Source organism: Anas platyrhynchos, chromosome 6 (assembly GCF_047663525.1).
Source record: "Anas platyrhynchos isolate ZD024472 breed Pekin duck chromosome 6, IASCAAS_PekinDuck_T2T, whole genome shotgun sequence".
Taxonomy (NCBI): domain Eukaryota; kingdom Metazoa; phylum Chordata; class Aves; order Anseriformes; family Anatidae; genus Anas; species Anas platyrhynchos.
Window position 1 is genome coordinate 23105141 of NC_092592.1, and position 71621 is coordinate 23176761.

Here is a 71621-nt window from a genome sequence, read left to right on the forward strand (position 1 = left end):
CAGGATCTGGTCACCTTTATGCTCTGCATGAAGCACATCTGCAAAGCCTTTTAATAAAGGGACTTAAACCCCACCCAGCCACGTGCACTGCACCAACCACAGTGCAAGGCAAATGCATAAATCAGGCCCAAAGCCCGCTCCAGCCTGATCTCTGAGGGCGTTCAGACATAACATTTAAGTAAAAATATAAAACCCCAGAGAGGCAGAGTGACCCCTTACCTGGGGCACCTCCCCAGTGTCACTCCCCAGGGACCTGGAGGCACCAAGCTCAAACTCAGAGACGTTTATCATCTCATGTTTGCATGGGTTCCTGTCTGCTTGGGCAGGTTGAACTCACATCTACTTGCACAACGCTTCACAGGCATACACCTGGATAAGCATAATGCATGAGGCCACGGGGCAGGCTTTCCAGAAACCATCCGTTCACCTGCTTTTGTCTTCTCTTCATGAAGCTTAGTTGAAGTACTGTGACTTCTCACCAGGAGTGTCCAGTCACTTTCCTCTAAGTTTTCCTTGCGCAGAGCGTGACCAGGACCACAACTTGGTACCTATCCAGTAACACCTGTACTAAATTAAACACGGGGAAAAAGCTTTTGGCTGCATTTTGGCTGTCTTCTGGACCCAAGGCTCAGCATTTCTGGCTCAGTTTACATCACCACTACAAATGCCCTAAACTGACAGTATCTGGTTTACATTTATGGCAGTTTATACAACTCCTTTGGCTGGCTTTTTGCAAAATTTCCAGTGATGTATATAGCCAAATGCCAAAAATCAGAGCAGATTATTGTGTTTTTCCCTGACAAATATCACAAGCTTCTTTCCTATGCTTATTCTTACTATGATGGCAGATAGGCACACCAGCCACACACCAGGACCCCTTTTGTGCTTGACACTGTACAGGTGCAGAAAGACAAAGCCACTGCCTCACAAGGTTATGACAGCAAACACAAGTGAGAGCCCCAGAGGAGGCAGGAGTGCTCTGGGGTGCTGCCACCTCCTGGAATGAAGCACTGACTCCTACACAGAAAGCTGCCAGCCACGGGGATCCCCTGCAGGTCACCCACACTAGAAGAGACACCTGGTAGTTTCAGATGCACTGACTGGCAAAGCCATCTCAAGAGTCTGGCCAAATTTGAAATTCACCAAGTGCTAGCAAATCTGAAATCAGCTTCACCACCAGAATGTTTGTAGGAAACTGTAGAGCAGAGCTGAACTCAGTAGCCAGGTGTGCTATGGAGAAAATCAGATCCTTGCCCTGAATGACTCCAAACACATTGTTCAAAGGACTGGTCCTACTTCCCTGCACCACCTTAGTCCTCTCATTTTATAAATTAAATTTCACTCCCATTTTATGCTGGATCTTGCTATTCATTAGCTGTACCTTCTAGTTCAGTAAATCACATAGGCTTATCTCCATTTCTTCCAGTTTACTGTCCCACATATGCTCTGATTTAGTTTTATTAGAGGATTATTTTATCTAAGTCATTGTAAATAAAACACAGCAGAAGAGGGATGTCTCAGGTGAGGGCAGCCAGCACACTGCTCCCAGCTGCTCACCACGATCGCTCACAGGCATCGCTCAGCCTGCTTTTGAACCGCCTGGGTCTGCACGCTGAGGCTGTGCGGTGTGCACCCACCCACCTCAGCGTGTGGCAGGGGCAGCTCGGGCAGGGGAGAACCAGGCTGTCCCACCAGGATCCAGCTTGCACCTCCCAGCTTCAGAGCTGCGTGGTTAAAGCCATCCCAGGGAAATTCGGGTGCCCAGCCCGCACCTCCTGTAACCCAGTAAGGATGGCTGGCAGCGTGCCTCTGTAGTGGGAGGTGGGCTGCAAGTCAATTGCCTGATTACATGCTGGTAGTCCAATGCCAACATTCAACCTCTGTGTATAGCCAAAGGACACACATTCACTTGGCATGCTCTGCCAACAACACCAAGAAGATTGATGGAGCATAACAGTATATGGAAGCAAAACAATTCTTACCATGACATTGCTGGATTCAGCTCCCCTTCTTTGCACCCATCCACCCTCAATGAAGCAAACAGCACAGGGGGCAGCTGGCCATGGTACAAGCTCCTGGAGTGCAGATAGGAAGCTCTCAGCTTTCTGCAAGCATTCTTGTGGCCAGAGTTTTACTCGCAGGAATATTTGTGGAGAGCATCTGAGTGTGGGGAATAGCACGAACGTGGCTTCTCAACTTTTGTCACACTCAAATTTCAGTATTTCCCTCCTTTAATAGATTCACCAGTCTGATAAAGATGTCACAAGGAAGCAGTGGAGCATTTTCCCAGTTGCAAAATGTAAACCAGCAATACAAGTGTTTATTATTATGCTGGTACCACTACTACAGTACCCCACATGTGCAACAGTGGAATTAACTGGTACCTTCTGTAGTAGGCTGAGACTTTGCACACACTGACACTGCAATGTAAGGCTAAAGCCTAGCACAGTTTGCTATTAATTGCAAGGCAGGGTCCAGCTGCCTTAACCCCAGCTCTCAAACCTGCTGCTTGCCAAGGTTTAGCACCAGTCACCACAGCAAGGCTGGCTCAACCTCCAGTGCTGTTAGAATGGGCTGCCCATGCCCATGCCTTACAGACAAAGAGGCAGCAGAAATTAATACCCTTCTGATTTCTAAGAGAGGATAGCAAATAAAGAGTGAGTTTACAAACTGCCCTCTTCAGTTCTCTCTTTATAATAATCACGGCATAGTCACGGGCTCTGTGACCGCAGTAGCCTGTTAACACAGCAATTGCTACATACACTAGGCAAACACCACTTAGCTTACAAACATAGAGTGGCAGAGCTGGAAACACTGCAGTGCTTAAGCTGTTTTGTTTTTGTTTTTAAAGTTTCTCCTGCAAGCCTGTTGCCTCTCTTCTGAGCTCCAGTTGCTTACAGCGTAAGATGAAACCCCACTGCATGTAACAAAGAAAACTCCTGTGTAGAAAAATGGGATGGAGTATCCACTAGCTCTGGGATGATCAGAGGAGCAGATGATTATCTTAGCACCCTTAGCTACATGTGCTCACGTTAATTTGGAGAGACAAGGAGAAAGGGCTATAGAAAAAGAAATCAAATGTAAAGCAACGACTTCGTAAAACAGAAAGCTGCCATTTATTCGGTCCCATTGCTCTAATGCTGATCCTGACCTGACAAGCCTCCAGGCTGGATCATGAGATCCAGTGGCTTAGCTCTGGCAGCATGCTACAGGGATTGCAGCTGCTTTTTAGTGCCTGGGTATCACACACACATCAGGAGCTTTCGCAGCTGTGCAACTGTGCTCTGCAGCTTTAGCCAGCAGTTATTTTGATGCTACTGTGTATCGTAAGTCACCTCTACACTACCTTCCATCATGTGTCTGCCGGTTGTGCCATAATTTCAAGCCTGTGCATGGTCATAGTGATTTCCAAAGGGTCACTGGAGGGCTCAGGGGCTGCAGGTATGCTCTCCATAGTTCAATGTTCTTTAAACACTTCCCCAGATTTTCCCCCCAGGAGAGACAAACATCTGAACTTCAGCCCAGCAAACCAGGGGCTGTGGGGTTTGTGTCCCTGCAGCCTTACAGGGGCACCAAGCATGCTGTTGGGGGCCCAGGGGCCGATGCAGTTGCTCATCACGTGGCCACATGGTTAATCTGGTGGGACACCCCCAGCGTCTGGTTCCCCTACTGCTGCATGCGCTGCCTGCACCAGCACTCAGGAAAGACTCTGGACTACGGTTTCCCCTCCCACCTTCTGACTATCCCAGGCAAACTGCAGCACAAGGAGGTCTCCTCCTTCCTCCTCTCAGTACATGAGTGTGCTACAGCTGGTCAGCAGATTATTTTTTAATGAAAAATGGCTGTAATATAATCACTTGCCAGAAAATCAATTTTCAGAAGCAATAGCTAATCTTTCTTCTGAAAACATCTACACCCTCTCCAGTATTAGTTGTTGGCTTTTCCTTTTTCTATTCTTTATTTTTATTTTATTTTTTTAATAACTGTACCCTCTTAAAGTTTTGATTGCAAAGCACACAAACTCAAACATGATCCAACACTACACATTTGGGAAAGGTTATGGCATTTTCTAATGAAAACTTTTTTTTGGGGGGGGGAGTGGTAGAAAATGTCAACAAAATAAAAGAACACTGAAATAACATTAACAGCAAAGAACTTGCAAAACCAACACCCTCAGCACCTAGACAAGGGATACCAGATGCAGGATGGAACTGAACAGTTGGCAGCATCATGAGCCACTCTTCCTAGGGCACATCTGCAGTGTCCTGCCTACAGCAGGACCATGTCTTCACAGCACCAAACAGAACAAGCCCTTTATCCTACTTCAGTTCTGTACCAAATAATGAACTACACTGGATAATGAGCTTCAGTCATCTCTCCACAGCTTCAAGAGGAAACAGCTCTGAGTTTATTTGGGCCCCTACAGTCCTCAGCATGAGGGGATGTTGATCTTTGCCGGGTCCTGGGCTCCAGTCTTCATTATCTCAATGAACACCACAGTTTTCTACTGCTACCAATTTATTTGTCTGTTTGTTTCAAAACAGTATATTTCCTCTGGATCTGGTTCTTTGAAACAGATTGATACAGCTTGTTATACCAGCTGCTCATAGAGACTACGGGCTTCAGAAACTGATGTTTAGCCCATGTTGATCGTCTCCACTTCCGTGCTCCTGGTAGCAGGTAAGAAGTTTGCAGCCTGACTGCAGACTCATTGCCTGACATGATGGTGCTGAAACCCCACAGTTACAGGAAGCCCAGATGCTTCCCAAGATCTAGATGGAAGCTTCCTAACGGCAAGCACTTGCACCAGGGCTGCTGCCACCATTCCCCGTGCTGCGGGCAGTGGCTGTGCTGTGGTTGCTGTCAGGGAGCCACCACTGCTAACCACAGAGGAAGGACACGAGGAGGTGCCCCACAGCACCAGCCTCTGGCGGCCCTGCTGCCCCTGCTCCTCCTCTGCCACACCAACCAGGCCGGCTTCCTGAGAGAGGCCCAGCTGCCACTGAGGTCTAAGCTGAATATTAATCACTGCCACAATGGGTTTAAATATAACTACCTCACAATGCAAGAGGCTCACTTTCCTCTGCATGTACTGTCTCACAACTCTCCCATGTGCTTCTCCACTAACCCCTCTAGTGACCATGTGCCATTTCACCCCCTTTCGCATTAAGCTCCTGAGGGTCCATCCCAGTTTCCACTCATCGTCTCTTCCCTGTAGACCCCTGTATGTGTTACCAGGGTACAGCACTTTGTGCCACTATGTATTTAGGTGTCACACAGACAATAGCCCTTATGACCCCTTGGTCATGTTGCACCAGGCAGCTGAGCCTGATCTCCACTGCAGGCCTTCTCTTCCCAGCAGGGCCATAAACGACCCCATTTTTTTCAGGAAAATAGTTGAAATTCCTCAGAATGAAGAGCCTAAACCAGGCATGAATATGTGACCCTACAAATAAACAAACTTCCACGCATGTTGTTTGGACTCCTTAATATTTCAGTCAACACAGGAACCTTCTAGTAAAGGATGGGGCGATATTTCAGACAGCAAAAGCAGACTGTTAGTAGGCAGCTGGGCAGGAAAAGGTTCCTAAAAACACAAAAGGGGCTGGAGAGCTCCATGGATGGGCTGTGCTGTAGGTGGGGAGTCACACATCCCCCTGCTTCAACTACAAATAAACAGCAGACATCGCTAATAATGATGGCCTTACTCTTAGAGGGGTAATGGATGGCACTCCCACAAAGAAGGCAGGCCACCACAGACGTGATGCTCAAGTCATGCAAATAATTCAGTCCTCAAGCAGTCAAGCTTACTGATGGACATTGGGAGTTCAGGTTAAACAAATAGGTGGTCTTTATTTTTTAAAATTTTTTCTTTACTGCTTTGTTTAGCACTGAAGTATTCAAACTGCAGCTGTTTCCAAACCAGGCCAAACTGTTTCTCACCTGTTCTTGTGGGGAAATCCCTCTCTCTCCACATAGCCACAAAGACCAAAGTAGTGGCAATACCTCCTGTCAGCTGAGCCAAGGCACAAAGTAAATGTAGTTCAGCATTCGTTTCCCAGGGGCAGGACACCGTGCCTCCTCCCCACCTCATATAGGCAAGGCCTCTCTGTACTTTCATCTCATTCATATCAACAGAAGATGGATTCCTCCATATCCATCCATAACCCTCTGGCGCTGGGCACCAACAGCCCTCAGGCTATTGTCCCTGAAGACACAGTCCCCAAGGGGTGTAAGTGTGGAGGGAAGACATTTTTGCAGCACCCCCTTTGTAGAGCTCCCCAACCCTGGTGTCTCCTCTCCCACTCTCACAAGCAAGAAACAAACAGCAGGGAAAGCATATTTGGTGTTCAGGGAGCAAGCAGTACCTCAGCCTTAAGGAGCTGCCATGCTGCACCAACCAGGTGCATTGCTGTTCACCCCAATTGCTCACCAGAGATAGGAGCAAGGACCAAGGGAAAGGGGACAGGCCCACCCAGCCCCCTGAGGAGCCCCTGGGGCAGTGGCTGTGCAGGAGCAGAGGACAATTAGAGCAGCAGCAGCATGGTGCTGACATCTGGGCCCAACAGGGGGGCCAAGCTCCACAGGGTGCAGTGAGGGGCTGGGCTCTGCCTTGGCAGCAGACAGGCAACGGCACATCTGTGATCTATTTCTTGTGCTAACAAGGATTCCCCGCATGAAGTCCTTTCACTTCCGATTCCTGTTCTTAAAGATGAGGCTAACGATAGTCCTAGGATCTCCTATACAGAAACAGGAATCTTCATTAATGCCTGCAAAATCCTTCAGAAAACAGCCTGAGGATGAGCAAGGATGATTTCACTGATAACCTGTGCATTAACCTGCAGCCTGAGGAGTCAGGTTTGCTTCCGATTGCTAAGCAGAGCAGCCAAAGGAAAAGTAGCTGTGTTAGAAATGCTTCTCTTTTGCCCACCCGGATTGCAGTGGGATCAGCTCAGAACTGAACTAAGCTTGGGGAGTCATTGAACTCTGACCTAAACTAGAATAATAGGATGTGTTTATGTCTGACAATGGGGGAGCTTTGCAGAAACCTCCAGTGAGCTCCATATGCAGCACTGTTTTTATGGTCCTCCTAAGAAGGGAATTTCAAGGGATCGCATATGCCTTAAGTGTAAATTATGACACGCATTAAGGACCACCCGCATCAAATGGATGGTCGCCCCAGCCCAGGGTTTTCATGGTGAATTGAGAACAAATTCCACAGCCCCTCTGGTTTGTGCTTCCACAGAATTATATATTTTCAGGTCAGCAGAGCTGTCTGCTTCTCACACAATAGGTCCTTTCTCCCTTTTCCCCATACCTGTCAATTGCTCTCTGCCTCTGCTGTAATTTATGTTTCACTTCCGAACTGTACAACTAAACTCTGGAAATGTGTGTGCATACAGCAGCTAAAAAAAGCCTGTTCCCAGTAATGGTAAGTGCGGTGTTACCACTCCAGAGATACAAATGGGCACAAGGAAGCCTTAGAAATGCACTGTATTACTGCATAACACATGTCCAAGGCGGAAATGCCTCTGCTGATGGGGCTATGGTTTGGAACTAGGTGACCTTTAATGTCCCTTCCACCCCAAGCCATTCTATGCTCCTCTCTAGAATGAAGAATCACTTAACTCTTTTGCATTGGCTAAATTTGAAACTTGTTCCTTTTAAGGATTGATCATTACTATTATTTTCAAAATAGAAAGATTTATCAAGTGCTGAAAATTATTCTACTGCAAAACTACCCTTTGTAAGAGATTACGTACAGTCTTTCCAGAGGTTGCTTTTGTTGTGTCTCTCTAAACATTCCATCCAATTCTCATATGTTTGTAAACAAGACAGTGCTGTTGCACAAAGTTTTCCTGTTAATAAATCCAGACGGGTATCTATATTTCTTGTTCTGCCTCAAACAGCCTTTTCCAATATGATATTTTCCACCGTTTCTTTCCCAATGTGGGGATTTGGAGGGTGAGGTGGGATTGTTTAATTTGGGGCTAGTCAATAGTTCTTAACCCTAACAGTAGCCCTACAGTTGTTCTAATGTATTGCATTTTTACACTTTGAGCTTTCTGTGGCTCCTGTCCTTTGCCCATTTGCAAGAACAGAATGGATCTTTGAATTGCTGAGCCTTTCGCCAGTGCTCATCTGGAGAATGGTTTAATGAACGAATCCCCACCTGGGACTGCTTTAGCATGACTATTAGACAGCAGGACACATCTTTGAAGAAGGGATGCTGTGCAGACTCTATCTGCTTTTCTTGTTTTATTTCAGGCAGTAAGTAGCAGTGGAAAATGCCAGGGAACTTCCTGCTCTGGTGGAAATTCTTTCTAGTCTAGATCCCAAGCACTGGAGTTACTGGGCTCCCCATGGAGACTGTGCTCTTATGTCTCAGAGCCTGAGAGGCTAGAGATAACAGAATAGAAACAAATCTGGGATTTGGGGTTGCCAGGAATGAACTGAGAATTAGCCCTGAGAAACTACTGGAATATAAATGACCCAAACCCAAGGGTGGCCATCATAATTAAGAAATACCTCAAGATGTAACTTCTCAGCTTCCCCATAACACCCAGACTCTGGGATGTGACTCTTATCAATCTGGCTGAGTTGATTACTCCAAAGAACAAATAACAAGGATATTAACGGACATATAACACTACTCAGTTGTGCACCTGGCCCTCTGAGCCAGCCAAACCACCTGTAAGGACCTTGTTCTTAGTGAATTTTTGAATTAATAATACAAAGCACCAAACATAACTGCTACCTTATTCTAAACTTGCAGAACTATCTCTTACTAAAAAATCCCCCTTTTTTGTTACTCCTTTTTCCCATCACCAATTTGCTCCTATCCTCCATCAAGTTCTCTCTTCCTACCTCTGTTTTTTGTGCATATAAATTCATTTCACATCAGGTGCACCATTTTATACTACATATTTATATCACAATAGTGTTGAAAACATCTTGTCAGTAGGTTGCATTTACTGCCAATGCTTACAACCTGACCCTGTAATAAGCACTTCAAGTTTTTTTCAAGTTAAAATGATTTAGCTTTTATATAACGAATATTGTGCTGACTGCTTTTCAAACTGCCAGCTGCCTGTCTATTATTAGCATCAGACCTTGACAATGGGAATATTCTGATCATTAAATCATTGCGGAGAAAAGTGTTTAGGTTTTATCATTAAGAAAAAGGAAAGATTTCTCATGTTGTGAATGGTTCTCAGGAGATACGTACTACCATGTAAAGCCAAAACTAATAGGGTCCTCAGGAATCACCCAGTTTCATGTTTCCAGCTTCAAAACCAGAGGAATGCAGGCCTGGAAAGAACTTGCCAGATCATCAAGTCCACTTCTCATAGCACCACATAGAACAGTCCCTAGAGGCTTGGCTCATGTTTGGTTTCTCCATAAAGATTGGTAGCAGATGGTTGCAGTCATATAGGCACTCAACTTCAAGGTACCAGCCTTTAGTCAAAAGGAGTTGCTGATGCTCTGTAAAACTAAATAGTCAGGTCATTAATTTAAGTGTTGAAATACATTTCTGAAAGTTTGAAAATGATAACTTGATCAATGCTAAGCACTGGACCCATCTCAGCTCTGCCATGGAGAGGCCTAATCTGCAAAATCAGACTGACATTTGCATCCTGCCTCCCCTCGTGACTTCAGACATGATGCCACAACTGGTCTTTGCAAAGCAATAAATCCAGCAGCATTTCCTCTGCAGCAGACCTTCCAGCAGTAGCTAGTCTCTTTGGAAGAAGCAATATCCCTCCAGACATGTCCCAAATCTTGCAACAAAAGCTCAGCAGCAGCCTTTTGCAGTCAGTGAAACCTGTATTTAAGAAGAATCATGTAAGCACATTCCCTGCTTGTGCTGAGGACCAGGCAATGGATCTCTGCACACTGAGTGAAGCCAAGCCACTGTGCATGCTGCAAACCAGGCAGGATAACCAAAGAGAAGGTTCACTTCTGTGAGATGTTGAACACTGACATCAACTCAACGAAATCAACACACTGATTTCAGTTGACTGAGCATGCAGCAACCTTCTAGAGTCAGCTCAGATAGACAAAGGGCTCAGATATATCATCCTTGCTTTGAGAATGATCTTTTAATATTAGGGAAGTAAATAGGTGAAGAAAGAAGCCAGCACTAGAAAATAAAGGAGGTGTTCATTTCGCATCCAGTTGCTCTTCAGAGGAGCGAGACTACTTCCAAGTTATTAATAGTAGCATAGTTCAATACTACTAATAATAATTTTTAAAAAACATCTGGATGAGATCAGATGAGGGGAGCAGTACCACGTGTGCACCAGGAACCCAGGCTTGTCCCAGGCTCACTCACATATTTTGATACAGCAAAGCCAGAACATTTCTTAGAAAGGGGAGGAAGCAAACAGCCAGAAAGTACTTGAAACCTGGAGCTTTGCTACTTTTAAACTAAACATCAGTGCATTTCTGCTTATCTCCTTACCTCTGCAAAGACAGCTTTTGTTGAACATCCAAATGTTAATGGAACAAGCCCACAGGGAAGGCAGCCAAGCTGAGTATCCCTGCCCAAAACTAGTTTTTCTCCTTGATTGTTCCTTTTTTTTTTTTTTTTTTCTCATTTGTCCAATGTTTCCCAGAATGCCTCTTTCACCTTATTATGAACAGAGATCTTCCTGACATCCTCCTAATTCATCTTGACAAGTACAACAGGCTCCCCACCCCAGCGCCCCTGTGGTTTGCAGCGATTAGGCAGGGCAGATAACAATTGCTTTACACATACAAATCCCAGGATGGATGTCCCTTGGCAGGGAAAGGGAGCTGCTTGCACTGCTCTGCCCCTGAAGGAGGAAGAGGAGCCAAGATGGAGTAGCTCAGTTACTGGGGCAACATGAGCTGCCTCAGCTATGCACAAGCTGAGACATCCTTAGACATGAGAGTGACAAAAGCCACACCATCCTGGACTGTGTTCCTTCCACTTGTTGATCAAATCCAGTGGATGACCAAACTCCACTGCTGCTTGTGAAGGCAAAACCAGACAAGGCAGAAAGCCAGATATATTGCACAGGATCACTTGAGGGATCCATGTGCTTCTTAGGCTGGCAAGTGTGTAAACATACAAGGGATGAGTCAAGGCACTCATCATTTCTGATGAAGGCTGTCACAGAGCAGGAAAAATCTGAGATCCATAGGACCAGAAGGGAGGAACAAAAGCTGTGCAGATGACACTCTATCAGGAAAGGCTCATCTGTGCGCTCCAGAGATAGTTTAGACTATTTATATGTAAAGATGACTGCCACCAAATTGGGAATCAGACATTCAGCCATGACCCAGAGACAAGTCACGAAACCTCCTTGTGCTCTGCCACAGCAGAGGAGCAAGCGAGTCCCCCCCATGGGAAAGGATGTTTAGAAACCCCCAAACAGCAGAGCAAGTGGAAGAGAAATATTTGAGATGAGGGCAGCACATGGGCCCTCTGATGGCATGCAGATCTCCTAAATTTACAGGGCACCCTCTGACTCTATTCCACCAGTGTTTCCTTCATCCTTTTGAATGTTAATCCCTTCACATCTAGCTGCTAATCCAAGGGACTAAAAATTGTCACTGTGCCTCCATGGTACACTGCAGTTTTACCCCTGTGCAAGCAGAGATCCAGGAAAAACTGCCTCTGCCCTAAGCAGCTGGAGATGCTCTGGGGCTTCTTGCTGCCCTGGGAATCACCCCAACCACTCCTTGACACCCTCAGCTGCCTGCACCCTGTCTGTGGTGTGGCAGAAAGCTGGGAAACCAGAGCTTGCTGCCAACATCTGGGCAGACCCTGAACACAGACCCTCATAATCTAGGTCAAAGTGTAATGGGATCATAACGTCCATAATGCCATCCAGAACCACTCTGCTCCTTACACTACACTGACATCCTGGTCAGCGGATTTTTCCCAGAAGCTTCTATGTGCAGGCAGATAAAATCTAGGTGGGAGGGAGCACCTTTCAGAAAAGAAAAAAAAAAAAAAAAAAAAAAAAAAAACAAAAAACCATCGTCTTAGAAGAACTGGAGAGCTGACAGCATTCCCCACATGATCTGATGACCACATCACGGGAAAGCTGCAGACTGACTCCAGCACAGACATGAGACTGAAAATGAGGATATATGGCTCAGCAGACAGGAGGTGATTAGCTTTTCTCAATAGTTACCTGGGGACTAATGACCTTGCACAGATGAAATGGTGGGGCTATTAAAGCTGATTCACTGAAAACGCTCAAATACTCCTTCGACAGCTGGACAGACAGGGACCTTGCTGCAATTGCTGGCCAGAGCAGTGTCAGCCAGCACACTGCCAGGAGAATATGTTGCAGGAATGGGGTCTGCGTCACGTGATGCTCACAGAGCCTGCTGGAGCAACTTAGGCTGTAGTGAGCAATTTGTAAGGATGAGAAGAAGGAAATCCCTTTTCCATCATCTGAAATTAAATGACTTCCTACTTTCCCACTATTTTTGTGAATGCCATTATCATCTGTTAAATAAATGCACAGCCTCAGAAGGAATGTTATTAGTATGGGACCAAGAGAGATTAAGAAGAAATTATACTATGAGGCTGCACACGAGGAAATCCTGTGACACATAGGAAGAGGAATTCCAGGTGACTGGATTTTCCTGGGGCAGACACTCACTGTGAATGGAACAGTGCGCAACAGAAACAAGAACACCAAATTGAAGATCTGCATGGACTTCTTGTCTCAGACCACAGTCCTTAAGTACCTTCTCCGAAGGCTTCAGGAACTTCTTTATAGTAGCTGCTTCTCAAATAAAAAATTAGCTTTTCCCCTAAATAGAAATAACATGGAAAACTGATCTAATTTTGAGCCCCAAAATATGTCTATACTACCAATGAGACAAGGAATGGAAAGATGAATCTTGGAGGAAACAGCAATAAGACATGAGCAATCATTTTTACATGATGTCTAGTGAACAACTGCGACACAACTGGAAAAATAAGCTAATGATTTTAATAACTCAGGAATGAAAGGACACCACAACCGGGAGCTACTTAAATGCTGACGTGCAAGTGAGTGGGGAAAATAATATATATATTTATTGTCTATTATAAATTTCAGCCATTTTTCTACTCCCTAGTGAACAAACATCTCTCTCCTAGCTTTCTGAGTATCAGCCAAAGAACTCAGTTATAACCTCCGCAAAGGACCACAAAATGAAAGTCTGCCACTCCTCAAAGGATCAAACTAGAAAAAGAGCCCTGATAATTGGAGAGATGGTCCTAACCAACAGGAAACGTGGTAAGCTCAGGTATATTGTACCACCATCACAAGGAGAGATCAAGTGCAGAAACAGGAGAGAGGAGCGATCATTAGGTATGCACTGACTGAACAGGCAACTGCAGTGTATAAAATGATTGAGTCATAAACTCAATGAGACTACAGTGTGGTGTTATTGCAAACAAGACAAATTGACTCTTAAGATGTATTATCAAAAGTATTATGTGTATATAACACCAGAGCAATGATTTCACTTGCCTGGAATACTGTGTTCATTTTGGGGCACCACAATCAAAGAGAGATGTAGGGAACTGGAAAGAGTCCAAAGGACAGTAACAAGAATGATTGAGGCATAGAAAATATGGCCCAGGAAGAATAGATGAAGGAAGTAGATTTGTTTAGTCTACGAAAGAGAAGACTAAGGAGAGACGTAATACCAATCTCCTCACATTTAAAAGGTCAGGAAAATGGTGATCAATTGCTGTCCATGTTCACTGAGAGTAAAAGAAAAACAGTTTTACTTGAGGCAAGGTGGATTTAAAGGGGACATTAAGAAAGTTTTCTGACTATTGACATAATTAAACATTGCAGCAGGTTACCTAAGCAGGAATTTTTATTAATAACTTAGGCAAACAACCATAAGCATTGTCTAGAAATAACCCTCTTGCCTAAGTGCAGAGTGATGAAGGAGTTCTCTGCAGGCTCATTCCAGCACTACAAGACTGTAATGAATCTGTGACTTTTCATGTTAACTTTAGCCCTAGGAAAAACTCAACATCTCTGGCTTCTTCACCTGCAGGGAGGCTAAACTGAACTTGAGGGGGGGCAAATTCCATCCTTGAGTCACCTGCACCTTCCTGTGGCTGCTGAGCACAAATCACATTATTATGTTTAATGGATGAAAATTGATAAATATGTAATATACATGCAAGTGACCATGAATGCACATCTAACACACCTTCTTCTATGCCCAAAAGACACTATAGGTTGGTTCTGAACACGAAGCTTCTCAGACCTGTTGGTTCCCTTTCTTCCTGCACAGCCCAACAATAAGACTCTTGGACAGCTCTGTTTCATGCATTCATGCAGCAGAAGACACTGGTTTCTCTTTCCACCCTGGCATATCCCCTTGAGGGAGTGCAAATTCCTGATTTCATTGAAAACCTGCCTGCCTCTCACCTTTACCTTGCTCTTGCCTCCACTACTCCACCAGCCTTTTCCAGTCCCCCTGCCAAAGGCCTTTCAATCCTCATGCTGTCTGTGGTCTGTTCATAGTCCAGACTTGGCACATTACAAAACACCATAATCAACCATAATAACATGGAATTGAGAAGCAGTCTTGAAAGAGACAAAAATCATCCCAGCCATTCCATCCTGCTCCTTCGCTGCGTATGCATACATGCAAGTCAGATGAAAATGCTGCTCAGAGGAGCGTATCGCCGGTGGAAGAGACAGAGCAAGATGATTTCAGGGAGCCAGCTTGATTTGCGGTTGTACCAGGACCAAAAAAATAAACGACATCATTATGAGCAAATTGAAAACAGATCAGGGGCTGAGCATGGGCTTGAATAATAATAGGAGCCCAACACTGCTAACAGGGAACACGGGCTGGGGGAGTTCAGAGAGGGTTTGTCGTGATGATAGATATCGTCCCTGGATATTTATTCTGTGGTATTAAACTGCTCACCAAATGCACTGAAAGCCTGATAGCCAACGTTCATAAAATTCCTATCTATGCTCCAGCAATACATCACCCTTCAGCCTCTGCAGCCCCCACTGCCAGCGGAGTGGTTTGGTGCCTCAGGGGGGAAAGCAGCGAGGCAAGGCAGCCCCAGCCCTCAGCGTCCCATTTCCAGGACCCTTCCATGCTGCAGACAGATGGCGGCTGGTGCTGTGGTTCAGGGACATGGGTCAAAGTCAGGGCTGGTTCACCAAAGCAGTTCACTGAGGGTTATCGAGAACAAGCACTTGAAAGCCACAAGTATTTAAATGACTGCCTACAAAGCTTTGGGTTAGTCAATGCCAGGAGGCAGGAAAATTTGGGGTGGAGAGTAGGCTTCCTCTGCCTGCCTCAAAGACTCTGTGATGGCAGAGAATCCAGCAGGGACCTCATCTGGCCACCCTCTCCAGGGACTTTAATGAATCCCCCCAGTAGGCCATCCACAATTCCCCACATCTTCTTACCCTACGTGCAGTTCTCTCTCTAATCAGTTATTTTCCAGGTTGCTGATTTTGACAAAAACATATATAAATAAAATGTTCTTGAGGTTTTTTTTTTCTTTGGCAGAAAATACTGTTTTCTGCATCAATATTTATTAGCATTTGTTGACATAACGCTATAATTACACATTTTCCCATGAATCCTAAAATTTAAAGCTGCGGGGAAGGATACCGAACCTTCAACTTTTTCCCCCTTCAGAGGAAGCTTTCTCCATGAAGCATGCAGACCTGTCTCCTGCAGGTACCAGCTCCACAGCACACAGGATGAGATGAGGCAAAATAATGGCTCGAGGGAATCCAGTTCAGCATCCCTGCCCAAATATATGCTCTAGTGGGGTTACAACAGGCAGAATATAAGCTGTCTGAGTCTCAACAGCACTACAGGCACCCCACTCCTTAAGGTCCCCCTGTGGTGCTCCCAAGCCCCTGCTGCACGGTCAGACCCCATTCCTTCCCAGCCCGAACCCCAGTGCAGACCATGCAATCTGTTTCCACTGACAGCCAAGGCTTGCCAAGCTGCCAAATTGGCTGTTTCCTTGCCAGGCCCATATGTCCTCATCCTGAAGGAAAGCAGAAGCTGTAGATTAAAATTCCCACAAAAGACAGCCTTTATATTAAATTTTTGTTAAGGGCTGCTTCAGAAGTGCCTGAGATGTCCTTTCTGCAAACGGGCTCCCAAAACCTTGCCACATCAGATGTTTTAATGCCCACAGAAATAACACTGCTCTAGGCTCTACAGTTTGTCCCATCCAAGCCTGAAAAACTCTGCGTATCTTCTCTACAGCCTGCAGCATCACTGAGCTGTGAGCGGGGATTACTGTGTGGAGCAGGATACCTCATGCAAGTTAACTGATGTGCCTGAGAGCATACAAAGAATTAGCAATGAAGTCAGATGAAATCCCAGAAACCCTGAATTTTGACACTACATATTTCAGTCTAAAGCAAATGGGTGACTGATTCCTTCAGGCAACTCTGGAAACCCAGGCTCCAACCACAAGAAGGGCACTTGGTTAGGGGTGGGGGAAAAGACTCGTGTCACCGAGGCAGCTCTAAGCATCAGGAGTTCTGGATTCAGTTCCTGACAGTCTGTTTTTCCTTCTCCTGTATGTACTCAAGTACTCTTTAATTTAGCTTGAGTGACAATTCCTGCCTCAGAGGTGGTTGGTGAGCAGCCAGCAGCAACCCAGTAATAAAACACCTTCCCGTTGCTGATAAGAGAGCATAAGGGAATTGTGCTGTGAAGCACCCGCCCTGGAGAAGGAATGCAGGTAGCCTGCGATGGATCAAGCCCAGCTTCCTCACCCCCTCCCTTCCTTCCTCCCCCAGAGTAGCCTGAGCAAAGCAGCAAAATCCCCCCCTTGCTGGTCTGGCTCATTTGACAGCTGCTTTTTTTGATTTTGGCTAGAGCAGCCTGCAGACAGGACAACTGCCTGCAACATTGCCTACTTACCTTTGTGCCTTTGCCACACAGGAAACTGGCTTCCGTTGGGGCTGCCCCTCTTCCTGGGGTCTAGGGAGCTCACTCAGGAGTCAGCTCACACCAACAGCCAGGCTCTGTTCTGTGCTGTGTTTTTTAGGGCACTATTCAGCTTCTGTACAAAGGCAAAAGCTGCGTGACCACCACACACCATGGCGTGGAGCACCATTTACACCGGTGGCACAAACAGGACATCAGGACCGAGCACCCCAACATCGCACCAGCTGGTGGACACTCAGAGGCTACCATTGACCATTTCCAATTTTCCAGGTAGCCATGTACCAGGGAACTGGTCACTGTCAAAGAGAGACTGTCTTCCATTTCCACTCCCTAGCACGCATCTGTTTTGGTTGTGGAGTAATGTGGGCAGTGCCCTGCAGAACACACATGGCCCTGGACAAGTGCCTCCAACAGTGGTAACCACAAACAGCTAAAATTGTTATTACAAGATGGTCAGACATCTGGTTATGAAGTCCCAGAGTCTGGCTGCTTGTGCTGTTTGATAGCAAGATACAGGGAAGGCAAAGCCTATGTGCATTATTTCTGTGCATCAACCCAATCCACCATATCATTGCAGATGCCCACAGGAGGCCATCCCCACTCCAGCAGGGCACACACGCACCCCAGTGCAGAAAAATTGGTGGTGTAAAATCTCTGAAGCACATCATTAGGTCATGAAAATATACACTTGATCATGGCTAGATCATGAGACAGTGTTTACCAGGAACACAGGAGTTTAGAGGACAAAAAACTGAGGATGATCTTTCAATAGTAGCTGCTTGCTACCACAGCCCAGTTTGTGTAGAACAGACATATTGGCAAGAAACAACTCAACCCCCTCCTTAAAATATTCACATTTTTTATTTTCTCTCCTCCCTCCTAAATTTACTATTAAAATAATTGCAATTGTCTGAAAATTTGGCTATGAAAACAACATTATGAAGAGCTCCCTCCAGAACATTCACATTTTTATTTCTTTCATGTCTTTCTTCCTGGACTGCACAGCTTGCTGGACACTCCAAAGGGAGTTCATCCCATAAGTGGTAGGATCAGCTCACAAAACCCTGCCTCCAGGTCCAGCATCCTCCCAGGCAAAGCCAAGCCTGTCATTTCTAGGAGCACAATCAGACCGCAGCAGCATTTTCAGCCAAGCAGAGATGAAGTAACAGACTCAGTCTGGTCCTGTTTGGCTTCAGTAACTACCAATAAAAAGCAAGAACCTGGAATGGTCACAGGCCTGCTGATAATTTGGGATGTTTCAATTTGTGAAACAAGCTCCATGTTTCTCTTATGACTAGCTGTGGAATAACAAACATACTGATTTAGTTTCACTGCTGCCTGGATTGTCAGTTTGATTTGTTCACAGATGTTTAGGGTTACATACTGCTTTACAGAGACATTCAGCAAAGCAGATACACATAGAGCTCCACAGGCTAACACTGAATTTCCTACAGACTTCAGTTGCTGTAGTTACAAGTTTCTCATGAAATTGAATCATGGAGTCTCCTCTGAGCCCTCTTCACAACCCTCCCCCCCCCCCCTTTTTTTTTTGTGTGTGTGTAAGGGTGCTGTAAGTTTATAAAGCTTTGTCAATTTAGTTCCCTAAAGATCTTTACCTTCACTGGAATCATTAGCGAGGTCTTCTCCCCTCTCTCTTAACACTTTCACAAAATCTACTGGAGTACATTTACCTCTAAAAAAAAATGTAAATTTAGATTAAATTAGTTGCCACAGTAAAATGGATTGGATAGAGGAGATGAAAGGAAACTCATGCAGGTACAAAGTGAAGAGTTTCATAACATTCGTTTCCTTAGAAAACCCAAGTTAAAAAAAAAAAAAAAAAGAATAAAGAAAATGAAAAGAATGAAAGCTACTGAAAATAAGGGTGTGACTACAAACATTGCAGCCAGCACACCAACCAGTGAATAAAGGTAGTGCATGTGCTTTCTGTTGCTCAGAGGTTGATAGGATGTTCTATTCTTTGCAAGAGAGCTTGGGCTTTAATTCATTGCTTGACATTATTTTTATTAGTAACCTGAATGGCTCTGGAAAGAAAAGGGTTTAAATTACAACAACAAAAAAAGTTCAGACCCATAAAACAGTTTGCAAGGTTCATAAAACCTCATAAGCCAGAAAATCCTCCACTCCCGATTTCCTCCCTATTTCAGCTCCAGCCTTACTTCAGTTCATTGTAGGAAATTATGAGCTCCCTCCTCTAATGGATGGTAACTTCTATACTTGGAGCTAATTACATTGCCTTGACTCTTCCTCAGCATCTCCCTGCTGGATTGAAGCTGACACTTGAGCTGAATTCCCCATGTAACGAACTTGACCCTCCTGCTTGCTTTCCAGTTGCGAATCAGAGTTGATGGGGTTACTAGGCTTTGCTCCAATGCCAAGTAATTGTTCACACAACAGCATACGAGTCCCTAATACTTCATTCTCTGTTTTTCTTTTCCATTCTGCTGAATGAAATATACATATATATATATATATTCAGTTTCTGGGCAAGGGGAGTGTATCTTGTATACTGCATCACCACCTGGGTGCCAAGCAGCCTGGGGGGAATAGGAAAGTTTTAAATTTTAATTCAAGCAGCAGGCTCCTAAGAGCTATAATTTTGTGTTCAGTAAAGCTCCCCAAAGGATATTTTTAGAGGGTTTTTAGAAGGAAGTAACTTACACTTTCACAGGGCACCAAATTCCTAGTAAATCCCATTACCCAGCATGTGCACCAGGGTTGGTGCAGCACATAGTCTTCAGCTCAGGCCACCACCAAGCCCCACCTGCCCTAGCAGCAGGTGGTTTCAAGCCCCTTCTGTGAAACTTTGCTGCAAAGGAAGCCTGTAAGGTAATGCTGTGGGCAGCCAAAAGAGGCTGATGAACCACTGTCCAGACTGAAAATATCAAAGAACAATGACAAGGTGAGCAAATTATCTCCCAGTGAACGAGTCACCTGTCACCCCTGAACACAGGCAGAACAGCAGGATTCCACATTTTATTAAGGAAAATGTATACATTAGTCTGAGGAAGGCAGCAGCACAAGAAGCTTCAGCTCCAACAGCACAAGGCTGGCAAAAATACCAGCTCCTGCAGTGAGAGCTGTGCTGCCTGCAGGTGCTGGGGCAGCAAGCAGGGAGCCCAGCACACAGCAAGAAGCCAGGGCATAGTGCCTCAGCTTCACTCCTCCCCAGGAAAAGGCTCCACAGGGTTTGAAACAAGTCTTCACCACCCAGCTATCATCTAGAACATGATGGGAGCGTAAAGTGAACTGAATACTTTGCAGTAAACACTTGCTAATCAGTCTAGATAAACAGAAGCACAGTTAATTGGAATTTAATTGCTGTATTAGTCATTTACCAAACATGTGTCTTGTATTAATGGAGGCTTTTCCTCTTCCCACAAACCACATTCAGTTTTCTCACAGAAAATAAATGCCTCTAAAATCTCCCAAGGATCCACGATCCTTCATGCACAGCAGCCCCATGTCCACAAGAAACACTGAGCTGTGTGAAACGTGGTACTAATCACAGTGACTGCCAGCAGTCACAGATCTTTATTCAGAGAGGGAATTTTAACTCACTGAAACAAATGACTTGCTTATGGAAAAGGAACCTCCCATTTTGCAACCACCGCATTCAAACAGGCAGACAGCTCCTTTCTGCAAGCCAATACAGATAAGTGGCTGCAATTTTCTCAAGTTGCCTTTAAAACATGGGTTTATTTTCAGTTTAGCCAGAAATGACCTTGTGTGACTTTGGTTCTAGCCTCTCCTCCTCAGTCTGCAAATTATTGTTCCGTAATAAGCAGAAGGACCTAATTCATGTTACCAGCACAGTGTAACTGATGTGCTATTTCTTGGAAAGAATCAGGCTGCCAGAGTCCAGGGCTAGAGTCTGAGAATACTCAGAGTTACATTCATTACACAGCAAGAGCAACTGAGAAAAATAAACACTTCTAGAGCCTATGACTAACCAAAGCTGTAAATTTCAGCCACTTCTTAGAGTCATAGCTTAGCAAAATGACACAGGATGTGTTACGTATCAGAGGGCAACCTTTAAAGAAGGACTTACACACTGGGGAAAAAAATTAAACAGAACAGGGTGAAGTTTGTGCCTTTTTTCATGTGGTTCTTATAATTAATCAAAAACCATCACAGAAAATCATCCCAGAGGTCTGGATTCAATCCAGATTTCTAACACATCCAATCATCTTCTCCTGCTGCAGTGTCAGTTAAATAGTTAGAACTGGTGAACAGCTTTTTAGCATTTTTTCAACCATTCACTTCCCTGTTTACAAGCTTCCTCTGGGTGGATTTTAGGGATTTATCCTTCTTACTTTAATAGAGCCCAGTGTAACTTCTCCCAAGGGACCAGAGCACCAGGTGATTGCCAAACTGCTCTTAACACTGGCTACCCAGTGCAAGTAATTTAATGCTGAGGCTTTGTGCCTGCCTTTTTTTTTTTTGTGGCACATGGCGTGGTTTGTGATTGTGTGACCTTACTTGACTTTAATACATTACCTTCATTTGAGAGTGAAACAAAACCCAAAATTTATTTCCTCACAAAATTAGCATTGGCCACAGGCTCAAAAATCACTCTCCATCAACAACGTAAATCTTCCCATGTGCAAGAACTTGCAGACCAGCAGAAAGGGGAAGCTGCACAAAGGGGCCAGATGGTAATTTAGCCTCTGGTTCATGGTTCAGTAAATTGTTTGCAAACAGCTTTCAGTTTCACAACTACCTCCCCATATGATCATAAAGTACAATGGGTCCTTGAATTATACTTTGGTCCAAAATATTTGCCTGTTCAGACCTCGATCTTGGCTTTTTCCATTACAAGGATCCAAACAGAGGGAACCTGCACTTTGGAAGGAGGCTAAGGACAGCCCTTAGCCTGAAAAAGTTTGGCTCTGCATATCAGGCATGGGCTGTCATTCACTGGAGGTCACAGTTGATTCAACAGTGACATGTCCAAAATTCTCTCAGACATCACTATTAGAAGAACAGCTGGGATGAAAACATGGATCAAGAGAAATGTTGTACACATTTCCTTACTATCTCTTCATTGCTTTACTCAAATTCAATCAGTGAGAAAAATCTGTTAGGAAACATGCAGACACAAGTGTGTTTAGCCATGTCAGTATCTGGAAAATGCCTGCTGTGTAAAAATTTAGTGGAAACAGCCAGTGACTGCACCACTTACAGCAAGAGAACAATCTCTTGTCAAGTTGATAAACATTTTAAAAGAAAAGATCTAATGGAGCAGCAAGATATTCATACTTTATACTACTCAATGATGTACTGAGTTGTATGAAAAATATCTTAGACTGAAGTTGGGTTATAAGATGATCACTGCTCAGCATAGTCAGTTTAGTGTAAGAAGTATCTCTCCAGCTCTAGTTGCAGTGTAATTGTGGAATCATAAACCTGGAATGGTTAACATTGGAAAGGACCTCGCGTCAGGAGGTCATCTGGCCCAAAAGGTTCACCTTTTCCATGAGTCAGGTTGTCTCCTGCCTATATCCTGACTAGGCTACATTGATTACACAGAGCAGTCTGAAAGAGCAGCTAACGTACCCACTCACTCTTAGTTTTGTTTTTGATTCATGTGGGCAGTTGTAGATGCAGTCTGCTCTCCAGGTATTCACATGGAAGTGACTGAGACATGTCAAATTTACCAGCAGCTTCTCATTAGTGGCTCTTCCTTGATTATGACATCTGCTGAGGTTGATGACAATAACAGAATAAAATGTGAAGTTCAGTCATTTGGAAATGACTTAAGTGGAGGCCGTTCTGCACAGTATGATGTTGAAATGAATGATTGAGGCCAGATTTATAGCTCAAGCAGTCTTGCATCTGTGTTTCATTTGAGAACAACCAACATAAAAAAACACCTTTAAAAAAAATCTTAATCATTTCCCAACTGACCAAGACCTCTGGATATTCTGTCAGCAATATCATATAGACCACAACATGTTGTTGTTGAAAGGAATTTCCAGAGCATTGTTATATGGCTAGTCCAATAAACTTGTACTAGTCAAGGCTGTCAGTACGCCACTTTGGGTTTTACAGAAAAGTCCTCGGTCACTGGTCATAAGTTCCTAAAATGCCCCTGGAGAGGACAAGGAGACCATTCACAGACTTAGATGTGAAGAAAATTTGGAAGCAGCTTATATCTTCCCTTCTTTGAAGACTAGTGGCCATTCTGCAGTCTGGTTGCTGTAGTTTCTCCCCCAACACCCTCCACAGTTCAGTATGATTGAAAAGCATGCAGCCATAGAAGAAGAGCCAAGAATTTGGTGGCCAGACTTACTAAATTAAGTATTTTCTGGAGTTATGCAGAACTCCTTTCATTTGCATTGATGTTTTCTGAGTGTTGGATACTTGCCAGTAAACCTCTGATCCATTGAAGGCTCACAGTGAGGACAAACAGCTTAAATTGTATTACAGCTACCCAGGTAGACCCCATACACAACCCAAAGCAGAAAGCTCAGTCAGAACTATGAAACAATTAACATGCCACATACAATTAACAATGGTCCAAGGAGATCAGGTTTATAAAATGGAAGATATCTTATCAAGCTAGCCAGCATAAAACATACACATATATTGATTTTCCACAATAGTTAAGCTAGTGAAATGCCCAATCACTTTCACACGGAGAATTCAGCCATAATACAAAAATGCACTTATATTTCTGCAATGATCTCAGAAGGACAGAAAAAGTGTTCCCAAGGATGCAGCTCTCCTGCTTCCACACCATGTAAGGCAAGGTGATAAGAAAAGTCTTATCCAAGATACAGTAGATAAGTATGCAGAACAGAGACATTTCTAAAGAAGTTGAGGAATTCCTGCCAGCAAAGGGAGGTTTTTGTTATTTTTGCATACATTTGAAGTCCATAGTCAGGTCATAAACCAAGATGTTGGTGATTAGCTTCAAAACTCCCATTTGCCGGTATTATAAACCTTTTTGCTAGGAATCATCTTTGTTACCTGCCTGCCAGACCCTCCTACAGGCTTCTTGGGAAACTTGATGAGTTTTGGTGGAAAACTTCTAACAGGATTTTCTGATGGGTTGCTGTACTCCCAGAACTGTCCTCCTGCACACTGACAATGTTTAGCATTGCATTTGCAAGAAGCAATTGGAAAAGAGCAGAGATACCTCCCCCTTTTCACCATCTTTTCCCCCCTTCTACATGCAGGAAGGTGGAGTACATTGCCTGCAGTGATGGAAACTCGGACTGAGGAAGGGGAGTTCTCTGAGCATATGCCTATTGCTTATAAAGTAAATTGTTTACTATGGTAAAGCATGAAGCACATAGTAATATAGAAAGCTTTTGCTGTATTTATTTCTAAACCAGAACTTCTCCCTGCTCTGAAGGATTTACCGTCTCCTTTTGGCACGATGGTTATGCAGAACTCATATTCCCCATGCGCTAAATGCACATCTTAACATGCACTTAATGTGCTGACTTAGCAGCAACATGACCTCTGAATTTTCCATACTGTCTTGTAAAGTAGTATTAACCACATAAAAGTAGAAAACAATTTCAAATAATGCAATGGCATCTTCATCGCAAGGCTAAAAGGCTCTTCTGTCTTGAGCATGGAATGAAAAACATTTTAAAGTGAGTTTCCTACATTTCAGAAATCTTGAGAGCTAGTAAAATTATAAAAAAAAAGTGAATCTCTCTGAAGGTAAGTGGCATGCTCATTACAAGGCAAATGAACATTTAAATCACCAGTTGTGGTTGCACATGCTGAATGCCATGTGGCTGAACAATGAACAGAAGAGCTGTCTGGGAGCCTAATCCGGTTTTACCAGACCAATTGTTCACAGATTAACACATCCCCATTGTCCATATGAATCTTTCTGGGACAGGCTCCAAGTCTCAAGAGAAGTTCACATCCATGCCAGTGAGAAGGCTGCCTGATAAGTGCTTGTGCTCAGAGCTGGTCCTGTGGGGAGCTGAATGCCTCAGAAAGCTACAGGCATCAACACTGCTGAGATGTAACCCTGAACAGGCTAGTACTTCATTTGGTGACTGACAAATGATATCTTAATTATTCAGAACCACCTGTGTTGAAGATCATTCCCAGATTAGGCCACAATCCAGTAAACTGCAGACTTCAAGGTAAATGTAAGGGCATACCCCTAAAGTCAAAAGCTGGTCTGATATACAAAAAATTAGAAGAGCTGTGCTGAATCAGTGGTAATTACAAAGAAAACAACAGTCTGCAGCAAAGGCCCCAGAAAGGCATCAATTTTTGGCAAACTCTGACTATTAGCAAACAAAAAGCAGTAACATCAAGACAAAGTAATTGTCTGTACAGAAAGCTGTAATATGAAACATGTATAGCAATGAATAAAAGGCTTTGTGAAACTGTCCATTTCTCACTTCAATGCATGTGAACAAGTTGAAACAAACTAAGGATAAGCCAGGAGTTCTCAACACTGGTGCTAATAGCCTTCGAGAGCCTGGACTGGACAACACCTCTCAAAAGATGTTTTCATAACAGATGCTCTTTATTTACTTGAACTTCTCCATTGGCAAAGACACTGACCAATTTCTTCTCTGGTTTCAGATTTTCTGGCTACTCCATCTTATTGTAAACAGTGTAAAACATATTTGTTTAGAAGCACTCCCCTAGGACAACCAATGAAAATTATTTCTCAAAAACCTGAAGCTTGGGCCAAACTTGAGAAGAATTCTTTGGTGTCAAAGTCTTGTGATTTTCATCCTACCTCTTAATGTGTAGGATGCTTTGTCCAGAGTAAGTGTTCAGGAAAGGAAATAGGAATCTTGGATTTTGTTTTAAGCCTCACTACTTGATAAAAAGAATGTTTATGGGGGCAGCAGCACAGGGTCAGCCAAGCACCAGGACACTCTGGAATGGGAAGATGGGAAGGGTTCACATCAGTGCAAGCTGGGGCTGGGGTTCTACTGGGGACATGGTCCCGCACTGAACAGGTAGCTTCTGGGCAAAGTAGTGCTTAAATTTGGCAGGCAGGTTTTGCTATAGGTTTTCCTTAAACATTGAAACTTCTGAACTCCTTTCTCTCATCTAAAAAGCAAAAAAAAAAAATCAAGCTAATGCTCTGGACAGGAAAGCTTTCCCTGGAGCTTTCAATCTGCCTGCAGGGATGTTTGATACCAGCCCACTGTGGGAGCCAAGTGCTGCATTCCCTAAGCCCCTTGGACAACCCCAAACCTAAACAATCTCAAGTGGAAGGGGGGAGCTACCCATCCATGCTTGATTCACAAGTGTACACAGCCTACTTTTCATGCACAGGAGGGTGAATAGTAGGCTGCTGGGAGGTGGAGTGCCCCACACAGCAATGCTGCCCTCAGATGTAAGCATGCTCTATTTCACACCAGAAGACCCAACAGCAGCAGCATCTGCCTGCTTCTTTGATCAGCAAATCAAGAGCCCAAAGTCCTCCTGCTGAGCTGAAACCCAGTTGTTAATAGCCAGGCTTTGGGCATTTCCAGATGTCATGACATGAGCTGGAGAAAGCTGATTACCAGGTAGTTGCAAATAGTTTCAGGGAAATTATTTCCATCAACTGGCAAAATGGCAGTTTGCCATCAGGCTCCGCAAGTTCTTCAAAGATAATACCCATCATTCTAGGCTTGCCATTTCTTACAAAGATTACTCTTGGTCACTATCCCTGCGCTCACGAAATATACTCACAGCAACCCAGCTAAAGAGGAAAGCTGCTCAGAGGGGTGAGCATGCACAGAGCTTCAATTGCATCTCCCATGTGCCCAGCATCCTCCTTATGTGCCTCATAACAGTATTTATACCCATCCCCACTTGAGCTATACTGAATGAAAGCCAAAACCACCATTATAACACAGAAGCTTCCAGTGTAGCTAGCATTAAAATACAGTTCATGGACTATTGCTCCACAAGATCCCAGCCTCAGTCAGCACACAGGAAGGACAGGACTCATTTAACAGCTTCTCACTATTTTCTTTTAAACTCCATTGCTCAGCATGGGCTCCTAAGCCTTGCTGTCTGCACAGCGCTCTTACTTTCACCTCCTTTCACATATCCTGCTCACCACTGTTCAGTCTCAGTGCCCCCCCAAACACTAAATTTAATATGCTCCTGTGAGGGTAGGGTAAAATTACCCCAATTTACAGATAGAACTAAAGGACAAGAGTTGCCATGCTGAGAAATCAAAGCCCAGTTTCTTCCACCTAGTTTTAGGTGCTCACCTGATGTGAGGTCTTCATAGCTCATTCACACTCCCCCCAGATGAACACTAATGACAAATGTCTACCTATCTGTCCCTCAGTCCCGTGCCATCCTGAGCATGTGCATGTGTTTTGGGACATGTATACAGTCTTTACACCATATTCCTATGACTTAACCAGCATAATTCACACTGAACATAACAGCATCACTCCAACTGCTCTGCAGCACTGCACATCCCCTCCAGACAGCCCCAAACCACCACAAGACTCTTTTCATCCACTCAACACACAAGTTGACAGTGATTAAGCAGCTTCACATGCAACCAATTACCCAACTTCTCAGGCAAGTCCCCAGGACTCCACACTTGTCTCCATAACACATTTTGATCATGATGGATAACCCATCTTCAGCACTGGCAAATCCCTCCTGGGACAGGTAACTTTCCTAGAGAGGTACAGGCTGTTTGTGCAGCTCTCAGGCATGTATAAAGCAGAATCTGTGAAAGAAAGAAGGCCCAGAGCAGGTAAAACTGGATGAATCTGACCAAAAGTGAACACAGATGGATAGAAAGAAAGAGATCCTCGACCAAGGAGTAGTCCAGACAAGACTGACAGATATGCCATTACTCAAGACCATTAAAGGTAGTTTGGACAGTTCAGGAAGGAATAATTGACTTGAGTTTTTGCATGCATCATGCCAAATGACTACTGCTTCAGCTCTACTAAACTGCAGAATTGGCTCACTACTATAGCATTTCTGTGTTGTATTTTACGGATATTATTTCAGCTACAGAAGCTTCTCTTTTTTAATACTCATCTTAATCTTGCTCATTAGGTGGGAAGCATTACCTTACTCACACCTGACTGCCAAATCAGCCAGAGCCCATCCACTCCCTGCTGACACAGCCTGCAGCCATCAGTATTACAAAAACACTGCTGCATCCCCTTTCCTAGGCAGAACATCAAGGTACAGAGAGCAAATGCAAGTGATCTTCCACAGAAATCCCACTATATTCTTTGCCACAAAGTTCACTGAGACTTTTGGTGAAAGCTGCATTTTATTTCAATAAGAAGGCATCGGAACCACAGGAGGCAAGAGTGAACATGTTAAACCTAGCAGTACATTTATGCCCCCATTCTCCTGGAAGTTGATCGGGAGTATAGCTAAACATGCAGCTGGCACCTACTGTCCCACAGGAAGTTTTTGCAAGGGAGGCAGCAGTGAGGCTGATGGAAATCAAGTACTTTTCTTATTACGTGGTTGAAACATGGCCAGGACAAAGATGCCAGTGCTGGAGCCAGGAAGCCCCACATTCCTGCCACTCAGCATTGGGGTGTTTATCTGCACATGCCCTCTGTTGTAGTGTCACTGCAGGCTTGAAGGGCCATGCTATTTCCACAGACAACTTCTTCCTGCCATAAGATCTCAAGGAAATTTTTCCAACAGCCTTGGGGGCTTTGCTTTTATTTCATGGGAATGTTCTGGACAGTCAGCTGAAGTGAAGAACTGACTCCCCTGGAACCAGCCACGACCTCCCTGACCCATTTAAAACCCAGGTGTACATCTCCTTCCAGAGCTGCTATGGAAGAGCATCCAGGAGGAGCCACCACCAGTGAAGATGAGAGGCAGTCATTCCTCTTAGCCTGCTCTGTATCACTTGCAAGCAGATTGTTCCAATATGCTGTGTTGGTTTTATGAGACAGAAGCATCCATTGGGACATAAGGTGTAATTATAGAGCAATTTCAATTAAGAGTCAAACTACAGTCCAATAAGGTAAAAAGGTCAGTGCTATATCTAGTAATGCAGCTGGATGGTGGTTTTGCACTTGGCTACAAAACGAAGGGAAATCCTAACTGGGGCCAAATATATCCCTGTCTTCAGTCATGATCTTCTGCCAAGCATCAATCCCAGAGCACATTCTGAAAGGATATTTGCTCAGATTTACAGTTTAAAAAATGCATTATACTATTCTTTGTTTTAGCAGGCCCAGGATGCAACTTCAACACTTTCCAGTGAGTTTTTTTCTTTTTTCTCCTTCCCAGGCTTTGATTACAAAATAACTAAGCTGAACAGATTCTGTTCATGGTGAGAGTCTCAGCTGTCAAGTATTAGATTATAGCAGAAAAACATCGAAAAAACTAGCATGCTCTCCTGGTGTGGTTTAAACAAGGATTTCAGGAACAAACTCAGAAAACACTCACCAGTTTATCAACACTGGGAAATTATCTCAGAGCACCTCCTAGGGGAAGAAGTCTGAGAAAACATCTGGAAGGGATAAAGCACTAGTGAGGACAACAAATAGCATGGCATTCAAAAAGGAGTCTCAAGACAGCAATTTTTGAGCTCTAAAATTCCCTAGAAAATTCTATACACTCAAGCTCTGCCCACTGCTTTGGGGAAATTAACATCAAAAATCAATAGATGGGCCAAAGCAACAACTACACAGAGACATGCTGAATAGGAGATTAGCTAAAAAAGCCAGAAGGAAAGGGAAGACCAGCAAAACTCAAATGGGGGCTGGGACAGGGGCTGTGGATTAGCCCTGGCAGTGGAATTGCTTATAGGGGGGTCTCACAAGTGGTTTAGGACATTTACAAAGCACTACATCTTTCCCAGAATTCAAAGTATCAGACAACAGGACATTTTTCCTTCAAATGGATCTTACCCTGGAAGTAAATGCTTCCAACAACTGGGAATCCCTGGAAATCTCATGTTTGCTTCTGCACAGTCGTAGATATGCAAAGAATTGCAGATTTAATGAAATCCTCAGCTTCTCATACAGGGTCTGCAAAAAGGCTGCAGATATTTGTTCATGAACACTGCTAATCACAAGTGCTGGAGAGAGCAGCAAGCTTTCTATCCCAGCCCCCTCCTGCCTCTGCCATCAGCTGGGATACTATCTATCCTCTTCAGTTTTTGGCAGGTTCAAGATGGGAATCTGGTTTTAAGACTGACACAACTAAAACATCAGGCCATGTCATATCATCCAGTTTTAAATGCAAATAGTTTTTTTAGGTCTTATAACCATGCAAGAGGGCATCCAGGGGAGCAGCATCTGTGCAGGTGACTCCAGAAACAGATGAATCAGCCTGTGGAAGCGAAGACTGGATCAGAGCAGTGAATTTTACATTAGATTGTAATAGCAGGGCCTTTCCAAAAAGGCAGAATTCTGAAATGCTCTGTTCATCTGATGTCTGCTAGAGATTACCTGGAACTAGGTGAAAAGAAACAAAGCACAGAGCTGTGCCAGGGAGATCTGGACAGAAAATGGCTCTGAAAAATAACATGAAAAGCAGAATGTAAGGCTCTGAAGTTATCACCCCTAGTACACAGTGGAAACTGAATGAACCCTGAAGAACAAAATAAGGTAATAACATGCTGGATCCCTTAACAGTAACAAACTGAAGTAGGCATATGGCCACACTGTCCGTGTCTCAGGTAGAACCAAAAGAAATATATTTCTGCCCTGAGCAAAACTGATTCTGTACTCCTTCTGGCATAGGAAACATTTTCACCCCATTTAACACTAAAATATTAAATTAATGAGTTCAAAGCTGCTTCTTGTCCAGAATTAACTTGCTTCCAAGAAAACTTTGACAAAGTAGTGTCTCCATAACAGATTTTAGACATCTTGTTTATCCAGACTTTCCAGAAAGTTGCCAAAGATATCTCAATCTGAACAGAAGTTAACTGATTTGAACTTGCTCATAGGAGCTGTCTGAATTGCTATTGACTTCTGAGACAGACTTACATCACAGAAAAGGGAATTCCCTGGAAGATTTGTCTGATAATGGACACTAACAGTGCCCCCCAAATATACTTATGTGCAATTGAGACAAATGCAGCAGCAGACTCATTTTGTTAAGGAGCTTAGAAGACATTAAAACCCTGGACAATCCCATCAGCATAGAAAAGGGTACCTTAAACTCCTGATGAGTTCACTTCTGCAAGCTATATCCTTTGTAAGCACCAGCAATACACTGACAGGATACTTCGTGATGCAAAGGCACGTGCTGATTGCTGGAGCCTCATGCCAACAGGAAACCTTGACAGCATCAGTACCAAGACAGAAAACCTCCAGCAGCAGTGCAGGAACAATACTGTCCAGCTCTGATGCTGGAGCCCAAAACATGGACAGAACAAAAAAAAAAATCTGTGAGTGTCTGGTGGCCTGCAGCTGCACAAATCCTGAGAAAGCTGCCTCATTTCAAAGGTGCTGTGCAAGAGGACTGGTCATTTGAGCTCTGCTTTTGATGATCCCCAAGCCAAAAGGAAGAGAAGGTGATCCTTAGGGATTCTGAGTAAAAATGAAGGCAGCAGCTTTACACACTAGCAACTTGAATTAAACAGCTTAGGAAAGTATTGGCTAGCAATTCTCAGCCTTCTGCACCTGACAGTGCAAGAATCCAATTGGTTTGGATATCTTGCCATTTCCAGTTTGATGTGACATGGGAAACAACCTCTCCTTGTCCTGACTGCTATTTGAACCCAGCATTTAAATCCCAAAGGAAGATTCTTCCTTAAAGATGCTGGTTTCCTAACACAAGGCACATACCAAACAACACCCGGGGCTCTAGCTAATTATCCTTTTATCTCTTAAGCTCTCTGCCCTGTTGCTGGAATCACACCATGAAAACACCACTCTTGATCCTGCACCTGGTTTTCCATCCTTCCCTGTGATCCTAGTTAGCACCTTTGGCTGAGAGTCTCAATTCCCCTCTCCTCCAGACCAGCCCCGTGCACTCAGCTTCACCCCAGCCCAACAGCCAGATGCGGAGCTCAGCCTCAGGGCCACTTCACTTTTCAGTCTGAAGGGTTGCACCAACAACTACCAACTATTTGGTTATACTTGAAAATGATTTGACTTGCTTATGTGTGATTGCCTGAGAGGTGCTCATGTTGCTGGCAAAAGCAGACAGCAGCAAGCCTACAGCTTGCCCTATGGATGCAGCATTGGAGGCAGGACTCAATTTCTCAACAGGAATGCCTCCAAATCACACTGAACACAACGATCAGCCCAGGAAGCCAAGCTGCTATACACAAACCATAAACTGTCTGTCAACACACAGAACTGATCCTGCTCAACTCTCTACATAACCCAGACCCATACTGTTCTGGTGAATCTCCAGAGTTCTGGCAGCATTTCTTGGACTGCCCATCTCCAGCTGGGAATATACTGAGACCTATATTCTGCTTACAGGCATATTTCACAAGCAGAAGCTGGAGATGCAAGCATCACCCATTTCTAAAGCATTACCTCCACAGATGTACCTACAAGGTAGGAGGACAAGAAACAGCTCCTTGTTCTTTCTACCCAGGTAAGAAATCTGAGCATGTAGGAAGCTTGTGGCTCCCAAAAACCTCCTCAAATGTCAGGTGCAGATGGAGCAGAACAGCACACTGTCTGGTACCTATAAGTAAATGATAAAATGCAGGAAAATCTAGCACTTCAGCAAGAAATTCAGGAACAATTGCATTTTACATTGATTTAAATCAAAGTCCTTATAACTCCTGCCTGAAACACTTTGGAAAATATAGTAAAGTACAGCAGCCATGGGCATGTTTTCCCACTCCTATACAGAAAAGCTGGTTTAATACATCCTTGAGCACATCAGTTGCATACAGTTAAACAGGCTTAGCTCAGGGCTGCTACAGAATCTGTTCACACAGCTAGGTGTGCCTGTCATGGATTTGGGTTATGTCTCATTTACACAGCTCTCATCTGGGCTTCAGAGCTCTTTAAACATTATTAATAAGTTTCATGGAAGACAGCAGAGCAGAAGCTCTAGGAGTAGAGAAGACAGCAATATGTTCACTACTTCCAGTCTTGTTACAAACTGTGGTAGATGGCAAAGTTTCCAAATTCCCCTAAAATGCTGGAGTGCTGCAGGGATAACATGATGGATTTCAACTCAAGACGCTAAAGAACTATCCAAGAAAACAAAACCTTTGATTTACACTCAAGTAAATCTTCCCTAGGATTTATCTGCCTAGCTCTGAGATAACACGTAGATATTTCTTACACAGCCTAACATAAACAAATCTTCCACACACAGTGAATAGAGGGGCAGCAAGGAAAGCAGTTTGGGAGCATGCACTTTCCAGGGAACGGAAAAACACTTTGTCATTCACTCCGGGTTTGGCTTTCAGAAGTGCTGCCAGGGCACTGAGTGCTTGATATGCTCAGTCTGCTACCAAGAGCTTCATTTCAGTGTAGAGCTGCCTGCATCTCTGGGCGCTGCCCAAAAGAGAGGTCTGGGCAATGTCACCTCACCCACTTCTGCTCTCCCCCAGCTGAACACGACAGAGCAGCGTGAGGGCTCTGCGCTGACAAAGCCAACAGGCACTCAGGCCAATACATAAATCAGTGTTACAGATCCCCAGGGAGATACTAGTCCAGGAAGGGAGACTGGCAGCTTTTCAGCAGTAAGTGAAACAAGCCTTCACAACTGAGCATCACACATCTTCTGCCATCAGCACATCGGCTGTTGTGTTTCATTGAGGTTTCACAGGACAGTGTTGCAACATCATGGACTAAGGTGGGACAGGTTCTAATTTGAGCTGCACAAGCCTTACCGATAACATCCCTTTGATCACTAATTTTGCAAACAGTGAGCCTAACCTGAGCAGTAATTAGCTCCCTGCCAGTCCTGGCTGGACCCAGCTCCTCCTGGCTCTCACTGGCCCACCCCTGCCACAAGGCCACTCACCAGGGCTGTTTGAGCACAGCTGAGACCCTGCCTTGCCAGCTGTGAACACACAGGTGCTGAGCTGTGTGAGGGAAAAGATCTCAACCCCACAGTTGTCTGCTTCAAAAGTCCTGCTGTGTCTGTTAGGTTTTATTCAGCAGCAATGTTTTAGGAACAGCTGAGCACTAGGGTTCCCCTTTTCCTGGAACAGAAAACCAAGCAACCCAGCTAGCACACATAGCTGCTCCTTCATTTGGAAGGACAGTGTTTTGCGTTGAGCCACTCCTTAAAGCATGGTGAGAAAAAAACACTTGAATAACAATTACTACAACAAAAGACTCTTGGAAATAAAAGCAGAACACTTTGCATATATCCTAGATGTTACTTCTGCAGCTGGGGTCTTCTGGATTTCTACTCCAGATGTTTTCTTCATGCAAGAAAGCTATCTACTTAAATCTGCTTGGAACATCTCTGGCACCACCTTCCTAAAGGCACAGACCTCTTGTTGGAATAGCCAAATAAAGCCTAAGGAGCCATATGGGTTCTTCAAGCAATTTCCACCCACCAGACTCCTACCATCAGCAAGTCCATGCCAAGTGCTGTGTGCATATTGCACCATAAGCAGTTAGAGATCACAGCTGCGAGTGACAGTCTAATTGTATTTGGCATTGACACATCCCAATATCTTTTCTCACTTGGCTACACCAAACTGCCTCACAGAAGTTTGAAGCAATAGCTTATACCCCTGTGGAAACTGGCACAGAACCATGCTGACCATCCCAGGCCATGTGGAAAGCCAAAGGAACCAGGTGAAAGCTCATGCCAGTTATTTTATACCACTGCCCTTCACCTACACACTGGGAGCACACTGGAGGGATGGAGTGGAAGAAGCCATAGGACCAGTCCATTCCCCACTACCACCACCAACCTTAACAGAGAGACCCTGGATCTGGGGAGTTCTCAGACAAGCGCAGCACTGAGTTACCATGCCTATGTTTATACATCCCAGGCGGCCACGCTTCCTGTACTATGAGCTCCACAAGGGGAAGTTAGCTTTTTTTCTTCATCAATGCCTGGCTCTGCTCCAGAAGTTTTGGGTTTCTGTCCCTGCAGGCACTTCCCTGGGGAAGCTGCTTCCTCACAGTCCATCTTCCTCTCATGCCCAGCCTGTGGGCGAGCAGGGGTCAGAGGGACCCCTCTCACAGGCCAGCCTGGACCCAGAACCACTGCAGCGCTCACTCATTTACTCATTTACACACTGCACCCCAAAGTTGCACCAGGGCTTCCCAGCAGCATGCAGATGCAGGAAATCAGACTCCCCTCCTCCCAGACAGCATGGCTGACACCTCCACCCCAGCCCCTGACATTTAGCCAAAAGGCTCATAGGGGAAAAGTTGGAATCCTGTCTCACCATACCCTCCCCCGTATACAAAGTTTCAGTGTGAGAGCAGCAAAATAACCCTGAGAAAAATCTAGTGACTGCATGTGACCCTAACCCTGCAGCACATTACCAACACTTTAATTTACTTCAAGATGAAGTTTTAACAGGTCCTGACCTCCAGCACCCCCAGCACACCCAGCCTGGCAGCCTGCTCCACTGTTCATGCAATGCCCACATGAGCACTCTAACCCTTGATGACGGAAGCACACCAAATTCTTAGAATTGTCAATTGTCTGTAGACACTTCCAACGCCTTCAACTTCCAGCTAATTACCACACAGAGAACTCATTGGGAAATGCATCCATGACCATCCTTTCAGTGGAAATGTACTTCAAACAAGCCTGTAAGGATCAGCTCTCAGCCTGAAAGCTAGTGTCACTGCAGGAGTCAGCGCAGCAACCAGGGTCACCCCACAGGGTACAACTCACCCAAATCACCCAATCTCAGGACAGAAGCAGGCTACAGCCCAGAGCAGATAGGGGATGCATAAGAAAGGTCACAATCCCCCCAGGCCTGCCACAGGGGCTGAGATGTGCCCTGGCTGCCTGCTGGGCTGGCAATGCCAGCAGGTATGGCAGGCCCACTCATTGCTGCAAGCAGAGCCCAGGACAAAGCAGCAGGAGGGTGGGCTGGAGCTGTGCAGCAGAAGGACAGCCCGTAGGACACATTGCAGATCCTCTGTACAGAAAGGCTGAATTATGCACTGCTCCCAGGATCCAGGTGACAAAGCTAAAACCTGCCCCTCTGGCAGCAGTGAGACCATTGCAAGGAGGAGCACAGGGCTTCAGGAGAGATACCATTGTGAGATGGGTCAGACATGGAATAAGCCCCTTAACTGATACAACCACTAGTGAGAAAGCAAATGAGCAGAACAGCATTGCTACAAACCTACTTCACTAAATTTAGGGGATTGCTACACAATACAGCTGATGAATAAATAGCAAGCAATATCTTTTGTCAAATGAAACATTTACATCTTTTACAGATATTCCTGAAGTACAGATTTGCTTCCAAACTGCTACAGGGAAGATAAGGCTCATTTCCATAACCTTCCTTATGTACCTACCCTCCACCCCAACAGCTGTACAGCTTCAGTTCTGCCTAATACCTCTCCAGATTTATTGGATGCCCTGCTATAAGCCTGCTTGTTCCCTGTTACAGTGTTTGGCCATGGGTGAAGTATGTGGGAGCGATCTATAATATTTTTATGTCTATTGTATGACCTTCTGTTAGCTTGATAGGATGAGTGTCAGGGCTCTCCCCTAGGAGCAGGGCACACATCCCTTGAAATAGATGCTCATGGAGAGACAGAAAGGTCAAAGCAACAGTGGGGCCTGAACACCAGTAGAAGTTTTAATTATGAATTATGGATGTGGCTACTATACATTGCTATTTTGGGAGCTGATAATTTAACAGGCAAGTAAGAAACAGGAGGATCTCCTCAAAAGATAAGGCACTTCCACCTCCTGCCTGTTAAGGGTTGCGAAGTCCTGGATCAGAACTGGTGATTTGTGATGCCTGGTTTATCAAGGTCACAGAGCACCGAACAAAACCTTGTCTCCATTTCTGTCTCTCCTCATGCCAATGAGAAGCTAATCCCCCCCCAAGTCCATCTCACCAGCATAGCTTAGGTCACTTAAAAGATATAGTTTTCTGACACTTCACTTTACATTTTGGAAGCTAATGTTGGGTGGCTTCTGACTAGAGCAGGATAGCACAGCATTCTCATGTGATGTTACCTTCTTAAAGCTGAGAGTTTTTCAAAGTGCCATGAATCTAAAGTTTAACTTTTAACTGAAGTTATTCCATTATATAGAGAGCTCAAATTAATTAAAATAATTTCACCTCCCACCTAAGACCTCCCTTTTCTGCCAGACTTTCTGAACATTTAAAGTTTTCTTTGAATTTTGCACTACAGTTTAAAATCCAGCTTTTAAAATCAAATTTTGTCATAGGCTACAAGAGATGCACAATCCTATCACAACTAATTTCATAACTGCTAGCTGAAAATGCTGGCACACCAACCCATGAAGGTATTAAAGCCACTGAAACAGTAGCAGTAAGCAAAATTTGTATCTGCCGGCACTACTTAGATACAGCCTTCGCAGGCCATGAAAGCAGTACCCTAAGCCTCAGCTCCTCCAGGGACTCAGGATACCCCAACATGGAGGGAAAAGCTCCTCACAGGAGAGCAGAGCCACTGCAGAGTGCTGGGGTTTCATCTGCAGCTGGGGGATCAGCTCCTCTCCTCACCACAGCACCCCAGTGGCCCAGCCCAGGCATCCCTGCAAGCACCGCAGGCGAGCTGGCAGCCCCATGGAAAGGGGCTGTAAGCCCTGCTCATGTCCCTCAATTTGCCAGCAAAACACAAAACAGGCCAGGGAGCCCTGCACCACCAAATCTGGTGGAAAAGTGCTTTTTGTTCTCTTTATAATTAAAGCTCTTCTCATCAGAGGGCACAGGGGCAATTCGCCTCCTCAGCGTGGGGGTTGCTAGCACTCAGCTAATGGAAACAGGCTGCTGACTAACGGGTGGTCTGCAAGCCCTGGCTGTTTGTTTAGGGAGCAATCCCAGCCAGGGCAGGTAAGCAGCACACTGACCTTGCTGCTCAGAGAGCTAAACTCACGAACTGCACAGATCAGCAGCTACACAAAGCCTGCTGGGGATGAGGCTGCTGAGCACAAATTCAGCACAGCCTGCACCCACAGCACAGGAGGGCAGCTCCAGGCCCCAAAGGCCCCAGCACAGTCCTCGCTGCCATGGGACAGCCTGGGACGCAGGGGAGTTGACACCAGGCCTACGAAAACCCCCTTTGCTCTGTCATAATAGCTGAAGGAATGAGATACACTGAACTTGGCATTCCTACCAAACATGTTAATGGAAGGAAAAGTCTTTCAGTGGGGGCACCAGATCCCACTAGGGTCCCACTGCAGCCTGCCCAAGTCCCAGGCTCCCCACTGAGCCAGGCACAGCGGGGGCTCCCACCTGCTGTGCCAGGTGCTCTGACCCTAGGGTAGCACTCTTCTCTAGACAGGATACTCACCTTCAGAGCCAGACATCTCCAGGTCCTACTTGCAAGGTGCTCTTTTGGCATGGGGGGGAAAAAAAGAGACTCTTGAGGTGGGCAGTTTGATGGGAACTTCCAGCAGCAAAAAGGAGGCAACGCAGCCATTGTGGGCATGCACCCATACCTCCAATCAAGGCATCAAGTGACAGCAGCAACAGGAAAGCAGGACTTGTCCTCTCACATCTCAAAGCCCACTTCCCAAAGAGCATGCAGTTTAGAGGTACTGCCTCCATGTGAATAAATCCCAGACATCTCCCAGCAAACCTTACCCACCTCCTGCCATTGATATTTAAGCATCCTGCTGTGCTCCCATAGGCCACCACAACCAGTCAAGCCCACCCTGCACCTGTCTCTCCCAGGTGGAGCCTATCTTAGCTTCTAAAATCCTAAACACCATGCCTCCAGGTGTAGTCTGGAAGCCATGAAAAAGGCCAGGGAAGGAACAAATACATGCATGTTAGCTAGCAGATGACTGATGGTATCTATTTGTGGCCCCAGATCACAGCTTTGAGTATTGGGACAACCTGAAAACAACAAAATTTCTGGAGGGCACAACAGCAAGCTGTACTTGGGCAAGCTGAGGCAGTGCACGGTACAAAATAAAGTTTGTGATCAGATACAAATTCGTTGTGCTCAGGCACGTGGTCTGTTTGCATAACCGTGTGCCTGAAATGTTGCTTTTTTCTTAACTGGAACAATCTGTAAAAAGGTTTGTACCACAAAGAAAGTTATTACTGTGTCCTTTGAATAAATAAGAATGCTTCTCCTTTCTGAACAGTTGCCATCCTGAAAGAAGGCAACGAGCACTGGTTTGTAACATTCTCCAAACAACCAGCAGCAGAGGGGAGGCAGTCCAAGCAAAGAGCTTGTTAACAATCCACAGGCTGAAAGTCATTCATCTTTTTTTTTTAAAAAACAAAAACAAAAAACAACTGCAGATTATTAGAAAAGCATGTGGTGGAGTTGGAGAAAGATATAAGAAAACTTCATAGAACTTTATTCTGTTTTTCACTCCAATTTTGGCTCTAAGGTATGCTATGAGCTGCAGCACAAGCACAACTGGACCACGTTCACGGGAGAAGATCGTCTGCTGCTGCCTGTCCATCTGCCACCAGATCTTAGCTGCAAATTTCTGCAAAATGAGTATTATTTTCAACACATACTGTGACCATTTTTACCCAAACATTTCCTTTGAGGAATACAAAGGAGAAAATGAGACAAGTTACTTCCTCCTTGGTACCAAAGCCTGTTCAGAAGCCATTCCTCAAAATCAACCCTGCCGCCCAGGGGCAGTCCAGACCTTTGCCATTCTGTTGTCAATGAGCAGCACAGTGCCAGCGAGGGGGTAGGACAACCAGCAGTCACATCATGCTCATGGCAGGCTAGTGAGCAACAACCCCGCCTGATGTTTCATTTGTAATAAGTGTTCCCAATCGAAAGAAAACACTGCCTCACAGTGTGTTTCTAGTAAATGAAAGAAGACAAATGCATACCAGACACGCGGGTGTGGGAGGAAAAGGAATGCACAATCCGCTCCCAACTGTCATCACATCTCCTGCTCGGGCAGCTTCCCCTTCTCAGGGGGCTTGTACTGAGGGAGCGGCAGCAAACCTCCTGGGGACTCACACGAGGAGAGCATCGCTGAGAGCCCTGCATCGAGAAATCTCAGATGTGGCTCTGGGCAGGCCTATGTGGTAGCCAAAACCAAGTACATCGGTATAAGGCTGTGCCTGCTTAAAGGGAAGACAAATGTAGGACTGTGTCAGGTAAAGGTACTCGTGTCATCTCAGAGCTCCTCAGTATCCTGCAGTACTCAGTACCCCCACCCGTGGATACTGTGACAAACCTCTTTTAAACCTGTACATTCGAACCCCTTTGAGACAACCCAGTAAAAGAGGTGATGGGTCCTGCTGTGCTTGTTTGCTTTGCAGCCTTTTGAAGGCAGTGCCAAGCTGTAGACCCAGAATAAATCCTACCAAACAGGAACATTTACATAAATAACCTCAGCTACACAGCTTGCAAGTCCTCATCCATTTCTTCATCTCTGTAGCCAAAAACATGTGTTTTGTGTTGCCTTACATAAATCTCTCTGGTTATTTATCTGTGCAAACCCTTCTATAAATTGCTCGCTGGGCCCCAAAATGCAGCAAGCAGGCTGTTTGATGTGTGTCTCAAGCACTAGGTGAGTCAATCGCTGCTGCGTACACCTTGTTTGCTCCCACGCAGGGAGAAGTTACCGGTCCCCTTTGCCAGAAAAGAGGGCAAAAAGTCAAATGGTTTTGATGGATGGATAAACGTCTGTGGGCTGAGCCTCCTGCGCAGAGCTTGTTTACACTGAGACTTACTAGTACTCCCTCCTCCTGCTGGCTGATAAAACACTCCTTCTCCATCTATCTTTATGAAATACTGCACATGAATATTTGATGCCTTTGTGAGCTCCTTTTCCACTACTGCATTTCCCCCTGGTGCAATTCCTCTCTGTACAGGAACAAGCAGAGCATCAGCCCCATTCTGTGGTGCCAAGGCTGGGCATCAGCCCTGTTACAGACCCATTCTGCAGAGGTGGATTTTACTCATCAGCATCACAGCACAGCTTTTAGCATTTACCCCGTGTCCTGTGAGCAAATCATGTTTATTTAGGTTACAATTTAGCTGAGTTACTGAGGTACCATTGGGATGTGCCGACTCACTGGCAGACGTCCCAAATTCATTCGCTGCCCTCGGCTGAGCTGCTCAGGCATTGCTCCGTGCCCCGGCTTCCCTGTGCGGAACAGAGATGTGTCGGAGCAATAACAAAACCAGGAGCATTTCTTCATGTCAGCACAGTGCTCCTGCCGGCAATGCCATCGGGTGTCACATGCAGCACATCGTGGCGTGGCTGTCACGCTCCCCTAGGGCAAGCAATCCCCTGCCATCACCCTCTCACCCCTCAGGGCTCCTGCAGGGCTGGCAGGCATTGCTGTCTCCCTGGGGGACAGGTCGTCTTAGGGATGTTTCTGCAGGGGGAGCCAGAGGGATGGAGGAGTTGGAAAAAGGGAGATGGAGCCTGTGGCAGTTTGGCCAGTGATCCCTTGGAGGTGGGATCCAACCGTCCTGCATGGCTCGTGGCACTGCCCCAGGGTGGCACCAGGCCCTGGGGCTCCACAGGCAGGTCACCTCGTCACACCACCAGGGGTGATGCAGAGGGGAAGCGAGCCAGAAACCTTCTTTGATTCCCAGCAGGGACAAATATCTGAAGGTACAGCACCCAAAACCCTGGAGGCAGAGGCCGTGGTGCCCCCAGGCCCCCTGACAGAAGCTCTGCCGCAGAGCTCTGGCAGCATCACAGTTTCACAGGCCAAGGTGCCTGCCGATGGCCCAGACGCTGAACAGTGGCCTTGGTCACAGAACGTCTGTGGTGGCTGTGCCACTGCTGAATTTCTAAAGCGAAGCGTGGGGTGGGAGAGATGAAGGTGGGGACTAGCATTGCTATGAAACCCTGACATAAAACCCTCCAGCTCAACCCATACATCACTGGGAGCAGCCTGTAAATGTGAATCCTGGCTGGCAGCCAGTGTGCAAATGGCAAGCCTATGTGCAAAGAAAGTGGCTTAATGTGCAGTGGGGACCTCTGCTATCAAGCCTCCCAGAACAGGCTGTGCTGGTGCATAGGCTTTGCACTGTTGGTTACAGGTTATTAATCCCCTGTAAGGTCATAAGTTCTCAGTCCTCTTCCGACTGCATAAACTCACTCCTAAAAGCTGCACAGAAGAACCCCCGAATGGCTCAGAGCTTCACTGAGGGTACCATCTCCCCACTGGAAAGGAGGCAGAATGACCAGAGACACCTCTACTGGGAAAGGTCAGGTTCATGTGAGGATGCTTCACAGGAGAACTAGTTAAAAAATTCCTAAATGGAGGGAAAGAACCGCTAGAGGAAAGTTGGTACAAAGCCACCTGGGGATGTCTGTACTGCTCACGCCATGCCCCCTCCTGGGCACTCGAGTGAAAGAAGCAGTAGTGCACCCCTGAATAGCGAGTGGAGAAGTCACCTGGGCCAGGAGACTCCTCAGGCAGTGGACAAGGACCCTCAGGAAGGCTGATTAAGCCCAATCCCATGACAGAGGTTGGGCAATAGCTAAGGGAATGATGGAAGGTTTAAATTGTTAATGTATTAATCTGCCTCTCCCAAATGGATTCTGTTCCTCCATTACCACCCCGCCCACAATTCTGCATTTATTTTAAACCCTGGGGCTTGTTCTTGGCAAGAAAGGAAACCTTGCTGTCGAGGGCACTCAAAGTCATTTTGTTTTGGGGTGAGACCTCCAGGGTGACCAAGCCCAGTGTGCTCCACCACTGGCACTGGCAGCAGGTCTCCTACCAGGGGAGGTGCCGGGGACCACAGAAGGGTGGGCAGGGAGCCCCTCTCTACAGAGCCAGTGGCTGCTGACACCTCGCAGGGCTGCAGTTTCTCCAAGCCTGGGCTAGTGGCTCTCCACAATCCTGAAAGACTCATTGCCTTCCTATGGTCTATGTACCTAAGCCATTTTCTAGCTTTTGTGTTTGTAAATAAACACCTGAAATTCAACGCATTGATGTTAAAAACCAAACTAAAGCAATACGAAGACAGCAAAGAAAAAGGCATCCAAACACTTTGCAGTCTCAGGGCTTTTAAGCCAGCTTGGTGATTTCTGGAGCCATTGGCAGCAGGAGTGCAGGGGCATCCCCGAAGGCAGTGGGGAGGGAACGGGACACCCCAGCAGGGTCTGTTCAGATTCAGGGGGCCGCACCTCTGGTGTGCCTTTGTTCTGTCCATCCCTCTTGAAAAGGAAGTGCAGGCACACCACTGAGTCACCCATCAGCTGTGAAATCCCTAAAGCCCTACTTCCTTCAAACAGGCGCCATGGTGTGGGCAGAGGGGAGGAAAGGGGAACACCCGCGTGTGGGGCCGGTGCTGAGTCTGCACGGGCAGAAGGCAGGGCGAGGGCAGGGGCTGCAGTGACTGGCCCCGCAGGTGGACTCATTGCCCTGTGAGCCCGCAGCCCCGCAGGAACCAGACGTACGTGCTGCCCACAGGGGACGGGATGATCTCTGTCTGTAGCAAGGGTCTGGAGCAGGCCAGCACTGGCCCATCCCAGTCTTCATGCCAAGGGCTGCCCCTCTTCAGAGGCAGTGTCCTGAAGAGGCAAGCCACGGACCCTGATGCCATCTACTAAAGCCAAAACAAAGAGGCCAGAGTGTACATGCACAGCCCTCCTCCTCTGCCCCCACTCCACGAGTCAGGACGCTCGTGGGACCCCACTGCAAACGGCTGTGGGGCTGCTGAACAGCTGGGTGACTGCAGTACAGAAATAATGAAGTTTCCAAAAAGACAAATAGACATCTCTCCTGCCATGGCCAGCCTGGCTCTGTAGGACCCTTGGGAACAGGTCTGACCTCCTCGTTCCTGTGGTTGCACACCTGCCCTGACACAGCACCACTCACAGGCTGGCAAGCAGCACCCACGGCAGGGGATCAGCAGCAGGAGGCGGCGGGGCCAGGGCACCCTGGGAGCCCCACGATCCGCTAGGAGCCTGCTGCTCTCTTGCCAAAAGCAAGCACCACCATCCTCACAAACGGTTAACCTGCCAGGAGCCGCACAGCACTAATGACTTCACATGCATGTAATCAGCTTGGGCTTCCAGAGCTGCTGCCTCCAAGCAGGAAAGGCCACGCGTGCACCCCGGGTGCAAATGCTCCCAAAGCCGCACCCCCCCTTACCAATCATTAATCATCCCCGGGCTAGCAACCCCGGCAAGCGAGGAGGAAAAAGCCAAGTGTCCGCAGCCCTGGAAGCAGTGCTGACCGGTTCCCAGCGGTGGCAGCTTGCTCTCCCCCCGGAGGCCCTGTGGAGGTGGCTGGTCCTTCGCAAAGGTCACCCTGCCCTGTGCACGGAAGGCTCTGCCTGCAGCTGGGCGCCGCACACAGCAGGAGGTCTGAGGAGGGAGCTTCTGCCTGGCTGGCATTGCCGCCTTCATCTCCTCACCATGCGGCACGAGGCGTTTTGGAGTGCCCTGGAGTATGCCTGCCGATTGCTGGGCATCTCCACTGCAGCAGGTAGGAGCAAGCTCTCTTTTTCATTGCTGCCTTTTAAGGCACTGAGTAAGTGTCAGGACAAGCTAATGCACAAATTGGAGAGAAAACTAAATGATATGCTTGTAAATGATATGCTTGTAAAAACTAAATTATATGCTTGTATGCAGGGGGACAAGCATGATGTGAGTGGGACTGAAAAGCAAAATACCCAGGGCTGCACAAGCCGGGCAGGCTGCTCTGTGGGAGTCAAAAACGCCGGGGGAGCTCCTTGTGCTGGGATTTCTTCTGTGCCCCAGGGCCAGGCAGGATGGAGAGGTCCCAGCCTCGGTGGCACAGCCTCTGCCTTCTCTGCCCGGCTCAGGAAGCAGCTGGGGTCACAGCAGCGGTGCCAGCATCACCATCTCACCCACCGGCTGGATGTGGTGAACAGGCAGGGCAGAGGCTACAGGCACAGTGTGCTGGCTCCGCTGCTGACTCGCTGTCACAGGGCAGGGCAGGCAGCGCTCTCTGCCTCAGTTTCCCCATCAGCAAGGCAGGGATCAAAGGGTTTGGTTTGCCTCGAGGCTGGAGGTGTGAGCCAGAGGTTCCTGATGAGAGGTGTCTGGGGTACCTGTGTCAGACTCTGGGAATTTCAGATTTCAGACAGCACAGGGTAGGTCACAGCAGGCCTTCCTACCATGGCATTTCCTTTATCAGCTGCACTTTGCTCAAGTCAGGGGCCAAGTAGAAAGCACAAAGGTCTGCTGAAGAGAGCACAGGTTTCCAAGGACAGCTGAAGCCCAGCTGTAATGCTGGAGGCTGTGCTCTGCAGTGTACTTTGGAGGGCTGATAAGAGGCTGAGGTCTGAGTTCTGGAGTTTGTACGAACGCCCAGCAGATAAGTGCACGTTATGATGAAGCTGCAACAGACAGGAGCCAGGACACAACTTTAACCAGCAAATGTAAACCTCTCTGTCCCCATCCCCCTCTGGCCCACATGAGCCTCATGTTGGTCATATTCACTCTTAAAGCTCCTGAGAGAAAACACGAGCTTGCTGCCATCAGAAAACTAAAGCTAGAACACAAAAATTGAAAGTAGCTTACAATTTGGAAGTGCCTTAATGGAATATAATCTCTCTCATCTGTTTTCTCTCTTTTCCTCACTGTGCATCATCTACATCTCTCTGTAGTTCTTGAAATGAGCAGTGCAGTCCCCTCTCAGCTCAGCCTCCCAGAGCACAGACATCACACACCACAGAGTACAGCTGGTCTCTGTACTTTTCCATATCTCCACTCTGATGCATTCCCAGTACTACCTGGTTTTCCCAAAGGGCCAGCAAAGGAATGGGAGGTGCCTGTGTTTTATTCCTCTGTCTGTCTCAAGGGGGTAAGAAAACAGCTTGATGCAGTGTTTAGTGCCTGATGAGGTGCATGAGGTTTATGCATGAAATGGAAACCATGCAGAAAAGAATCCCACAGGCTTTGCTGGAATAAAAGTATTAAAGGGAGAGGAGAGTGCATCAGCCTCACTAATTGATCCTGAGAAGGCCTGGCCAACTCCATAAGCTGCTTGCAAACACAGAAGGTTGCCCACAAAATGTAACCCCCTCTTCCCACAGGACCCTGGAGTGCAATGGGGCTTGTTGTGTGGGAGACATCAGACAGTCCTGTTGTCCATGGCTAGTTAGTGAGGAATAATCAAACAGCCTCACAAAGCACTGCCATGTTTGGGGCATATCTGTAATTCAGAGATTTTAGGCCTTGTGATTTCTACATCTAGGGAGAGAGTTCTTACTTATTTCTTAATTCTCAGGCTTTCAACCATTTAATTCCCAATCATGTGCCTTCAGCCACATGGTTTGGAGAAGATCCAAATCAAGGCAGCAACGAGCCCAAACAAGCACCTTGGAAACAACCCTTTGCTTTCGCAGATACTTCACCCAAAGAGCTTTGAGGATAAAGCAGAAGCTGTGCAAGATCAGGAAACCTCCCCAGGCAGAGCAGGGACTCTAGCACAACAGCCAAGCTGTTGAATTCTGTGTTTGTCTGTAGGGAAGGAATGAATGAATGAATTCTGCATTTGTAGGGGAGAGTATAAAGAAGGCTCCTCAATCACAGGGTAGCAAAGGACAATTCTTTGCACATAGGATTACACAGCTTGGTCCCTTCACAGCTCTCCGATGAGGCTGATTTTCCTGCCTATTCTTGGGGCTGGAGAGGCAGCCTCTGGGGAGAAGGGCAGCACATGGGTCCCATGTGTTCCCCTGGCATTTCGGAGACCAGCAGCTGCAGGTGGCACCACAAGAACCAACAGGATGACAGCATCCTGGTGGGGCTTTGTTTGGCTGGGCCAGAAGCACTGTGTGCTCAGGCACAGACCCTCGGCATTGACCCACCCCATGGGCTGAGGGACCCAGCATCACTGGCACCTGCGTCCCCACTTGTGAGCATGGCCCCTGCTCCATGTGGGGCAAAGGCACAGCTCAGACAGTCAAAGCCAACTGGCTCCTGAGGACGTGGCCAACATGTATTGAGCAGGATCAGTGGTGAACCAGCTCTCTGTAGCTGGTACGAGGCACTTCATTTCTGTGCCATTTTGTAAATACTCCTGAAGGATGTTGAAGGAAAGCTTCCATCCCATAAAGCTATTGGCCCCTAACGGCCAGTCCAGGGAAGATTTTAGCCTTGCTAACACTCTTAATCCCCCTTAAAATGACCTCCCAGTGTGCTGTGCTGGCTGGGGCACTGAGGGGATGTTCATTCCTCATTTTTAATCTTCCTGCTCCTGTTATAGCTTTTTCTGTTTGCCTAGCAAAGGATTTTAATGCCATGGCTACGGCCCTTCGTGAATGCAGCTGGCACGTTTCCCCTGACCTGCTGCTGCCCTACAGCCACGTGTGGGGTGCAGCAGGAGAGGTGGGGTGCTGGACTGGTGGGTATGGTGGGGACCTGGGCGCAGATTTCCCCAGCCTAGGAGAAGCGTGGGGATGAGGGACAGATGGATGGGGTGGTGGGAGAGAAGTCCCATGGCAGCTGTGCTGGAGCTGGGGGTGGGAGAGACACAGGACACCGTTGCTCACCTCTTGTAGGTGCCAGAAGCTGGTATCCTCAGAGCACCTCTCCCCAGCCCACGCAGCCGCAAGGCTGTCCTGGCAGGAGTGACGCTGGGTTGGGTTCCTGGGCTGCACGTCGAGGCCAGCGCTCTGCTCTGACCCCGGGGTTCGTGTGTCAGCATGAGTCACCAGCGCTGCAGAGAAGAAATCGGGGCATGGATGCTGGCAGCCACCAGGACACCAGAGTCAGGGACTGAACTCAGCATCTTTCCTGCCTTCTCTTCCAGTGCTGATCGGCGTGGGGGTAGAAACTCTGCAGCAAGGGCAGTTCAAAAGCCTGGCTTTCTATCTGCTGTGAGTATTTTTGCCCTTCTAGACAGATCTGGTAGGGGTGCCACACTCAACCCCTCCACCATATGTAGTGCCAAACTAGCCTACAACAGCAGCAGGGAGCAATATCCAAGGCTTTGGGATATTGAGATCTTTGTTAGGTTTCAGAAGAGTAAGCTGATCCTGTTAGAGAGAGTGATCCTCTCCCCATGCTACTTCAGACTCAAACAGGCCAGAGGTGATACTGGCTGCAAGCTGACCCCTCCTGGGTGGAAGGTCTTGGTCTTTCCTCCACAAACCTGGGCAGAGAGCGTTCAGAGCCCAGCACACAGTCTGTGTTGTGAACTGGGCAGTAAATCCCAGCCCCCTATGCTCCTTCTGCCATCTGCAGAGCATGATCCAGCCCAGCCCTGCCCCCCTGACAGCTCCACCTTTCAGTTTTTCAGGGGTTGCAGTCACTGTCTGTGAAGGCTTCTTCTTTATCAGTTTGTTCCTGGAGATGTGTTTCACGTGAGTAGCCTCTGGGCAGTCTTCTCCAGCCTTGGTGGGCCCTCTCTAAGGCAACCCGTCCTTTACAGGCAACACCAGACCTAGCCAAGCTGCAAGTGCCACGCCAAAGGTCCTGCCCCTACTGCCATGGCCAGCACACTCAGGCAGGGGGGAGGTGAGTGGGGACTTGTCTGCAGCCAATTAAACCTGTGTTTTAACCTGAGTTTGTGCCATAATCTGCTGAGTGTCAGCACAACAAACCCTAGTCTGCAGCATCTCCTTAGCACGCAGTGTGAACTCCTGCAAGGCTCCAGGGTTGAAGAAAGAGACAGATCCCCAGAGCTCCCTCCCAGGGACAGCACAGAAATTTAAATTAAAATCTAGAAAATACTTATGCACTTCTCAGAGGCTGAGCCCTTCTGCATAAACTCAAAAGCCCTGATAGCTAGGAGGCAACACCTTACCAGCTAGTAGGCACAAGCGTGCCAAGGAGAGGTCACCTGAGATGCGGACCTCTGGCAGATGAGGCCCCTGGCCTCTGCCCAACACAAGGAGGTCTCAGACTTTACTTACCCTCCCTCACCAACACACCAGTTGCACACCGGTTTCCTGGTGAACTAGAGTAAGGGTCTGAACCTTTAGGTGGGTCATGGTTAGGTCCAAATCTTCTTGTCATGCACTCGGTGCCTTATCCCACAAGGACTTCTGTTTCTCTCCCCAGATATGAGCCCGACTCCCTGGCACACGCCTGCTGGAAGCAAGCTAGGCGCCCGGGGAGCTTCCAGAAATTCCTGGGGTACACACTGCTCTCGGTGGCATGCTTCCTTCATCCCGTCCTCGTCTGGCACGTCACCATACCCGGTGAGAAGCTTGTGCTGGGGTGGGGAGGAGTGCTGATAGAGGAGGAACATGGTCTGTTGGGGGCAGTGGACCAGAGATGGTGGGGATGTGTGGGATGCTGAGCTAGCTGGACCAAACACTGCTTGGCTAGGACTTTGCCTTGGGCCAGCCCTCAGCCAATGTGCCCTTCTCCCCAGGCTCCATGCTGGTGCTCACCGCCCTGGCCTACTTCCTGCTGAGCAAGAGGAGCAAGAGCCCAGAGCACAAAGAGGCACATCCCCAGGCGGGCCAATATGTGGATCCTACAGCCACCACAGCAGCCTCCACCATCGCTGGTGACACCGAGCAGACATACACGTTCCACGGAGCCCAGAGAGAGCAGCACCGCTCGCTGCTGGGACACATGAAGAGCATCCTGAAAGGCAGCAAGGACAGGAGCCTGCCACCAGCAGTCCCTACACAACCAGAGGCCCCACCAGCTCCTCGCAAGCAAGTTCACTTCCAGGAGAAGGTGGTGCAAATCATCCCCTCTGTCAGTGAGAGCCTGGATGACATGGAGAGTGAGGCTGAGGAGACCACATCAGACACAGCACCTATCCTCACCCCTCCTGATGCCCCTGTTGTTCTCACTCCCCTCAGCTCCACAGGCCTGTTTTGAGGGCTCACCAGCAGCAAGGACGGGGCAGACACACTTCTGGTGCTGGTGTCCCTCCTTGGGCAGCTGAGGGACCCTGTGCCATGGGCAGCGCTGCCGTGCAGGACAGATCACCACAGGCACCGCCATGGGCCAACCCTGCAGCCACTGAGGAGGATGAGGGGTGAGGGGGTACAGCACCCATGCCCCAGCATGGAGGGGCGGTCATCCCTGCTCCTCTGCCTTCCCTGCCGTGGCTGTGACAACCCTCCTCCAAGGGGCTGCAGGGCAAAGTGGTCCTGTATCTGGGGATGAATCCGTGGTGGTCCCCAGCCCCTGTGACACCATGCCAGGTACAGGCCATGGGCTCGCAGGGGACAGTAAGGTTTCTCCACCCAGGGAATCTTTCTCCGTGGATTTATACACGGCTCACCTCTGTGTAACAGCACTACACGCCACGGCACAGCAGCAGCTCCTGCCTAACGCCACAGCCCTAGCATCTGCCTGTCTCAAGGCAGCAAGAGGTAGCACCATCCTCCCTGAGCAGCCTCTGTGAAGGGCAGCTGTCTTCTGCCTGTCCTCACTGTGCTTGGAGGAGCTCAGGGAAACTTGGAGGCACATCTGGGGCTGGCACCTGCTAAGTGTCCTCCCCCGAAACACACTCTGGGCCCAGCAGAGAAGTCACTTCTGGCCTTGGACACCTGCCTGGGGCTTCTTGGTGTCCCCTGCCCAGACAGCACTTGTGAGTTTGAAGAGCTTCGGGATGCTGTAGCAGCTCAAGTTACAAGGTTCAGTGCTGTGTTGTTGGCACAGCAGACTGTGTGCAATTCCCTGTGCATGTTAATTGTGGGCCCCAGAGAGCAAAGGCAATAATAAAGTTACAATGCTGCTGCACCGGTCCCCTCTACGCCAGCTCTTCCCTGAACTCTTCACCTCTGCCTTAATCCTCCCATATTTTCTGCCCTTTGAGTACCATTTACCTATCATCATGCATTTCTCTCCTGCTCAACCCACCAGGCAGCACCTGTCACCTCTCTGGGGCGCTCCCTTGGCAGTATGGGGGCAGCCAAACCAGGGCTCCTGTCTCTGCTCCTTGCCCCCTGTAGAAAGGGCCCCACAATTTAATCAGTGCCTACAGATACTCTCACCAAGCCCACCTCATCAACATCAGGCAACTCTTTTGGCTCCACGCGGAGAAGAGCTCAGGCAACTGGGATTGCTCTGACATGGATGTGAGGCAACATTGTCGACTCTGCTGGGACAAATAACCATGACTGCTCCAAGCCCAGACACAGAGCGCTGGGGTGAGCGGTGTTTAAGAGGGAATATCTCTGAGACTTGCTTAGACTGATTGTAAAGCAGAAGTCTGTGGGGCTGGATGTTTTTCTTGGAAATACATTACTTTTTCTTTTTAAATGCTCAGATCTCTGAGTCACAATCACCATGTCCATTTAGGAAAGCACTGTATTATGAAGGGAAGAGGGAAAATATGAAGTTACAATAAAAAGGCAAATGATAACCCAGTGCTACATTTTAATAAATTCTGATTAAGTTGCTCCTGATTTGGGAGACAGATGGGGAAGAAGGCAGAAGATACTGACTCATAATGTTTGACTGCTTGTGTTTGATAATGAGACTCTGTCCTCAAAAGCAGCTTATGAATGGTCTCATGCACTCAGTTGTTCCTACAGCCAGACATGAACAAAAAACTTGTTGTATCACCGACATTTGAAATGCTAGCTGCTATCAATCTGTTCTATACGTGATGCATAGATTAGAGATCTCTTCCTTCCAGCTGCACAAATTAACCCTCCACCCCAAAATTGCATGCTAGGGAAGAGTCACGTACACATCCGCCTTCACGGAGGTTTAGTCTCCTCCTGTACCTGCAACGCTGTCTCCAGAAAATTGCACCAATTCACAGCCTAATGCCACACTACTGATAACAGCAGGCCCAGGACCTATCCACAGCTCCACCCTCAAGCTAGTGTATTCAGCACAGGAAGAAATAAAAATCAAGATGTTTTCTGCCAAAGTAGGTGGTCAAACAACATACCTGCACCAGCAAAAGTCCTAAGCCAGCCATGCTAACAGGGCACCAATCCTTGCCCGCTCTGCCCCAGGAGGCTGTGCTCAGAGCTGACTCTCCGACTCTATCACACATCTACACCAATTCTCATTAGCAGGCTCTACTTCCTGCATCATCCAAGGCTCCTCTTTGACCATTGCATAACTAATTATATAAGCAGAGGCAGGGGTTATCAAAAAGGCAGAGCTCCTCAGAGAGCCAACCAATCTGCTGACGAGAGAAAGATCACATTCATGCCACTGCCTCTTTAGCCCCGAGCAAAGCACTGGGGCAGCCTGGGTGTGGACAGCCTCTCTGCAGCCAAATTTCACCCATCGGCCCTCACGCAACCAGTCCCACACTTCAGACCTGTGGGGCAGCGGGGGCAGCTGGCCAGGGGAGCAGCAACGGGGTGAGAGTGCCTGTGGCACCCTGAAGTGCGTGTGGGGGGCAGATTTCATTGTGCTGTGAAATGTGTATGTAGAGTTTGTAGTCATTAGTGCCTGCAGAAGCAGGTGCTTCAGTGCTCAGGATTTTGAAAGCCAGTGGTAGGTTTCCTTTGGGAAGTGGGGCTGGGGGGAGCTGCCAGTGAGCCAGCTGTTCAGCCTTACTGGGGCCAGCCCTGGGCAGGGTCTTCTTTTCCTATCCCACCACCCTGGTTGCTTTTCTTGCCTGCTCCCTTGTGTTGGCCTGGCTCTTCTCCCACCACACAGCTAGCTGCTCTAGGACAGGAAGGCTGGAAAAACTCTGCTCATTCCTTCGGTGTTAAATTGCCCATTAGTTAAGGTCCATCCCTGTCTCACCCTGGAGCAACAGCTCCAGAGTATCACTGGAGAAAGGATGACCCTTCAAAGGTAATCAAGTTGTAGTCCAAAGCAGTGCTGAAGGATGCACTCCCACCCTGTGGGCCGAGCTTCTGCCCTAGGTCACCCTGTCTGTGCATCCCCAGCCCTGTTCCTCACCACCCATCCCACCCCGGTGCTATCTGACAGCTCCATCAGCTGACAGACCTCGTTAGCACGGGGGAAAAATAATTAGGAAAAAGAAAGCAGGTTGCTGTCTTCTGGGATAATGAGCCAAATAAATCCATGGAAAGAAGGGCCAGCCACAAAATGAAGGGGACAGGGGATAAGAGCACTCCTTTCAAAAGCAGCAGACTGTTAGAGCAGCTCAGCTGCTCAAAGAAATGCAGCCTCAGGCGTTCCTTAAAATCCCAGTGCAGAGGAAATGCCTAGCCTCAGGGGGTGTTGGATTACTTTGCAGAGGGCTCCGAGATTATTTGCTAAAGGGTTAGTTTCTCTGTTGGACCCTCTCCCTATGTCTTCCTCTGAGGGGCACCCCAGGGGCTACTGAAAGCACCAGAGGGAGCAGAGAGCTGGAGGTGGGGGAGAGAACTCTATGACAAACTTGCATAAAGGCAGGGTAATTGCAAGAAAAGAAAGGGGAAGAACTTGACACCATTAATCATGCAGTGCAGCAATACCTGAATTTGAGCTGCCTGAACTGTAGGTCCACGCACCACATGAACATGATTTTTGCATGCATTGTAGTTGGTTCATGATGCAGCTAATCCACTGCAATTAACCCCCTGAGTTAGAGTTGACTGTATAGGGCTGTAAACTCCTACAGATTCATATGCTGAAAGGAAACAAGATGAGTCATCCAAAAGAAATGCATGTGTAAGGTGACACTCTGAAAGGTAATCCTCTCAGAAACCATTTCTTCCAAAGTTTCCTCCAAAGATTTTCCTACATGAGTTAAAATTTTCTTGCTCTGCTTGTATATGTGCATTGGAAACACCCCGCAATGCTCTATTTAACAGTAAAACTGGTGGCAGCAAGCACCACTGTTGGCATCAGTGGCATGGGTGGCTCCTGACTCAGTACTGATTCATGCCCACATGCAGGAGAGGGCCTGTCTCCATTCACTTCCCTGAGCTGGGAACAAATGCTGCATGCTCACATACCTGCAGCCCTACCACTCTTTATTCAGCCCTGCACCTTCTCCCATCCTATTCAGGAGTTCCTCCCATGGGCTAGGCCAGAATTGCAGGTCCTGTTCTGGCTGGACTCCTGCATTTTGTGCTGTGCAGGAACTTACAGTAACCAGAAACCAAGTCCCAAACCTGCCTGGGGTTCCTCAGAGCTTTCTGCTCCCTTGTGTGCTTGGCGTGGGGTGGGTAAGAGCCGGAATCTGGCTGCCGGCTGCCATATGTCAGCCAGCATACCACAGGTACGATGACTGCACTTAGGTTATATCCTAGTAAATGATTATGATACCTTTAGGAAACTAAATTCTGAGCAGCTACTCACTCAGCATGTGACTCTACTGGGTCCTGTTTTGAGGCTCTGCGTAAACCACCAGGAACCTGGTTTCCCAACCAAGCTCTTCAGATTACATGCTAAGAGTCGAGAGAATGGAGTCTCTATGGCAGCCCTACCTCTGAAAGGCCCATCTGGGAGTGACTTTTTTGGTACCTGAAGGTGTTCAAGCCCTTTGGCAGATCAAGTCCAGAGACACATTGTCTTGGTTTCAAAACCGGAGTAACAATGCCTCCATGTCCCAGGTCTGCATCATCTCCATAACGTAACTGGCAGCCACGAGCTGTTTTGCCTGCACATGTCTACAGTGTCTTCTGCAATGCTCTCAAATGAACATTTTTGGTCCTCTATGCCCTGGAAGAAATAATTTTATGCAAATTAACAGTAATCCTTAAAATTCTAGAAGAAATTTTTGTTTCTTCCCCCACATCTTTGGAAAGCAAGAGAATACTGAATACATATGTAATTTTGCCTTGTTATGAATCTTTTACATTCATTTGCTTGCCTTCTTTAATAGGTTCTTAATGATGTGCTTGGAAATATTATTTCAGGATAGTAGATGATACAGTCTACCAGTTATTACCAGTTTACCTAGTTAGCTAGTCTCTGACTAGACTATTATGTTTAATAACATTTTTAATTATAATTTTAAAATAGTAATTTTAAATCTTTTTTTTTCTTATACCATTAATTAAATTAATTCTTTTCAGTGTGAAGAAGAGCATGTCTGAATTGACCAAAAGCACACTCCAAGCAAGTGTAATTGTTGGGATAGAGAATTTTTAACAGTTTTAAAACAATGAGAAGAATAAAAGAATGAACTGTGTAGAGTAAATTGCTTTAAATTTTTTTCTGCTGTTTTCAGGCAAAACTCACCTTCCAACTCTTACTCCTGCTGATGTGCTACAAATCCTGCACCATTATAGAGCAAGGCTGGTTTTTCAGTAGCACTGTGCTAGACCATGTTACTTCCTTCAGCAGCACAGGAAAACAGAAATACAGGCAGATTTGTACAAAAAAAAAAAAAAAAAAAAAAAAAAAAAAGCCTTTGTGCACAAAACTGAGCTGAAGAAGCTTTTCTGTATTGGCTTTTCTCCCAGCCACACTTAAGGAGAACACTGAGAACTTTCCATAGTGATGTTACTTTTTAATTTGATATAGTAGCACTAGATTTCCCCTTCTCAAGCTAGGAAGGCTTTGTCAGTGTTATTTATTTTTTTTTTCACGCTCGTGCCTATAAGGCCATTGCGCATACAATCCTGGAAAATGGGAGCAAGGTGCCTCTGAGCCCCATCAGATGGAGGGGCCACGTACCATTTATGTCACACTGCATAGCTATGTTCCCATGCCACATGTCAGGAAGCCTGAAACACAAGGCTTCCAAGGAAGGCACAGGTGCATTACAACACACAGACCCTCTCCATGCTCCCAGACCTGCTGGGTGAAGCCAGGAGAGCCGGGCAGCCTGGAGTTCTTCCCTAGGCACGTGGGCATATGCCTTCATGCCTTTGTAGCAGCATGGCAGGGGAGCTGGAACTGGGAGGCCCTTGAGGGGAAGGGTTTGGGAAGGGAATTACACCTTCTAGCCATTCCTTCCTTCAAAAACCCAGGCTCGGGCATGAAAGTGAGCTTCAGCTCATCCCTCTAATTAACTGCTATTTCCTCCCAGCGTCTGCTTCTCATGCAAGCATCTGCAAGCTCAGAAGAAATCATCAGCTACATACATGGAAGTCAAAGCATTTTCTCCAGAAAAAGAAGTGTTACGTACTTCACACCAGGACTACATGTGGAGGCAGTGTAAAAAAATGACAATCTTACTGTCAGTATCTCTCATGTCTGAGTTCCACAAGAAAGAAACTGCAAACAAATGCTTGCTGATGGGTTTCGAAATGGAGGAGGCTCTGTTGCTGTCATTACTTGTCTTGGCTCTTACCCAGTAGTAAACTATCTCATTCATGATATCATTACTTTATCATCCCCATGCTAACTTGTTTTATGATTTCTTCACTTCCAACCAGTAGTCACAGGCACAAACATTCTCTCATTCAAGCTGCTTCTTTCCAATCCAAAACTTCAAACAAAAACACATCACAGTCCCTCTGCTGATGTGTTTATCAGACAGCTATAAATACAACTATCTTCAGTTGTTTTAGCCTGATATTGCTCATAATGTTGCTGTTACTCTACATTTTGCTTTATAAATAGCTTGCTTAATAATATAAACAGCACTTAAGTGGCACTTTCAATCATGGGAAAACTGGCACAAAATGACAGAATATTTTTTGTTCTATGTCTTGCAGCCACAACGCCTCAAGCCTATTAATTACAGCATTGCTATTTCCTGAAACAGCAGCGCATGTATGAGTTACCAACAGTGAACATGTATTTTATAGAAAAGTTACCATGACAGATAATGCAGTACAAACTGCCAGGCAAGGCAAAAGCAAACGTACCCCACAAAATGTATACTGCCACAGAAATACTAATGCAGCCACTATGCTGATTCTGCCTCGAGAGGACCAGCTCCTTTCTCATTACTTGCTCAGAGCTGTAAATGACACCAGTGAAATACACACAGTTTGGCTCCAGATACCATCCTAGCATTTTCCATGGTTTCCACACCCAAGTGGCTGACAGCTATGAAACACTCGTACGGACACCTGAGACTGTGTGGGGCTACCATGGAAAAGTTTATTTTTGTTACTCAATAGTTTTATTAGCAAAAGTAATGATTGTAGATATTTCCCCACAAGCAACTAAGGCAGTAAAGCAATTAAAAAGTGGAAAAAAAATCAGCTTAGGCAATGTCTTAAACATTTTATGTGAGTGTAAATACCATGTTACTGGCATTCTGATGAGCAATTCAGATGGCTTTTTTTTCCCTCCCTAAAAAGGATATAATCATAGAATCATAGAATAACATGTGCTGGAAGGGACCTTAAAGCCCATCTAATTCCACCTCCCTTCCATGAGCAGGGACATCTCCCACTAAACCAGGCTGCTCAAAGCCCATCCAACCTGGCCTTGAACACTGCCAGGGATGGGGCACCCACGGCTTCTCTGGGCAACCTGTTCCACTGCCTCACCACACACATACAGTGAAGAAATTCTTCCTTAGATCTAATCTAAATCTACCCTCTTTTAATTTAAAAGGATGGTATGTCTCAGTCAAGCCCACTGAAAATTATGAGTTGAATGGGATTAAGTCAAAGATAGTCTCAAGTAGAAAATCGTTACCAACAATTTGTAAAAAAAGATTTGCAGAGCTCTCATGTAACTGTAACTAGAAATTATAAGATAGATCACATTTCTGAAAACATTCCTTTCTTTTGGCAGTCTCAATGGTTTTAATGCCATACTTACTGAGATGAAAGGTATTTTTATTAATACCTTTTTGCCTTTGTTCTATCCTTTAAGGAAAAAAAAAAAAGCTAAAATCTTTAAGAAATTTTCTTATGAACCTGAGTATGTGTGTATATGCTTATGTTTCAATCTTCACACAGAACAGCTGTTAAAAAGCTGCACTGAAGCCAAGTAAAATTTCTGTTATAATACACTGTATTTTATATTTTTTGTTTGATCTATCTAATCACGTTTAAAATCTGACTTTTTTCAAAATAGTCATGAGAACCTTTAACAGCGTTTTGAGTTCACATATCTATACATTTATTCTGTCTCAAATGAGTCAATCACAAATAGATATATATGAAAAGCAGTCAGGAAATAATTTTATGACCAACACCTCAGAAATAATATCTACTACACATGCCTCAAATACAGACAAAAGACCTGACACAACAGGTTGCATCTATTTTATAAGAAAGAATACGTTGACTTTCAGGAGGATACATAGGTCAGTACACAGACTGTATGTAATAGACAATAATGAATAGAATAGAATAGAATAGAATAGAATAGAATAGAATAGAATAGAATAGAATAGAATAGAATAGAATAGAATAGAATAGAATAGAATAGAATAGAATAGAATAGAATAGAAGAACTTCAGCTAATATAAATCTAATTCTAATGTAGGTAACACTTCAAATTTCTGCTACTACAGAAATGGAATTGCTGATGGCTGTTCCCTGAGGAAACTTAACCAAAGTCCAAAGGTATGTTAGTGTTTCTGTTTTAAAACTATGATAATTTCTCAAATACATATATTTCCCCCCACATATACTTGTCTTCAACATGAGGTAAAAAAAGTCCATTCTAACTGGTGTATGGTCTGGTGAAAGACACCAATGGTATGACATTGAAATGTTTCTTCTTCAGATCAGAAGTTTGATTTAATTGAAGAAATTCCATAACTAAAAGCACTGGGATTTCAGCTGGGGCCTTCGTATGCGTGAGCACTTGATAGGACATAAAGAACTATGGTGGACAGCAGAAAAACAGTGGTGAGACAAGAAAATATGTTTGAGGATCATGAAGGCAGAGTAGAAAAGGGTGTGCAGGAAAGCTGAGAAACAGGAAGAAAGGGGATTTATGGACAGCTGAAGAACTGAAAAAGGACAGGTAGGTGAGAAAACATGACAAGACACTCAAGTGAAAAGCAAACATGAGGGACAGGAGGTGCTGAGGGACACACAAGAAAACAGTGAGAGCAGAGGACATTGACAGTACTGCAAAGAGAACTGAAGTATGGAAGAGCAAGGGACAGAGACTGGCTAGGTTAGGAGCTGGCCTCACCTCATAAACAGAGAGAGGTTAAAGGACGACTTGTTTCATTTATCCCAGGTAGATGTATGGCAACATATGGTTCAGTCTGAAACTCCAAATTGTGTTGCATAAATTAGCAGTAGTTCCCTCCCCTTCAAAGACCAAAAGGCACACTGAAAGAAACAAACAAATGGCAAGCATAAGCAAACATGTGGATATATACTAATTAATTATCCCGCATAACTTTTTCATCAGCTTTTTAATTCTGAGGTGGTTTGAACACATTGTGCAATACTCCTCTGCTTCTTGCAGCATAGCTGTGTGGTTTCATGGGAGGAACGGCGGGATGATGTGCACCACCTCACAGTGCAGATGTAGATGACTGGATGCGACTCAAAGACAAAGCACACCAGGGTGTGTATGGGAATGGGGCATGTTCATGGCACAACTGCAGCTAATCAGCCTTCCCTCCATGTGTAAGGGAGATACCACACCCCTTCATGCTACAATCGTATTTGGAAAAACAAGCTCATCCTAAATGGCCTCCCCTATCTATTATGAACAGACCACACAAATGTGCATTGCATAGTGAGAGCCTGCTATTTCATTCTGTGCCACTACAGTAATCCACATTGCTTTGATGGGAAGTATCATGATGATTGTCTCCAATTAGGTGCAGTTACACTACTTCTGACTGTGATTTCGTGGGCAAAAATGCATGTGTGCTTGCTGGGTAGCTGACGCATCATGCATTTGATGTTTCAAAGACAGCAAGCACTCCGGGATTAGCTCAGGAATCATGCCAACCTCTGCACCACATGCTCTTCAGTTCCCCACACAGACTGACTCAGTAAGGGTTGTACATATGTACACAAGCACAATGGCCTGTTGCTTGGTAATCCATGTAAGGAAACAGCATGATTAGAAATGTCTGGGCATAGAGTAGCCTTACCACTAGAGGTAATTCCAAAGCATCAGTAATAAAGTAATAAAAAAAATCTAATCCGCACAACATCAAATTACTAGATAAAAGGTTATAAAATTATCTATCAAGTATTTGGAAGTCTAAGGACAAATGAAACCCTATCTGCTCATAATTCATAACTCATAACTTGTAGCTTGTAAGGGCAGTGTTCACAGCTCCAAGCCTGCTGGGGTTCAAGTAGCATTTGGACAACGCTCTCAGGCACGGTTTGATTTTTGAGTGGTCCTGTGTGGAGCCAGGAGTTGGATTTGATGATTCTTGTGGATCCTGTTCATGGCTCTGAATGCCAGGAGCTGTCTGGCTATTCTGCATTGCCTGTAAAAAGGAAAACTTTTCAGAATTCTCCTCATAAATGACCTCCCACTTTTCATTCATGTTTTCTGTAATGTTCAGTACAAAAAGTAAACAATTTGCAGACAGCAATGTTCACAAATATTATGGGCACAACTTGTGCCCATATGATCACAGACAGAAAGCTTCTTCTTCATTTCCAAATCTGTTCGCTGCTTTGTCTAAACCAAGAGAAGGGTGTCTGCAAACCTAGTCTTCATTATTTGCTAGTATTTTTGTGAATAAAGTGACCTTTAACAGATAAGGATAAAACACTTAATACCTCCAAATATGATCCAGGAAGAAAGCTGGTTCAATCAAAATGGATGCACACAAAGCCAAGGAGAAATCCCAGAGGCAGGTAGGATGTCCGAGGACATCTCAACTAGCAAGAAACCACGTTTGGGTACTTTCTGTTGATGGATCAACACACTGGGTACTGAGGCCTCAGGTAGTCCCTTGTCTTGCTGCACACCTCTTCTTTGTCCAATGCCCCATTAACAGCAGAATCCAGTGATTCTGGTAGGCAGAAAAAAAAAGGAGTGGGAAGCAGGTCAGTGGATGAAATTCAGCAATATTCTCCTGGTATTTTTTTCCCTAAAATTCACACTTCTGTGCCTTGTCATTTAGGGGAAAAATAACCATTATGAGTAGAGGGTTGCACACACACACCCTGTATTGTACATACACCATGTATTTATGATTTCACCCAATAGTATTTGACACCTAGCGTACCTTGTGTAGAAATAGGTTTGCCATAAGCAATTATCTAGTCTGGCTTTGATTTTATTTTCTAATAAATAAACTCCAGGGTGTAATTCTCTGCAGCCCCAAATGAAAATTACAGACTAGTTGTCACCAAAGCCATGTCAGAGCTGACCTGCTCCCCCTCCCTGGCGCCAGCAGCAAGGGACACCGTGGGGAAAGCATGATGCAGGGGGTGGCATCACACATGGGGAAGGCATCAAGGGGGAGATCACCTGGACTAGGCAGTGTTGTGGTGGGGAAGGGAAGCCTGGCTCCTTCTGGAGACCATCCCAGTGGCCATCCTTACTGTCCCTCACTAGGACCTCAGGTGTGAACAAGACATGATGTGGCTCATTTCTCTACAATGCATAACAACCTCCAAGGTGATGAATATGTCAGGTGAGAACTCATACAATACAAAATGGTAATGTGTCTTTCTGTGTAACTGCCAAAACCCCTGGAGACCAGAATCTCATAAACATTTTTTTGGAGTCTTATGAGGTTTTCTCTGAATATGTCTTGTTTCAGTTCTTTCCTCCTCGAATCTCAACCATGTTCAGCAGCATAGAAGGCAACAGCACTAACTTCAGGGTGCTTCTTAAGGTGGTGCCTTCTGCAGAGAACAAACACTTTCTTATGAAATTAACAAGGCAGACAGCCAGTATATGTACCAGCCATGAGTTTTACACTACATATTGCCTATAAGGCCAAGGGCAAGTCTGTAACATCAGAGGAACTTATGCAAAACATTTGTACTTGTCTTTATCATTTGAAAATTATAATGATCTAAAAAAACTGTCTTGTTTTACAATAGTGCAGTCCCTTTTCAATACGTGAAGCCAGTAGCAATCCAGCAAAAGTACAGAACCACACAGTGATTTTATGTTTAAGGGAGGATGGCTAAGTTGTTTTCCTAGGGAAACAATGCTCAAGGTATTATGCTTTCGGTGTGTCTGTCTGTATGTTCCTGCAGCCAGTTCTCACTGATTGCAGCATAATCCTGGGCAAAATAATTAAGCCTTTATCCAACTCCACAGAGTATACACATCAGGAGAGGAGGGGGCAGAAGAGCAAGAGTGAAACCTCAGACATTGTTGAAATGTTGAACATGAAACCAGCTGTAAGGTACAAACTAGTAAGGAACTGATGTTTGCTGTATCTCATGCTAAAAGAACAATATTTTAAACACAGAAGAATTCTGGTATGATCAAACAAATATTTTGACAGTATTGCTAGCTCCAATCTATCTGCCTGTTAAAAATGTGTTTACATCTTTATTTTTTTTTTCAGATATTATTCCATACTTTAAAAGCAAATACTCATCAGTAATTTCTTTGTCTCCAGAATCTACTAAGCCTTTGTCAATACACCTTGTAATTAATGACATTTCTGCTTTTATAGCTCATGTGAATCAAAGCTGATATCCCTTAGGGCATGAAAGCAAGGATTTAGCCATAATTTTCATTTAGTTATCAGCTAACTATCAGCAATTGGAATATTCAGATTAACAGGAATGCAACTTGAACTGAAATACAACTCAGACACTGTTCAGACAAGTACTAGGAACAGCTTGTGCACAAAGTACTTGTAGTTGGAGGTGCCAGTTCGACAAGGAGAAAGGAACAAAAACCCTGGAGGTTGAAGTGAAATGGGCACAACAGAGTCAAGCAGCTTGGTGTCCTGCTCACTAGACCTGGCCACCTGTTATTGCAGGAAATTGGGATGACCTGGGTGAGACTCCTCTTGTATACCACAAGCACAGAGCACTTTGGGTGAGCAGCACTGGTTGACAGCCCTGTACTGACCCCATCCTGGTGGTGCCACCACAGCGGGCTCTGTACCAGTGCCTCTCCTTACCATAAAATAGATATTTATTTTCCTGTGTGATGGCAAGAATTATGCCCCTGTCTGGTATCACTTGGGTTAATGAAAGAATATCATCTTGTTTTGTGGAATTTTTGAATGCCCAGTGAGACCATCATAAGCAGTGGCTGAGTCCAGAAGCTTCATTTGTCCTGATTCTGTGCAGCAGTGTGAAACTACCTGTTGGCACTAGCATGTTAGAAGCTTGTTACATAGCAAGAAAATGAAATATTGCCAATGTAAGTAAAATAGAATGTGCAGGTTCTTCATTTGTTTTTGAAAAGTATTGCTTTGGGTTCAGCAGACAAATTTTATCTTTATAAGGGAAAGCTTGCATTGAAAATACAGCCCGTATCTGGTATGCAGCCTTGCTATTTAAAGTGCATTCTACAGATAAGATTAAAACATTTCTCTCATGTTACATTTTCCCTGCAAAAGTTCAGAACAATATTCTAATCAGTAGGTGCAAAGTAATCATCTTAATTTTGTAATTAATTTTATTTTCTTTTTTATTAGTTTTATGATGCACCATTTAATGAGAGAAAATTAATGCTGATGCCCTCACCAGGCTGCACCCAACTCATCTCAGTCCAGCCCAGTCACAGGTGTGCCAAAATGCCAGGCTGAATGGAGGATGGAGGCTTTGTGATACCACCTCTAACTTCCCTAGTAGCCTCTTTCTGTCTGAGTAAACCCCTTACTTTAAATCTCACCTCTAAAAGAAAAACTCACTGTCCATAGACACTCTGATCCTTAAAATTAGCAAGGTAGCTCCTGCTGATGCCAACACAAAACTGAACTGAGGAAATTATCTAACCCAAACCCAACCACACTCACCAGACCAGCTTGGCACTAGTACTGGCTTTAGTTCTTCAGCCAGAGGGTTTGAGTTCACACTCCTGAGGCTTTAATTTAGCAACAAATGTATGAGAAAAATGCATACATAATGAACTTTTCTGCACACATATGCACATGTATGAAATCCTTTTCTTTCTAATTGAAGTTGATTCATGTAGGGGTAAGAAGAAATGACTGTATATTACTACAAAATAAGCAGAAGGGTAAAAAGAATTACCTGTGGATTCTGGGGCAAAACAATTTGAACAGTTATGCAAAACTCATGAATTGCAACAGAGACTTCGTCTCCACCCACCCTCAGAGGTGAAGAAATCTTATTTTGCATACATTTCATAAACTTCAGCATCGGCCAAAAGGTACTACAGAAATTATTTCTGTTTTCTGAAGCTGGTTTTTCTCTGGATAAATCAACAGTGAGGGGCCAGTGCTGAGCTTTTTGCCTGCAAGCTGCACCCTTCTCTGGGTGACTGAGGCTCTAAGAGGCTTGGGCAGGAGTTTCCCCCAGCATTTCCTGGGGCATTCCCAGCCGAGGTGTCAGCAGTGTGAGTGGAAGAGACAGGCGTGCAGCCCTCCCTGCTCCTCCTGAGCTCTGCCCGTTGACACTTTAACTTCACCTTTGTTACACGAAAGGTTTGTAATTGTGTAAGTGCTGATTCAGAGCCACCTCACTCATCACTCCTGAGTACTGTGTCACTCAGACGTGGTTGCTGGAACCCCTCAAGGCAAGCCCATGCTCTTTGCCTTGATGGTGCACACCAGGAGTGTTTTTGCAGGCCTCAGAGAGCTGAGAACAATCCCTCACCCAGCTCCAGCTGTCCCCAGTGCATTGTGCTTTTGCACAATGTGTGTGGACTCCACATGAAGTGCTCCCTTTCACTGCCTGAACTGCAGGGGCCATTGCATCCACCCTGCTGGAAGCCAGGCATTGTCCCAGGGGCACAGGGAAAATGCATTACTAGGCCTTGTTCTTAGTTTTCAGCATGTTTTGCTCACTCTGGAGTAACGACTCCTCATACCATTATGGCATGAAGTATTTTTAAAGCCATAAGGGTGCATAGAGAGTTTCCTTCTGTTTTTTGCTGCTGTTTGTTTCCTTGGAGACTACTGGCTGGCCACTCGCATGAAAACAAGTCTGTCTCTCAGTGCAGCATACCTTGCTATAAAGGCCCTCCTCAGCACACTCAGAATAGCCAAATGTTACTTCCTGATAACTGCGTACATAAGCTGGGTGAAGAAGCCAAAAGGACATATTTGATCCACGAAGAACTGCTATATTCAGCTGCTTGTAAATATCTTCCATTTCCAAGTCATTTCCAGGCAGAGCCAGGCCTAATCCTGAAGCAAGAGAGGATGGGAAGAGCAATGAATCTGCAGAAAACACCAAAATGCTAGAGATTATATCCCATGGATTTCTTTTTATCCAGAGAGAGTACAGGAAGGAGTACGCAGCCAACAATTTATACAAACACACCTACTTATAATAGAACACCTAAATTCACTAGTTGAATGTCCATTTGAGCATGCCCACATTTGGGAAGCTGCAGCCACACCTCTGGAGGCACTATTTCAACCTTAAAGCATCTCCACTGTATCCTATGTCTGTTTATACTGTGAGTAACTACCCTTGAAGCTTTGTCAACTTAAACTGGAGTGTGCTTGTCTATGTTCAAAAGTAAAATAAACAGCTGAACACTTATTTTTGGTCATGTTCTTTCCCCAGGTCAAACACTTGTTTCAAACAAGGGCTGCCAATACCCTGCAATGATCATTGTATCCACTCTTTTGCTATTTATGTTATTTAGCCATTTATGTGTTTCCCTTGTACTCAATATTGGTTTGTTGGGTTGTTTTTCTGTTGTTTTGTTGTTGGTTGGTTGGTTGGTCAACAAAACATTGTTTCACGCTAAAGAATGAAGTTGGCTGTGTTCAGAGCCTGTTCACACCACACCTTAATGAGTTAGTAAATCATGAAGTGCTGAGGACAGGTCTGTATTTAAACAGCTCGTTCATGCAATTCATGTTGAGCTTCAACAGACACTGGGACTTCAAAAAGGAGAAAACCTGGTTTTCTTAGAGGGAAGATGTAAGATGTTAAGGTGTATAAAAGGAAATAAACAAGTGATTCAAAAAAAAACAAAACAACAACACACAAGCAGACAATGTTTGGAAACACATGCTAAACCAGCTCTGAAAACAATTTCCTCTCCTTCTTCCTTGCCAGAACCTGAACTTGGACTGTTATATTTCTCTTTGAAGACATTCTAGCCAATCTTGTAGGTACAGGTCTTCTCATGAGACTCTCCTTCATATTTCTGCCTGCTCTGTAAATACTAGACAAAATCCTTCCTGAAGTTATATTAAATAAATCTGGTCATAAGCAGAGTCAGTAATGTAAGGAAAAGATATACAGACTAACTATAATATAAATAGAAATCTCAAAGACTTTGTAAAACCTTGGGAGGTGTTCCTCTCAGGAAAGAAATTAAGAAAGAATTTAAGAAATCAAGAAAGAAATTAAGAAATTAAGAAATTAAGAAATTAAGAAAGAAAGAAAGAAAGAAAGAAAGAAAGAAAGAAAGAAAGAAAGAAAGAAAGAAAGAAAGAAAGAAAGAAAGAAAAGAAAAAAAGAAAGAAAAAAAAAAAAAAGAAAAAAAAGAAAAAAAAAGAGAGAAGAGAGCTTCAACTGTACTCTTGCAACATGTGCATTACAGTGGTAGCTTGGACACCAGTTAGAGAACTTGGCTGGATTGCCTGTGCTCTGCACAAAGAAGAGCCTCAAAAAGGTCCCTATCCTGAAGACCTAATAATCTGCTCAAACCTACCTAACTTCTAGGGCTGGACAGTACTGGTCAACTCCTGGTATGCTTGAGAACACTGAGACATGTTTCCTTTCCTATGTCCATACGGATACGGAAAAGCATTCTACCTCCCTACCTATAGACTTAGGGAATACCCACTTTGTTTTGTGGACACTTTGGTGGTGAAACATCATGAATAAAGGAAAATATTCTGAAACCACTCTTGCAGCAGTATTAAACTCTGGAACAGCAACATGAGCATTAATAGAATGAAAGAAAAACCTGTGCAATAACATCTACAGAAGTATCAAGGAGTCAGAGTTTATCCCATCCTTTCTACATAACATGAAATGCTGGAATTGGCAGGCTGTAAGTAAACGAGGACGTTGTGCCAGGTTTATTGACAATTTCATTAGGTATGATAAGGGATTCCTGTGCAGATATTTGTTTTCAAAATTCCTGATCCTGCTGTGCCACTCCACAGAGGTTGGTATTCTCCTTAAAAATCCAGCAATCTGTGATAGTAAAGAGAGCACTGTTAGAGCCATTATGGCTGAGAAGATGAAAATCAGGTCTGAGAATAAAAGCAGTCACCTCTCTGCTGTTGCTATAAGTAAAAGCTCAAGCTCTAGCAGAAGGAATGAGGAGTGGGAATGAAATCAATGTTTATTGGCAAGTTTCTGCATGATTGTGGGAAAAACACTGCATGACTACCATTTTGCTGCCTTCTTTACCCAGCACTGCTTTCAATCATCTTCAAATTGAGTTTCCATTCCTCTGCCATCTCAGTCGCTCGGCAGAACACATGCTTTCTGGCACAAGGTTAGTAATACTTTAACTTACATAACAGTAGCTAAGTAAAAGGAAGTTTTTACAATATCTCTTATTTTTACTACAAAGGAGACAAATATTTTAAAAATATAGATTATATCAGAATGTACTGTTAGGAAGTTTGGATATAAATTGTATGTTTGCTCTGTGATAAATAAATTAAAAAATAAAAAACTTCTACTCATGGGGGAAAAAATCACACAGTCTTGTTGACTGGGAGAGCAATAAATGCAGTAGATTTATTGGTGAACTCAGTCTACCTCATGAATGTGTCACTGGGATCGCAGAGGTTTAGATGCGGGCTCTAGGTGTTGGTTTGTATGGTACAGAGAATGCTCATTCAAACACCCTGCATCTTTCAACTGAGGGCATGTAGGCATTCATAGATTGTGGAGCTGCAACCAAGCAGGCTAGTTTACTCTCAGTTTTTTATTATTTGCCATTTCCTGAACAAAACTGGATGTCATTACACATTGTATGTATCACTACATTTAGCAAAGCTTTCTTTTCCTTTCTCCGTCCTCATCCTACAGAGTAGACACATTTTGACATTGAGGAGTTTTGTATAAATTATACTAGGCAACTAAAATAAGTACTTTATTCAGACTCCTAAATCCTTAACTAAATGTTATATAATTTAACTTTCAATTGTCTTTGTTGGTTTCCTTTTTCAGTTAGCTATCCAACAACTTGGTTTCTTCCACTTTGAAAACTTCCCTTTAGCAATGATTTAGTTATGAGTTGCAGATAACTTTAGCATTCCCCAGAGTTAGACAGAAGTTTTCTAATTAACCTACAGAACAAATATGTGGCATTCTAATGCAAGTGGTTTGCTTCTCATAAGAACGAGTGAAGACCATTTCTCCAAAAGCTTTGCTCTTTTCCTTGGATTCACTGATGCTTTGCACCCTGATGGAAAGCAATGTCCTAGTTCAGTCCTTAGCAGAGAAACCAGACTGCTGCCAAATTCCCTCAGACATGTTTAAAGTCAGTTTTGTTCAGATTAATTAACAAGTAGAGAGCTCCAGCTCCATTCAGCTTTAGGCAGCACTTCTCTCAACCAGAGAGCACAGAGCCTGTCTAGATGTCAAGTGCAGATCATGAATCCTAACAGATTAATATGCTGTTTTATCCAGAGAGAAGATATGGCTGGGTTTTGCTGTGATGTATTTGTTTCAGGGAATTACTTGCTCAGAAGAATTCAAAAAAATGAGGAGAGCTGTGGATCCAGAAGCATTGATGAATATTGTAAGTTTCTTGGTGGATTTACCTGGGGACAGAAGGAATGCATGACTCATGGCAGAGGGATTTCTAGGTATTGGAAATAACAAGGTAGATAAGCTGCCTTCATTTAACCCATTCTCAGACTACTGTTTTCTATTCCCTTCTGTCTGTACAGGTAACAGCAGTTCTTATATTTGACAGCAATCAAGACCAACCCCTTTCCTTAGTACATCTGCAGAGTTAATTTTCTTTTTAGTGTCACTTACTAGTTTGGCACTATCCCTGTATCTGGAAGAATGAGTATCTGGAACACCACCTTTTCATCAGCTCCAAATAACAGTGACTTATGTTTCCTCCTTTGAACTGCCAGCCTAGATTGGGAATGGCCAGCTTTTCAGAAGAACATATCTCATGAAGCAAGCTTGTTTGGATCTTTAGTCACTTGCTAAAATCTTTTTTTTTTTTTTCTTTTTTTTCTGTCCCGTGTGAAAAGATTACATTGAATAATTCTCTGAATAAAATTACAAAATAACATTTTTTTTTGGTAAAATAAATAAATAAATAGAATAAGTAGATAAATTATTATTTCAGAGCTGACAATCAGTTGTGCTAATGATATCTAGTGTGACTGTGCAAGGGGCTGGGCCTGTCTTTTCTGTAATGTAGTCATTTTTACAGTGGTACTCATTGCACGTATGCCATCCATGAAAGGACAGTTGTGAAGCTCACAGGATTTCTCTGGGGGTCGTATAGGTGAACTGGGTTCACTTCGTATTGCAGCAGATCAGGAGCATGCACCCAGGCAGCCCCTCATCTCAGCTATGGGAAGTGTAAGCTCCTGCTATCAGGTTAAACTAGTTCTCATATCACTGTAATGCAAGAGATTGTGAACATATGGTATGTGTAACACAGTTTTTAGAAAAAGATTTTAACTGAATAGTTAATAGATCCTGGAGATCGGACAAAGACTGAAGGAAATTTGTGGTAGATTCGGGTTATATTCCAATCTGATATTGCTTTATTCAGATGCTTAAAAATATAGACTAAATCCCCAGATGTAGCTGCTCTCTAATATTTCTTCCTTACGAATATCTCATGCAGGTAATGTATGATATGGACTTCTGCAATCAAATGCATTTGTTCTTTCTCTTGTAGAATGAGATCATTACGTACAAAGGGTACCCCAGTGAGGAGTACAAAGTGATGACTGAAGATGGCTATATCATTACCATTAACAGAATTCCCGATGGTATACAGAATCAGAGAAACCCAGGTACAGTTCTTTCATATGAGACAAAAACAGCCTAGATAGGGCACGTTCTGAAAAGAGGTACCTTCCAGTTGTAAAATGTTTACCAGAGCTTGTATACACAAGTGAAATTTAAGTAATGAATTCTGGCTGCCCTGAACAGCTTGCAAGATAAACAGGATTTATGTCAAGCACCCTTGTTTACAATAAAACACTGCTACAATATAAATTAAGTATAATAATATCTTCATAATATGAGTTGGTGTGCAAAAGTAGAAAGAAAGAACGAAAGAACGAAAGAACGAAAGAAAGAAAGAAAACAGAAATTAAAGTAGTGTAAAGGCTGCAACCTCCCAGTCATGCTGTTTTGCAAGAGCAGTTCTAGCCTCTGACTTTACTTTTGCTTACACCTGTTTAATTTCAGTCTGATTCATATTTTGGATACAGGAAACCACTGGAAAGGATCCCACACCTTCCTTTGTTATATCACTGTTGAGAATCTTAAGTTGATGAGGCTGAGCTATACAAACAATGACCAGAGGCTGCCAAGCCAGAGTTCGCTGATACCGGGTTTATCTTTCTACAGATCTTTACAAAACTTTACAAGTTCTCTCTTTACAGAAATGCATGCTTTGTTCCTATGATCAGATGTCTCCCTTTAAGTCAGTGCAGGCCCAAATCCCAGTACTGAATATGGGATTATAATGTCCCTGAACTACCAGAAAATCAAGAAATTTTATAAAGGTTGTTTTGTTTCTGATTTTGTTTTCAGTTATGAAACCTGCTGTATTTCTCCAACATGGGCTATTGGGAGATGCCAGTAACTGGATCTCAAACCTGCCCAACAACAGCTTGGCATTCATGCTAGCTGATGCTGGCTTTGATGTTTGGATGGGAAATAGCAGAGGGAATCGCTGGTCCAGAGAACATCAAAATTACTCCACTGATCAAGATGAGTTCTGGGCTTTCAGGTAGATCAAATGATTGAGACTGAAGTTTTTTTTTTTCAAGCTTTTATTTGAATGAACATTTAAAAATACTCTTTAATGGCAAATTGTGTAAAATGTGTGATTCTACGGAAACATCTCTGATAATATAACATCTGTTCCTTGTGTGTAGACCTTTACAGCTCAACCTGATGCTTCTTGTAGTCAGAGTCCTCCTACTCATGTGAAGGGAGAAAATAGCCCAGAAAAGCTCGAATAGCGTCTCCTATATCCAGTGCCCAAAAGGCACAGATTCTAATACAGCTGAATGATTCACACAGCAGTTCATGCTGTTCGTTTGCTAACAAGTCTGTAATAAAATGTAAATTCAAATGGTATTTTAATTTATACACACCTCTCTTTTAATCTCCTACCTGTAGTTTTGATGAGATGGCAAAATTTGATCTTCCAGCAGTGATAAATTTTATTGTGAAGAAAACTGGCCAGGAAAAGTTGTACTATATTGGCTATTCACAAGGCACCACCATCGGTAAGTTACACAGAATGGACCGATGCTTCAGGAAAACACAGGAGTAAAACCTGATTTGAGACAATGAGATGCTGAATGTACCAGGGCTTTCCAACAGCTCCTTGCTGGTATATATATATTAAAAAAAAAAAAAAAAAAAAAAAGATAAGCTGTTTTCAGCATGTAGGCAGGCTTAATTTATTATAAAGATGATTAAACCTGAAGGGCCAAATGTACTGCAGCTTGAAATCCGTCAACTTAGAGTTATACCAGAAATTATTCTGGGCCCTGCAGATTTTTTTTTTTCAAGATGCAAGGGTGTGCCCAGCAGCAGCTGGTCAGCTAACAAAAATAAACAAAATAGGAAGATGACAGCACAGAAAGAGAAGTTGGGCAGTTTGTGGCAAAACAGAAAAAAAAAGAAAAAAGATTGATATGAAGGAAAACATATGCAACTCCAGAGTACTGTATGAAGTGCATGTATGTACATCAAAGT

The 71621-nt window shown here is 45.1% G+C and overlaps 2 protein-coding genes and 1 long non-coding RNA gene across 8 annotated transcripts in view; 2 read left to right on the forward strand and 1 right to left on the reverse strand.

Moving 5' to 3' along the window:
• Positions 1-22874: 22874 nt before the first annotated feature.
• LOC110354409 (uncharacterized) lies at positions 22875-38723 on the reverse strand. Its single transcript, XR_002406321.4, has 5 exons — positions 38479-38723; positions 38331-38371; positions 29823-29953; positions 29359-29422; positions 22875-27652 (listed from the first exon to the last, which is right to left on the reverse strand). It is a non-coding gene; the product is annotated as an uncharacterized lncRNA (long non-coding RNA).
• A 5412-nt stretch (positions 38724-44135) lies between these two features.
• TMEM72 (transmembrane protein 72) lies at positions 44136-51250 on the forward strand. Of its 5 annotated transcripts, none has more exons than XM_038181635.2 (5): positions 44287-44428; positions 47726-47792; positions 48215-48278; positions 48979-49118; positions 49295-51250. In XM_038181635.2, the coding sequence occupies exons 3-5, from the start codon at positions 48268-48270 to the stop codon at positions 49753-49755; spliced, it is 612 nt and encodes a 203-aa protein (XP_038037563.1). In that variant the 5' UTR covers positions 44287-44428; positions 47726-47792; positions 48215-48267; the 3' UTR covers positions 49756-51250. The 5 variants fall into 5 exon arrangements, with proteins under 5 accessions (XP_038037565.1, XP_038037563.1, XP_005029487.4 ...); XM_005029430.6 differs by having other exon boundaries at positions 44293-44428; positions 48207-48278; XM_013108435.5 differs by lacking the exon at positions 48215-48278 and having other exon boundaries at positions 44293-44428.
• Positions 51251-66899: 15649 nt separating this feature from the next.
• Positions 66900-71621, forward strand: part of LOC101792675 (lipase member M) — an 11931-nt gene continuing 7209 nt past the window's right edge. For both annotated transcript variants that reach the window (XM_005029411.6, XM_072039570.1), the window contains exons 1-5: positions 66900-67188; positions 68334-68445; positions 69577-69694; positions 70443-70641; positions 71037-71146. In XM_005029411.6, the coding sequence (XP_005029468.2) occupies positions 67073-67188; positions 68334-68445; positions 69577-69694; positions 70443-70641; positions 71037-71146 (655 nt within the window). In that variant the 5' untranslated portion in view covers positions 66900-67072. The remainder of the gene's footprint in view (positions 67189-68333; positions 68446-69576; positions 69695-70442; positions 70642-71036; positions 71147-71621) is intronic.

Coding starts and splice junctions, on each gene's coding strand:
- TMEM72 (XM_005029430.6), top strand. CDS start 44,359: ATGCGGCACGAGGCGTTTTGGAGTGCCCTGGAGTATGCCTGCCGATTG. Junction 44,429..47,725: donor GGGCATCTCCACTGCAGCAG/GTAGGAGCAAGC, acceptor CTTCTCTTCCAG/TGCTGATCGGCGTGGGGGTA. Junction 49,119..49,294: donor CTGGCACGTCACCATACCCG/GTGAGAAGCTTG, acceptor CCTTCTCCCCAG/GCTCCATGCTGGTGCTCACC.